The 70,696-nt window shown below is 42.6% G+C and overlaps 2 protein-coding genes and 1 long non-coding RNA gene across 4 annotated transcripts; all 3 read left to right on the top strand.

Moving 5' to 3' along the window:
* The first annotated feature begins 10,746 nt into the window (after positions 1–10,746).
* On the top strand, positions 10,747–29,808 carry LOC109898284 (adenylosuccinate lyase). 2 transcript variants are annotated; one of them, XM_020493199.2, is made up of 11 exons: positions 10,747–12,056; positions 14,478–14,681; positions 15,926–15,970; positions 16,155–16,234; positions 20,311–20,529; positions 20,685–20,775; positions 20,917–20,986; positions 21,366–21,604; positions 25,681–25,770; positions 28,443–28,619; positions 28,884–29,808. In XM_020493199.2, exons 1-11 carry the CDS (start codon positions 11,802–11,804, stop codon positions 28,968–28,970), a joined length of 1,557 nt encoding a protein of 518 aa, XP_020348788.2. In that variant the 5' UTR covers positions 10,747–11,801; the 3' UTR covers positions 28,971–29,808. The 2 variants fall into 2 exon arrangements, with proteins under 2 accessions (XP_020348788.2, XP_031689714.1); XM_031833854.1 differs by lacking the exon at positions 10,747–12,056 and adding an exon at positions 13,813–13,835 and having other exon boundaries at positions 28,884–29,344.
* Positions 29,809–30,854: 1,046 nt separating this feature from the next.
* On the top strand, positions 30,855–36,695 carry LOC109897559 (modulator of macroautophagy TMEM150B-like). The gene is made up of 7 exons (XM_020492065.2): positions 30,855–30,905; positions 31,438–31,521; positions 32,975–33,034; positions 34,252–34,319; positions 34,398–34,525; positions 35,066–35,243; positions 35,546–36,695. Exons 2-7 carry the CDS (start codon positions 31,457–31,459, stop codon positions 35,740–35,742), a joined length of 696 nt encoding a protein of 231 aa, XP_020347654.1. The 5' UTR covers positions 30,855–30,905; positions 31,438–31,456; the 3' UTR covers positions 35,743–36,695.
* A 166-nt stretch (positions 36,696–36,861) lies between these two features.
* On the top strand, positions 36,862–38,504 carry LOC109897644 (uncharacterized). Its single transcript, XR_004211256.1, has 3 exons — positions 36,862–37,924; positions 38,071–38,133; positions 38,374–38,504. It is a non-coding gene; the product is annotated as an uncharacterized LOC109897644 (long non-coding RNA).
* Positions 38,505–70,696: the final 32,192 nt, after the last annotated feature.

The following is a 70,696-nucleotide window of genomic DNA, read 5'->3' as shown; positions in this document are numbered from 1 at the left end:
CCCCATCTGGACAAGGGGAATACCTAAGAATGCAACCCTGCACCTTAGAGGCTGCTGCCCTTTATACAGAGACTGGGAATCACTGGCCAAACTGAACAATTGGGTGGGGGGGGGGTCAGGGAAGGGTCAGGGAAGGGACCAAGAATCCGATAGTCACTCTGACAGAGCTCCAGAGTTCCTCTGTGAAGATGGGAGAACCTTCCAGAAGGACAACCATCTCTGCAGCACTCCACCAATCAGGCCTTTATGGTAGAGTGGCCAGACGGAAGCCACTCCTCAGTAAAAGGCCGCTTCAAGTTTGCCAAAAGGCACCTGAAGGACTCTCAGTCTCTGGTCTGATGAAACCAAGATTGAACTCGTTGGCCTGAATACCAAGCATCACATCTGGAGGAAACATGCCACCATCCCTACGGTGAAGCATGGTGGTGGCAGCGTCATGCTGTGGGGATGTTTTTCAGCAGCAGGGACTGGGAGACAAGTCAGGAATGAGGAAAAGATTAACAGAGCATAGTACATACAGATTATTGATGAAATCCTGCTCCAGAGCACTCAGGACCTCAGACTGGGGTGAAGGCTCACCTAACAACATGACCCAAAGCACACAACCAAGACAACGCAGGAATGGCTTCGTGACAAGTCTCTGATTTTCCTTGAGTGGCTCAGCCAGAGCCCAGACTTGAACCCGATCAAACATCTCTGGAGAGACCTGAAAATAGCTGTGCAGTGACGCTCTCCATCCAACCTGACAGAGCTTGAGAGGATCTGCAGAGAAGAATGGGAGAAACTACCCAAATACAGGTGTGCCAAGCTTGTAGTGTCATACCCAAGAATACTTGAGAGTGTAATCACTGCCAAAGGTGTATCAACAAAGCACTGAGTGAAGGGTCTGAATACTTATGTAAATGCGATATTTCAGTTTTTTGGTTTTATACATTTGCAAACATTTCTAAAACTTGTATTTGCTTCGTCATTATGGGGTATTGTGTGTTGATTGATGAAGGAAAAAACTATTTCATCCATTTTAGAATAAGGCCGTAACGTAACAAAATGTGGAAAAGTAAAGCGGCCTGAGTACTTTCCGAATGCACTGTATAACAAAACAATGCTTGACAAAAACAATCATAACAACATATACTACCATTCAAAAGTTTGGGGTCACTTAGAAATGTCCTTGTTTGGAAAGATTGCCAAGAAACTGAAGATCTCGTACAACACTGTGTACTACTCCCTTCACAGAACAGAGCAAACGGGCTCTAACCAGGATAGAAAGAGGAGTGGGAGGCCCCTGTGCACAACTGAGCAAGAGGACAAGTACATTAGAGTGTCTCCCGCAAAACACCAGTCTCAACGTCAACAGTGAAGAGGTGACTCTGGGATGCTGGCCTTCTATCTAGGCAGAGTTCCTCTGCCCAATGTCTGTTCTGTCCAATGTCTGTTCTTTCGCCCATCTTAATATTTTATTTTTATTGGCCAGTCTGAGATATAGCTTTGTCTTTGCAATTCTGCCTAGAAGGCCAGCATCTCAGAGTCGCATCTTCACTGTTGATGTTGAGACTGGTGTTTTGCGGGTACTATTTAATGAAGCTGCCAGTTTAGGACTTGTGATGTGTCTGTTTCACAAACTAGGCACTATAATGTACTTGTCCTCTTGCTCAGTTGTGCACCAGGACCTCCCACTCTTCTTTCTATTCTGGTTAGAGTTTGCTCTGTTCTGTGAAGGGAGTAGTACAGTCGTGGCCAAAGGTTTTGAGAATGACACAAATATTAATTTTCACAAAGTCTGCTGCCTCAGTTTGTATGATGGCAATTTGCATATACTCCAGAATGTTATGAAGAGTGATCAGATGAATTGCAAAGTCCCTCTTTGCCATGCAAATGAACTGAATCCCCCCAAAACATTTCCACTGCATTTCAGCCCTGCCACAAAAGGACCAGCTGACATCATGTCAGTGATTCTCTCGTTAACACAGGTGTGAGTGTTGACGAGGACAAAGCTGGAGATCACTCTGTCATGCTGATTGAGTTCGAATAACAAACTGGAAGCTTCAAAAGGAGGGTGGTGCTTGGAATCATTGTTCTTCCTCTGTCAACCATGGTTACCTGCAAGGAAACACGTGCCGCCATCATTGCTTTGCACAAAATGGGCTTCACAGGCAAGGATATTGCTGTCAGTAAGATTGCACCTAAATAAACCATTTATCGGATCATCAATAACTTCAAGGAGAGCGGTTCAATTGTTGTAAAGAAGGCTTTCAGGGCATAAAAGAAAGTCCAGCAAGCGCCAGGACTGTCTCCTAAAGTTTATTCAGCTGCTGGATCGGGGCACCACCAGTACAGAGCTTGCTCAGGATTGGCAGGTAGGTGTGAGTGCATCTGCACGCACAGTGAGGCGAAGACTTTTGGAGGATGGCCTGGTATCAAGAAGGGCAGCAAAGAAGCCACTTCTCTCCAGGAAAAACATCAGGGACAGACTGATATTCTGCAAAAAGTACAGGGATTGGACTGCTGAGGACTGGGTAAAGTCATTTTCTCTGATGAATCTCCTTTCCGATAGTTTGGGGCATCCGGAAAAAAGCTTGTCCGGAGAAGACAAGGTGAGCGCTACCTTCAGTCCTGTGTCATACCAACAGTAAAGCATCCTGAGACCATTCATGTGTGGGGTTGCTTCTCAGCCAAGGGAGTGGGCTCACTCACAATTTTGCCTAAGAACACAGCCATGAATAAAGAATGGTACCAACATCTCTTCCAAGAGCAACTTCTCCCAACCATCCAGGAACAGTTTGGTGACGAACATGCCTTTACCAGCATGATGGAGCACCTTGCCATAAGGCAAAAGTGATAACTAAGTGGCTCGGGGAACAAAACATTGATATTTTGGGTCCATGGGCAGGAAACTCCCCAGACCTTAATCCTATTGAGAACTTGTGGTCAATCCTCACGAGGCGGGTGGATGAACAAACACCCACAAACTCCAAACATTGATTATGCAAGAATGGGCTGCCATCAGTGTGGCCCAGGTCTTGAAAAAGAAGGGTAAACACTGCAAATATTGATTATTTGCATCAACTTCATGTAATTGTCAATAAAAACTTTTGAAACTTATGAAATGCTTGTAATTATACTTCAGTATTCCATAGTAACATCTGACAAAAATATCTAAAGACACTGAAGCAGCAAACTTTGTGGAAATTAATATTTGTGTCATTCTCAAAACTTTTGGCAAAGACTGTACACTGCGTTGTACGAGATCTTCAGTTTCTTGGCAATTTCTTGCATGGAATAGCCTTCATTTCTCAGAACAAGAATAAACTGATGAGTTTCAGAAGAAAGTTATTTGTTTCTGGCCATTTTGAGCATATAATCGAACCCACAATTGCTGACGCTTGTGGCGGAAGATTCAGAATTAGTTGTGTAACATAGATTATTAAGATGTCTTATCTGCGTAATATGCTTATGTGATATACTTGTTATTAGAATGTATCCCTTCGGACTCTGGTGTTGGCAGTTGCGCTTCTTCCCTCAGCTGGGGCTCAGACACCTGGGGCTCAGTCACCTGGGGCCCAGAGAGGGGAGAGGTCAGGCTTGTCTTTCACATGTCCCTGGTGCTATGCAGAATATCAGAAAGGGAAGAGGACAGGAGGGAACATTGTCTTGATATGTGAATGTGTCTTTACCTATTCTAAACCATGTGAAGGGATGGCGTGATTATTGGGGAACCAATTACTGGTTTCCACAATGTGTGTGCGCCAGTCCCTGCCTCCTTTGGCCTTGGGGGATGTTTGTGGTAGTGTCTGGAGTTGACAATTGATTTATGTCATTGGTCGAGTTGGTGTTTTTGTGCTATGAGTACCAGGAACGAGATCGGAACCTCATCTTAGGGACCAAACTGAACGATAATTTATAGCGAATGCTATCTGGCTACAGGATACTCCTTTCTCATTTAAAAAGTCTCCCCTTGTGACCCATTCTATGTATCTGTTGTTCGTCATGTAGGTTGAAAGGGGTGTATCTTGGCTATAAAAGACCTTTGTACTTTTGTCTCACCACTCTCAACGGACCATTAGAAATGGTGAATCGTTGACAAGTCATTGCTATTGCAAAGATTTAGTTTAAGTATAACTTTGACTTGTGTGATAAGTTTGTCTCTCCTCATTTGATAGTAAAGAAATGAACCACCACACGCTCCAGATAGTCAACAAGTCTAAAGAAGGCCAGTTTTATTGCTTCTTTAATCAGGACAACAGTTTTCCGCTGTGCTAACATAATTTCAAAAGGGTTTTCTCATGATCAATTAGCCTTTTAAAATGATAAACGTGGATTAGCTAACACAATGTGCCATTGGAACACACGAGTGAAGGTTGCTGGTAATGGGCATCTGTACGCTTATGTAGACGTTTCCAGGTACAATAGTCATTTACAACATTAACAATGTCTACATTGTATTTCTGATCAATTTGATGTCATTTCAATGGTCAGAATTTTTTCTTTTCTTTCAAGAATAAGGACATTTCTAAGCGACCCCAAACTTTTGAACGGTAAGTGTTTGAATTTCATCCAGAAGTGAATTAATGACAGCAGGGAAATAAGAGTGCAGTTCAGTATCATCTACTGTCTAGTCACTCTGTATTGGAAAGAAGGCCTCATCACCGTTCTCTCTGATCATTTCCTCTATTTTGTCCAGCAGATCTGAGATGTTCCTTGTGTCCTTCCCCGGCATCTTGCTGTCCACCACGTGATAATAGTTCCCACAGTATTCCAACAACCTGTGGAGCTCCCGCCCTCCCCTCTGAATGTGCTCCTCGACGGGCGTTCGGCCCAGCCAATCCCCGCAGCTGAACAGCACCATAGTGTGGAGACACGCCCTATCACCAAACAGGCCCTCCAGGTGGGCCTCCAGGCTCACCTAACAACATGACCCAAAGCACACAACCAAGACAACGCAGGAATGGCTTCGTGACAAGTCTCTGATTTTCCTTGAGTGGCTCAGCCAGAGCCCAGACTTGAACCCGATCAAACATCTCTGGAGAGACCTGAAAATAGCTGTGCAGTGACGCTCTCCATCCAACCTGACAGAGCTTGAGAGGATCTGCAGAGAAGAATGGGAGAAACTACCCAAATACAGGTGTGCCAAGCTTGTAGTGTCATACCCAAGAATACTTGAGAGTGTAATCACTGCCAAAGGTGTATCAACAAAGCACTGAGTGAAGGGTCTGAATACTTATGTAAATGCGATATTTCAGTTTTTTGGTTTTATACATTTGCAAACATTTCTAAAACTTGTATTTGCTTCGTCATTATGGGGTATTGTGTGTTGATTGATGAAGGAAAAAACTATTTCATCCATTTTAGAATAAGGCCGTAACGTAACAAAATGTGGAAAAGTAAAGCGGCCTGAGTACTTTCCGAATGCACTGTATAACAAAACAATGCTTGACAAAAACAATCATAACAACATATACTACCATTCAAAAGTTTGGGGTCACTTAGAAATGTCCTTGTTTGGAAAGATTGCCAAGAAACTGAAGATCTCGTACAACACTGTGTACTACTCCCTTCACAGAACAGAGCAAACGGGCTCTAACCAGGATAGAAAGAGGAGTGGGAGGCCCCTGTGCACAACTGAGCAAGAGGACAAGTACATTAGAGTGTCTCCCGCAAAACACCAGTCTCAACGTCAACAGTGAAGAGGTGACTCTGGGATGCTGGCCTTCTATCTAGGCAGAGTTCCTCTGCCCAATGTCTGTTCTGTCCAATGTCTGTTCTTTCGCCCATCTTAATATTTTATTTTTATTGGCCAGTCTGAGATATAGCTTTGTCTTTGCAATTCTGCCTAGAAGGCCAGCATCTCAGAGTCGCATCTTCACTGTTGATGTTGAGACTGGTGTTTTGCGGGTACTATTTAATGAAGCTGCCAGTTTAGGACTTGTGATGTGTCTGTTTCACAAACTAGGCACTATAATGTACTTGTCCTCTTGCTCAGTTGTGCACCAGGACCTCCCACTCTTCTTTCTATTCTGGTTAGAGTTTGCTCTGTTCTGTGAAGGGAGTAGTACAGTCGTGGCCAAAGGTTTTGAGAATGACACAAATATTAATTTTCACAAAGTCTGCTGCCTCAGTTTGTATGATGGCAATTTGCATATACTCCAGAATGTTATGAAGAGTGATCAGATGAATTGCAAAGTCCCTCTTTGCCATGCAAATGAACTGAATCCCCCCAAAACATTTCCACTGCATTTCAGCCCTGCCACAAAAGGACCAGCTGACATCATGTCAGTGATTCTCTCGTTAACACAGGTGTGAGTGTTGACGAGGACAAAGCTGGAGATCACTCTGTCATGCTGATTGAGTTCGAATAACAAACTGGAAGCTTCAAAAGGAGGGTGGTGCTTGGAATCATTGTTCTTCCTCTGTCAACCATGGTTACCTGCAAGGAAACACGTGCCGCCATCATTGCTTTGCACAAAATGGGCTTCACAGGCAAGGATATTGCTGTCAGTAAGATTGCACCTAAATAAACCATTTATCGGATCATCAATAACTTCAAGGAGAGCGGTTCAATTGTTGTAAAGAAGGCTTTCAGGGCACCCAAGAAAGTCCAGCAAGCGCCAGGACTGTCTCCTAAAGTTTATTCAGCTGCTGGATCGGGGCACCACCAGTACAGAGCTTGCTCAGGATTGGCAGGTAGGTGTGAGTGCATCTGCACGCACAGTGAGGCGAAGACTTTTGGAGGATGGCCTGGTATCAAGAAGGGCAGCAAAGAAGCCACTTCTCTCCAGGAAAAACATCAGGGACAGACTGATATTCTGCAAAAAGTACAGGGATTGGACTGCTGAGGACTGGGTAAAGTCATTTTCTCTGATGAATCTCCTTTCCGATAGTTTGGGGCATCCGGAAAAAAGCTTGTCCGGAGAAGACAAGGTGAGCGCTACCTTCAGTCCTGTGTCATACCAACAGTAAAGCATCCTGAGACCATTCATGTGTGGGGTTGCTTCTCAGCCAAGGGAGTGGGCTCACTCACAATTTTGCCTAAGAACACAGCCATGAATAAAGAATGGTACCAACATCTCTTCCAAGAGCAACTTCTCCCAACCATCCAGGAACAGTTTGGTGACGAACATGCCTTTACCAGCATGATGGAGCACCTTGCCATAAGGCAAAAGTGATAACTAAGTGGCTCGGGGAACAAAACATTGATATTTTGGGTCCATGGGCAGGAAACTCCCCAGACCTTAATCCTATTGAGAACTTGTGGTCAATCCTCACGAGGCGGGTGGATGAACAAACACCCACAAACTCCAAACATTGATTATGCAAGAATGGGCTGCCATCAGTGTGGCCCAGGTCTTGAAAAAGAAGGGTAAACACTGCAAATATTGATTATTTGCATCAACTTCATGTAATTGTCAATAAAAACTTTTGAAACTTATGAAATGCTTGTAATTATACTTCAGTATTCCATAGTAACATCTGACAAAAATATCTAAAGACACTGAAGCAGCAAACTTTGTGGAAATTAATATTTGTGTCATTCTCAAAACTTTTGGCAAAGACTGTACACTGCGTTGTACGAGATCTTCAGTTTCTTGGCAATTTCTTGCATGGAATAGCCTTCATTTCTCAGAACAAGAATAAACTGATGAGTTTCAGAAGAAAGTTATTTGTTTCTGGCCATTTTGAGCATATAATCGAACCCACAATTGCTGACGCTTGTGGCGGAAGATTCAGAATTAGTTGTGTAACATAGATTATTAAGATGTCTTATCTGCGTAATATGCTTATGTGATATACTTGTTATTAGAATGTATCCCTTCGGACTCTGGTGTTGGCAGTTGCGCTTCTTCCCTCAGCTGGGGCTCAGACACCTGGGGCTCAGTCACCTGGGGCCCAGAGAGGGGAGAGGTCAGGCTTGTCTTTCACATGTCCCTGGTGCTATGCAGAATATCAGAAAGGGAAGAGGACAGGAGGGAACATTGTCTTGATATGTGAATGTGTCTTTACCTATTCTAAACCATGTGAAGGGATGGCGTGATTATTGGGGAACCAATTACTGGTTTCCACAATGTGTGTGCGCCAGTCCCTGCCTCCTTTGGCCTTGGGGGATGTTTGTGGTAGTGTCTGGAGTTGACAATTGATTTATGTCATTGGTCGAGTTGGTGTTTTTGTGCTATGAGTACCAGGAACGAGATCGGAACCTCATCTTAGGGACCAAACTGAACGATAATTTATAGCGAATGCTATCTGGCTACAGGATACTCCTTTCTCATTTAAAAAGTCTCCCCTTGTGACCCATTCTATGTATCTGTTGTTCGTCATGTAGGTTGAAAGGGGTGTATCTTGGCTATAAAAGACCTTTGTACTTTTGTCTCACCACTCTCAACGGACCATTAGAAATGGTGAATCGTTGACAAGTCATTGCTATTGCAAAGATTTAGTTTAAGTATAACTTTGACTTGTGTGATAAGTTTGTCTCTCCTCATTTGATAGTAAAGAAATGAACCACCACACGCTCCAGATAGTCAACAAGTCTAAAGAAGGCCAGTTTTATTGCTTCTTTAATCAGGACAACAGTTTTCCGCTGTGCTAACATAATTTCAAAAGGGTTTTCTCATGATCAATTAGCCTTTTAAAATGATAAACGTGGATTAGCTAACACAATGTGCCATTGGAACACACGAGTGAAGGTTGCTGGTAATGGGCATCTGTACGCTTATGTAGACGTTTCCAGGTACAATAGTCATTTACAACATTAACAATGTCTACATTGTATTTCTGATCAATTTGATGTCATTTCAATGGTCAGAATTTTTTCTTTTCTTTCAAGAATAAGGACATTTCTAAGCGACCCCAAACTTTTGAACGGTAAGTGTTTGAATTTCATCCAGAAGTGAATTAATGACAGCAGGGAAATAAGAGTGCAGTTCAGTATCATCTACTGTCTAGTCACTCTGTATTGGAAAGAAGGCCTCATCACCGTTCTCTCTGATCATTTCCTCTATTTTGTCCAGCAGATCTGAGATGTTCCTTGTGTCCTTCCCCGGCATCTTGCTGTCCACCACGTGATAATAGTTCCCACAGTATTCCAACAACCTGTGGAGCTCCCGCCCTCCCCTCTGAATGTGCTCCTCGACGGGCGTTCGGCCCAGCCAATCCCCGCAGCTGAACAGCACCATAGTGTGGAGACACGCCCTATCACCAAACAGGCCCTCCAGGTGGGCCTCCAGGGTCCGCCTCTTGCGTGAAGTGAGGGTGGAGAAGATGGGCAGCACCAGGAGAAGGATGTGGGGGCCAGGCCGGAGGAGGGTGGCCCCTCGCTTTGACTCCTGTCTGACGTGTTTCAGGGTGTGTCTTATGGAGAACCAGTCCCAGCCGGGGGTGTCAACAACTCCTTTCCACCCCAGCAAAAGGACCCTCAGCTCTGTGAGAGACAGAGAGAGATAGAAAACTTTATAACGTGTAGGTTATTTATTCAAACCTTAATGAACTTTTATGAACTATTATGCCAAGTATACAAAAATCTGTAACAACGTTAACCGGTGTTATTAAATTAACCGTTGTTAAAAACTCTTTTAAGAACCCTTTTAGGTCCCAGGTAGAACCCTTTAGGGGTTCCATCTAGAACCCTTTCCACAGGAGGGTTCTTACATGGAATCCAAAAGGGTTCTTCAAATGGTTGTCCCGTGGGGACAACCTTTCTTCTAAGAGTGAAGGCAATAAGAGCTGGTCACCTCTGGGAGGCCCTCCGACCATCCGCAGCCTCTGCCTCTCCCTCTCCCTCTCCTCCCGCTCCTCTCTCATCCGCCTCTCTTCCACCGCCTTCCTTGCCTGCTCCTCCTCTTGCAGAATCAGTTAGTTTACTGCAAAATACCAGCCATGGTTTTCCTTAACCTGCTCCTCTACCTTCTCCAGCAGCTCCTGAACTTGTGTGTTCACCGTGTTGTCATCCCCACTCTGCTGTGTGTTACTATCCAGGCCATGGTATCTGTTACCACACCTCTCCACCAGCCACTGAAGGGGCTCCCCAGCTGCAATGAACTCCTCTACGAACGTCCCCTCAGGTAGCCGGTCAACCCCAGTGAAGAGCACCATGGTGGACCTTCAGGCCCCTCCTCCTAGATGACCCAGCTGCTTCTCTGCTGCCTTCCTGTGAAATTCAGTTCTGTTGGATGATATAGTAGATATAATAGCAAAAAAACAGTGACAAAATGACATGGTGGATATACAGGTGCAGTTGGGCAGAGGGGCAATTAAAACATCGATTCGGAAGAATTGGAAAATGGGATGAAAGTAGCGAGGGCAGACATTTTTACAGTACAAGGAAATCTGTACAGGAGATAGTGTCATGTAATGGGAACTGAAGGGAGGAAGTTATGTTGTATAGGATGAGATAAGGGCATACATGGTAGTCAAGTCTGTAATGGCTGTATGGTACAGGAAACGGTTGAGCGTGTATTATTATTTTGTGAAATGTATGATGTAGAAAGCGAGAGGTTGTTTGACACGGTCAGATAGGTTGGATGGGAATGGGTATTGGGTGGTATTTTGGGTGGGGGTGATAGGAGTAGTGAGGTTTGTAGGAAATTATTTTATTTTATTAGAAATGAAGGGTTAGCTAAGAGAATATAGCGCAATAGATAAGTTGTGACCGGGTTCACACTCCAGTACAGTATGTGGCAGTGTATGCACCTGTCAGTTGGTTGCAAACCGACAATAAAAACTTAAAGAAGAAGACCCTGAAGTGTGTGGTTTCAGGGTGGGTGAAAACAGAGTTTGGTGTTGTGGAATCACTTAGGGTCTTGTGGTCTTGTGATAATTGTTTGTGTTTCTGCTGGTCAGAGGGAAAAGGCGCTCCACGGTAAATGAATGATTGCAAGAAACGGGAATTGTTTTGCACTCAAGAAAAGGGTGCCGTTGAAAGGAGTAATTACTGGGGTAGTAGTAAATGTAAAAGTTGACCAACTGAAGGGGAAGATTGCCAGTGTTTGTGATGCTTGTAATTTTGTGCGACACAGACAGGGTGGCGTGTGTGGTGAAGCAGAAGAGCCATTGCTTGTTCTTTTGAGTTTTGATGTTGAGTCTTTGCCGTACAAAGTGATATTAGGTTATCGTGTATGAGATTTTCTGCCGAATACATTACGCTGTTACAGGTGTCAAGCTTATGGGCATGTGGCAGCAGTGTGTTGGAGGGAGGTTTGTAGGTGTGAGAAGGGTGAAGAAGGGCATGAGACAAAGGAATGTGTAGCATTGGGGAAGGTAGTGGTATGTGTTCATTGTAGGGGTTCCCATGGGGCTGGGGATCAGAAATGTCCCGTGTGCGAGAGGAAGGTTGAGGTTTCCAGGGTTAGAGTAGTGCATAAGTTGTAATATGCTGAGGCAGTGAAGAATGTAGAGGAAGATGGGTCATGGGGGAGGTTTCCTGAGAGGAGTGGTGTGAGTAGTACCAGTACAGAGGGATAGGCCAACAAGTGATATATGTTTCAGTAAGATTGGATTTTTTTGCATTTATAGCAATGGTTATCAAGTCACAGAGAATGGAGGTTGTGGTGGCAGCTGCAGAGAGGTATTTGGGTGTGCGAGACTTGACATCAGAAGAGTGACAGGGTGTGTTAAGTGGTGGTGTCCCATCCTTTCAGGTTGTCAGCCTTAGTTAGGACTAAATAGATGTAAATAGTCGAGTAGGGTTGTGTTATTTATTCTTATTATATATAGAATTTCTTTTGTGAGTGTTGTTAGATGGTAGGGTATTTGTTTATTTATGTATTTTTTCAAGCAAAGTATAAGGGAGTTGTACTCCAGTCGAGTAGATGGCGGTAATGCAACATTTATTGAATTGCCAACCGCCGTTAAACCTCATCAAAGAAGATGAGGTTAAACCTGCGTGCTGCCTGAGGCTTGTAACACACGTTTCAGTCATGGACACATTTGGAGACGAATTTAATAAGTATCGTTCACCGCTGGTGTCACGATATGCCAGCAAGGAAATGGCTTATAACTTCAGTGACAAGAAGAAATTCACAACGTGGAGAAAACTGTGGATCTATTTGGCCAAAGCGGAAAAGGTTTTGCCTCTAATTAGCCACTTAGCTAGCTGTAATCTTGGCTAGTTATCGTGAATGAGCATGCATGTCATTGTCTGTGTTTCAGTAGCTATCTAGCTATCGTTTTCCATATTTTTTAAAAACTTTCTGCTACAAAATGAAGTATATTTTAAGTTTGCGACCTTGAGAGATCCTTCTCAAGTTCCCTGCTCTAAATATAGGAGGACCTTATAGTAAATGAACAGCTTCAGAATATAACATTACTGTATTTGCCTTACAAGACAGAAGATGCAAACCAAACAAACTAGCTAGTAGGATGCAGTGTCTTGTGATAAGCTGTGGAGTATCGATGCATGGTTGTGGAATGTGGATGTAACAATGCATGTAGTTATTCATCAACAGTACCCAGTTTTTTTGGCAAAGTCAGGAAAGTGACTGTGATTGTTGGTATAGTAAGTTACGCTAGTCAATCAAAGCTGTAGGGGTATACATCTGAAGGACTTCTATCTTCAATAATATAGCCTCTCTTTAACTTGACATCAGGGTTCCAAATCACTTTCAGCTAGTTCAGTGACCCCACTGTTGGCCTACACTATTTGGAAACTGGATATAGATTTCCAGCTATTCCACATGATAAACAAACCTGCAAACAGTGAAACCTAGATAAGAATTGTCCAGCAAATACTTGTTTAAGAGAGAAAGACTAGGCTATTTTTAAAGACAAAAATGACTTCCACAACTCTTCTAATTTACAGGGAGGCTGTGTGTTTGTAATGAACCTTACTATCAGACCCTCTGTCACATGCAACAGCTCATCTGATCTGTTAGTGGAGGGGAAATGGACTACACAAAGATAAGGATATAGGCTGGGCCTAGACTATGGGCAAAAAGTACAAAATACAGATACAGTGATCTTTATGATATTTTGTATCAAAATAAATGACAAAATTCTTGGACAAATATATTTGCAAGTAGCTGGCCCAAACAGCAAAAATATTCTCAGTAATGGTTTTACATTGACTGTATTATGTTTTCGTTTACTTACCTTAGTTGAGTAAGTCTACTCTGGTAAGGGTGTCTGCTAAATCACCTACATGTATATGTGAAAATGAACTACAAAGCACACAGTGTATTGTTTCGGGCCAGAGCTATTAGAATAATACTCAGCATGCTTTGCAATTGTTACAATTTGTATATTTAGTTAATTTAGCAGCTGCTTTTAGCACACCCATAGTGATATCAGACTTCTGATACCAAGGTGAAAGGTGGGCCACAATGTGAACCGCTATACAAAAATGGTATAGGAAAGAAAGTATTTTGAAAATACAATTTTCAGTATTTTGAAAATACAATAAATACAAACTACATTTGAGTGTAATTCAAATGACGAAATACTCAGAAGTAATTCAAATACATATTTCAAATAGATGTAACAGAAATACTGCCTATGGGGCCTTTTAGAAGCTACACACACACACACACACACACACAGCAGGGCTATGGTGGTGGAATCTGTCTCTTCTCACACTCGCTAGTCGCTACTATAGTCTTGTGCCCTCATGAAAATGAATGTACAGACAGTGTTCCCGTACAAAATGTTGTTTCGTCAGATTTCAAATAGCAAGTTTGTCTCCAATGTCTCTCTGAAATCTGCTGGGGTGGGTTTGTGTCAAAAATAGCCAGGCCAAAATGTTATGGTAATAGGACACTAACCCCCTGAGAGTTAGCCTAGCCTGTTTACGCTCTTCACTCTCCTTCCTTGTCCTTGGCCCTAAATAACCCTTCTATGTTTTCAGATATGTAAGTTGCATGTGATTATTAGTGGAAACTCCACCACTGCACTGCTTCTAGCCTACCTATCCAGATCCAAGTAAAAAACATTTAAGTGTTACTAACGGCTAAGGGGAAGGAATGTCACTCGCTATTGTCATTAACACAGGGACAAACTCCTCTGCTCTGCTACTCGAACAACATATTCTATTTTTCAATGGTTTTAAATAGACCTGCTACCATAACGAAGATTGTGCTGGAATAGTTTTCCTAGTTTCTGTGCGAGATATGGAGCGGAGCAAAGCAACCACCTGTAGCTATCTGTTTGAAAGTGATCTGAAAATGTTGACCCACTTTCTGGACAGTTCCACCACACATCCCATTGACACAATTTTTATTATATAGTACCATACAATGTGCAATTACTGCAATGTAGCAACAATGTTTCAGCTTAATAAAAGCCAGAGAACACTTGATAAAGTAGCTAGCGCTTACACTGAATGCATATCCCAGAGTATCAGTTAAAAACCTACAATGACAGGCTGCAGTGCTTTCACTACGCCTCTAGGGTACCTCTAATTTTCTCTGCTCCTCTTGTCCTTCCTGTTGACCTCCAGGCTATTGGTCTGCTCCTTATAACTCCATCTCGTCCTCTTATTCTCCCTTCTCCAGGCTCTTGGCCTGCCCGTCACCGAAGCCCAGGTAGCAGAGATGGAGAGCCACGCTGAGGACATCGACTTTGCCATGGCGGCAGAGGAGGAGAGCAAGCTGAGGCACGATGTCATGGCCCACGTCCACACTTTCGCCCACTGCTGCCCCACCGCTGCTCCCATCATCCACCTGGGTGCCACTTCCTGTTACGTGGGAGACAACACGGTAAGAGAAGCCCAATCCCAAATAGACCTCTAGATCTGAGATGGTTTGACAGGTGTAGGAATTGTTACTTAGCCTCTGGTAGACTAGGTGAAAGTTTCACCATATTGCTTATACCAATCAAATCCTCTTAGATCTCCACAAGGGCACAGGGCTTGGTTGTTAATTTGGGTTTGGGCCATGTATTGTACATGCAACAGACTGCAGACAGTTACTTTTAGACCAAAAGGACCACGTTATTTTGGGATGAGTGTGCTTAATGGTTACGTTTGTTTCTCATGGGTATATCTTAGCGGTCGACCGATTAATCGGAATGGCTGATTTCAAGTTTTCATAACAATCGGTAATCTGCATTTTTGGACACCGATTATGGCCGATAACATTGCACTCCACGAGGAGACTGCGTTGCAGACTGACTACCTGTTATGCGAGTGCAGAAAAGAGCCATGGTAAGGTGCTAGCTAGCATTAAACTTATTTTATAAAAAACAATCAATCTTAACATAATCACTAGTTAACTACACATGGTTGATGATATTACTAGTTTATCTAGCTTGTCCTGCGTTGCATATAATCGATGCGGTGCCTGTTAATTTATCATTGAATCACAGCCTACTTCACCAAACGGGTGATTTTTAACAAGTGCATTCGTGAAAAAAGCACTGTCGTTGCACCAATGTGTACCTAACCATAAACATCAACGCCTTTCTTAAAATCAATACACAAGTATATATTTTTTAACCTGCATATTTAGTTAATATTGCCTGCTAACATTAATTTATTTTAACTAGGGAAATTCTGCCACTTCTCTTGCGTTCTGTGCAACAGAGTCAGGGTATATGCAGCAGTTTGGTCCGCCTGGCTCGTTGCGAACTGTGTGAAGACCATTTCTTCCTAACAAAGACAGCCAACTTTAACAAAAGCCCATTTGCGAAAAAAGCATGTTAACAGGAACCACCAGCTTTCATATGTTCTCATGTTCTGAGCAAGGAACTTAAACGTTAGCTTTTTTACATGGCACATATTGCACTTTTACTTTCTTCTCCAACATGGTTTTTGCAAATTGAACATGTTTCATTATATATAAAATATATATATACAAATCGGCCGATTAATCGGTATCAGCTTTTTTTGGTCCTCCAATAATCGGTATCGGTATCGAAAAATCATAAATGGTTGACCTCTAGTGTGTGTATATAGATTTCTATGCATAAAGACTGATATGCCTGCTGGTTTTTTTCCCTTCAGGATTTGATCATGCTTCGTGACGGTTTTGACATTCTCCTGCCGAAGGTAAGTTAGTGGTTATAGACCAGGGAGGATTAGTTGTACTACCCCCAGGCCTGCACTAGATACAGATAGTATGCTGTAGTTATGTGCCACTTTGTGTTGAAAATGTCTGAGAAAGTCAGCCAAGTATGATCCTGTATATCCCTCATCTCTTCCGTAAACTAAAAACAAGTTTCTGTCTTTATAGTTGGCCAGAGTGATCGACAGACTATCAAACTTTGCTGAAAAATACGCTGGTCTCCCCACCCTGGGTTTCACACATTACCAGTAAGTATGAACACCTCAGGAGGTTCTAACTGTTCTAACTGTTAACTCGAAATGCCACAACGACAAGGTTCCAGTTCAACAAAGTTTACTATACCGTATGAACACACTATAAGGTAGCCATTCCACTCAAGGCTAGGTCCATCAACAACCAAACTTCCCGCGCAGGCACACTCTTGACAGAGTGATAGTCCCGTAATAACAATCTTCCTCTGTTCTTTAAAGACAAATAAAACATCAACAACATAATTAAATGTCCAAGTATTATTCAAGTTCCCCATTACAAATGGGTTGTGTGACAGTTTTTATTTGTATTACTCAAGCTGCCACTTTCCATTACTGAGAGAGCCTGCTCCTTTTTTAGTCACAGTCAGCAAGCTCTTCCTTCCTGCTTCTGTGGTCGACCACAGAATCCAGCAGATGAAGGAACAGCTTGGTGACAGAGAAAGTGGTATTCCACATACAGCAACCGTCATTGGACGAGCAGAAAAAGGAAAACACCAAAACTGGTCCAACTTGCTGTACTCTGAAACAGTACAACAGGGTCAGCTGACCTGTCACTTGTAGATAATCTCAGAATTTAACCAGTGGAAAAACAGAAATATAGGAATACTTAACAATAACTTCTATATTAGTCCCCATGAGCGTAACCCTCAAATTTGGGCTGTCGGACTCGCTTGGGCTGACGATCTCAGTGATTTTTTTCAAGGTCTATGTCTCTAGAGTTGGAAAATGTGTGGTAGCAGTACAGCAATGGTAGCTTTCTGTGTTATCACTCCTTAATTTCATCCCTCCATCCCATACATTTTCCCCATAGGGATTTTACCCTATGACAAACATTGTCAGTATAGAACAATTGTATATTGCTCACGTATGGCCTTTAATCATATATCATTGAAAGGCTTAGTTTCACAGCTATCCATCAGGTCAGTATTCAACAGTGTTCAACAGAACCTTGACCTTTGACCCTAGGGTACATATAAGAATTACCTGTGTAAATTGCTTAAAAAAGAAAACCCTGATACATTTCCATCTTTGTTTGACAAGTGGTTCTGAAATGCCATGAATTTACATTTCAAATTATATATAATATAACCAACTTTTGAAGCACCAGCTACAACTATTATTAAAAAAATAGCCCATGTGATGGAGGCACCACATTTCACACACACTGCTGGAACAGGCTTTTAAAAAGATTTGTAGATGCAGGGACATCACAGGATTCAAGTATTAACTCCACAGAAGCCTTTTTCTAATATGGTCGGCGAATAACTCAATAGGGTCTTATTGGATCAATTTCGCATGATCATATTTGTATGAAATATAATTCTAATATATAATTCTAATATCATAAAATGTTAATTGATGTAGAATACACAACCAAATGAGCCAAGTGTGCAGATATAAAGATTATTCACAGCTTTTCGGGTACATTTCTTACCACAATTCTGTCTGAATTGCTGATTTCTGAAGATGTCATGATCAATAATTGCAATATTTTATCTTCAAGCATGTAAGATGGATATGTACAAGTGAATAGTCATGGATGTGAGCTGATTTTAAAATGATATACAATGTTATCCTATTAACTATTGGTAATGTCCTTTCAGAACCACTCCGAACCAGAACCAAACAAAGATGATAATGTATCAGGGTTTCCTTTTTATTAGCAATTTATACAGGTATTTGTGATATGTACCCTAGAGGTCAAAGGTCAAGGTTATGTTCACCTGGGGGAGATTGGTATCTGTGAATCTGAGCGTTTCAATGATATAATTGAAGGTGAGCATATAACATGTTGTGTACTGACATTGTTGTATACTGACACCTTTCCAACTCTAGGGACATAGAATTATATATATATTTACCTTTATTTAACTAGGCAAGTCAGTTAACATATTCTTATTTACAATGACGGCCTACATGGACTTTCAAGGAAATCAAATCACTTTATTTGTCACATGCGCCAAATAAAACCAGTGTAGACCTTACTGTGAAATGCTTACTTACAAGCCCTTAACCAACAGTGCAGTTCAAGAAGAGTTAAGAAAATATTTACCAAATAAACTAAAGTAAAAAGTAACACAATAAAATAACAATAATGAGGCTATGTAACGGGGTACTGGCACCCGTGTACAGGGGTACAGGTTAGTTGAGGTCATACATGTAGGTAGGGGTGAAGTGACTATGCATAGATAATAAACAGCGAGTAGCAGCAGGGTTTGTCATGAAGAGGGCTTCACGACTGTCTTGGTGTGTTTGGACAATGATAGTTCGTTGGTGATGTGGACACCAAGGAACTTAACTCTCCACCTGCTCCACTACAGCCCCGCCGATGTTAATGGGGGCCTGTTTGGCCCGCCTTTTCCTGTAGTCCACGATCGGCTCCTTTGTCTTGCTCACATTGAGGGAGAGGTTGTTGTCCTGGCACTACACTGCCAGTTCTCTGACCTCCTTCCTATGGTCTGTCTCATCGCTGTCTGTGATCAGGGCAATCACTGTTGTGTCGTCAGCATACTTAATGATGGTGTTGGAGTCATGTTTTGGCCACGCAGTTGTGGGAGTACAGGAGGGGACTAAGTACACACCCCTGAGGGGCGACAGTGTTGAGGATCAGCGTGGTAGACTTTTTGTGGCCTACCTGGGGGTGGCCTGTCAGGAAGAACAGGATCCAGTTGCAGAGGGAGGTGTTTAGTCCCAGGGACCTTAGCTTAGTGATGAGCTTCGTGGGCACTATGGTCAATGAACAGCATTCTCACATAGGTGTTCCTTTTGTCCAGGTGGGAAAGGGCAGTGTGGAGTGCGATTGAGACTGCGTCATCTGTGGATTTGTTGGGGCGGTATGCGAATTACAGTGGGTCTAGGGTATCCAGGAGGATGCTGTTGATGTGAGCCATGCTCAGCCTTTCAAAGTACTACATGGCTACTGACGTGAGTGCTACTGGGCTGTAATCATTTAGGCAGGTTACCTTCGCTTCCTTGGGCACAGAGACTATGGTGGTCTGCTTGAAACATGTAGGTATTGCAGACTCTGTCAGGGAGAGATTGAAAATGTCAGTGAAGACACTTGCCAGTTGGTCCGCGCATGCTTTGAGTAAATGTCCTGGTAATCTGTCTGGCCCTGCGTCTTTGTGAATGGTGATGTGTTTAAAGGTCTTGCTCACATCAGTAACCGAGAGCGTTATCACACAGTCATCCAGAACAGCTGGTGCTCTCATGCATGCTTCAGTCTTACTTGCCTCGAGGCAAGCATAAAAGTAATTTAGCTCGTCTGGTAGGCTTGCGTGACTGGGCAGCTCACATCTGGATTTCCCTTTTGTAGTCCTTAATAGTTTATTCCCTGCTACATCCGACGAGTAGTATTCTTAGCGGGATTTTTTGTAAGTGTCCGGATTAGTGCCCTGCTCCTTGAAAGTGGCAGCTCTAGCCTTTAGCTCGATGCGGATGTTGCCTGTAATCTATAGCTTCTGTTTGGGATATGTACGGTTACTGTGGGGACAACATCGTTGACACACTTATTGATGAAGGCGATGACTTAGGTGGTATACTCCTCAGTGCCATTGGATGAATGCCGGAACATATTCTAGTCTGTGCTAGCAAAACAGTCCTGTAGTGTAGCATCCGTGTCATCTGACAACTTCCGTATTGAGCGAGTCACTGGTACTTCCTGCTTTAGTTTTTGCTTGTAAGCAGGAATCAGGAGGATATAGGAGATTTCTCCAAATGGAGGGCGGGAGAGAGCTTTGTATACATCTGTGTGTGGAATAAAATCACTATGAGACGTTGTCAGCCTACGTGAGCCTGACCGACCCCCCCCGGCTCATGGACTATGTGCCATTGTGGATATATCCCATTTGTCTATGAACACTTATGTTCCTCTCAGATTTTATCTCTCTGCCTTATATTTCTTTCTGTTTTATTTTTATATGAATCTTTATTTTTCCCCTCCACATTTTATTTTAACTTTTCTTCTCCTCTCACCATTTATATTTTTTTCCATCTCTCTCTCGTTTTCTTTTCATCTTTATCGCTCTCGTGCTCTCATAAATTCATATATATAACCTACCTAACTCTACCAGGCCGGCCCAGTTGACCACAGTGGGTAAGAGAGCATGTCTGTGGCTCCAGGACCTGGCCATGGACATGCGGAACCTTCAGCGCGCCCGCGAAGACCTGCGTTTCCGGGGGGTGAAGGGTACTACGGGCACCCAGGCCAGCTTTCTGCAGCTCTTCCAGGGGGACCATGATAAGGTGGAGGATCTGGACAGAATGGTCACGGAGATGGCAGGCTTCAAAAAGTGAGTTAATGTATACTTTTATGTCAACAGTCTCTTGAGTTTCCTATTTGCCACATGTTTTGTCATTTGAGTACAAGCAAATCCCTGAAATACCTTCTTTTTTTTTTTTTTTTTGTGATTATTTGTCTTCAATCCTGTAAATGTTTTCCTCCCAGGGCTTACATGGTGACTGGACAGACGTACAGTCGTAAGGTAGACATCGACTCCCTCTCTCCCCTGGCCAGCATGGGAGCCACCATCCACAAGGTTGGGATGAGATTTGACTGGACATCAGTTTGTTATTCTTACTACCGTAAATCACAAATCTGTCTGAGAAACAATGCCTCCTGGTGGTCTTTGACAGTAGTGGAATGACCCACAGGTAATATATTATACTCTCTTCCTCAGATCTGCACTGACATCCGCCTGCTGGCTAACCTTAAAGAGATTGAGGAGCCTTTTGAAAAGGAGCAGATTGGTGAGTCATAAGAAGGAAATTGCTCCACTTCCTACCCAGGTATAAAGGTATCTAATCCCAAAACTAGGGTTGATTTCCTTTGCATGTTCTTGATTCCTCACATCCTCTCTCTTTACCTCTCAAAGCAGATTGGAGCAAAATATCAGAAGAACCTTCACCTCTGATCTTCTGCTCCAATGTACTTTGAGAAAGAGGCAAGGAGAGAGGATGTGAGGAATCAATAAAATACAATTGAGTTTTAGCCCTAGATTTCACTTTGATTTAAGGCACCAACTGGTAAACCATCCTGATGTTTCAGAGTAAACAGCTAGTTTAAGTTATTTCCTAAATGCCAACCCATTGTTACTTGTCTGGGTCCCTCTGACTGCCTCTCCCCCAGGCTCCAGTGCCATGCCCTACAAGAGGAACCCAATGCGTTGTGAGCGTTGTTGTAGTCTGGCCCGCCACCTGATAGCGCTGCTCGCTGACCCCCTCCAGACTGCCTCTGTCCAGTGGCTGGAAAGAACACTGGATGACAGTGCCAATAGGAGAATCTCTCTCCCTGAGTCTTTCCTTACCGCTGACATCATCCTCAGCACCCTGCAGAACATCACCGAAGGCCTGGTGGTCTACCCCAAGGTAAATTAGTTGAATTTATTAGATAATTAGAAGTAGTAGGCTTGTCCAGACCGAAATTATTGAGGATAAAAAACACAATAAACCAGGAGGCTTATTTCCATTGTTGTCCTCATAAGGTGTTATCACCACCATTTTAAACCTTGTCATTTCATGAGTAATGCACACACAACTGCACATCACAGAGGAACAACATTCAACTCAAACGGTCTTGTATGTTATGTAGGGGTGTAACAGTTGTGTGTGGGGGAGAGAGAGTGCTCCTCCTCCTCCATTTAAATCTCCAGTTTGGCAACATTTTGGCATCCCAGTAGACGCAAAAATGTATTTAACTTCGGAGGAAATCAACTAAATGTATTGCATTTATTAGAACATTAATTCATTTGCCCAAAATGCACAAGTCATTTGTATTTTTCCTTTAACTTTCTGAAGAGGTAATGGCGCGAGAATGCTCCTGTCTGTGTATAGCTGTACACAATGATGCTAATGACAACTGTCTTCTGGTAGATGGATAGTCTTTCCCATAAACCTTCTCATTGAAATGTTAACCATAAAGTCATCTATGGACAGTGCCTTTGGAAAGTATTCAGACCCCTTGACTTTTTCCATATTTTGGTACGTTGCAGCCTTATTCTAAAATGGATTAAATAAAATCCTCAACAATACCCCATAATAACAAAGAGAGAACAGGTTTTGAGAAATGTTTGCATATGTATTAAAATAAATTAAAACACTGCCTTATTTACATAAGTATTCAGACCCTTTGCTATGAGACTCGAAATTGAGCTCAGGTGCATCCTGTTTCCATTGATCATCCTTGAGATGTTTTTACAACTTGATTGGAGGCCACCTGTGGTAAATTCAATTGACTGGACATGATTTGGAAAGGCACACACCTATCAATATAAGGTCCCACAGTTGACAGTGCATGTCAGAGCAAAAATCCAGCCATGAGGTCGAAGGAATTGTCAATAGAGCTCTGAAACAGGATTGTGTCGAGGCACAAATCTGGGGTAGGGTACCATAATATTTCTGCAGCATTGAAGGTCCCCAAGAACACAGTTGCCTCCATCATTCTTAAATGGAATAAGTTTGGAACCACCAAGACTCTTTCTAGAGCTGGCCGCCTGGCCAAACTGAGCAATCGGGGAGAAGGGCCTTGGTCAGGGAGGTGACCAAGAACCAGATTGTCACTGACAGAGCTCTAGAGTTCCTCTGTGAAGATGGGAGAACCTTCCAGAAGGACCACCATCTCTGCAGAACTCCACCAATCAGGCCTTTATGGTAGACTGAAGCCATTCCTCAGTAAAAGGCACATGACAGCCCGCTTGGGGTTTGACAAAAGGCACCTAAAGACTTGTTTATCTGAACTCTTTGGCCTGAATGCCAAGCGTCACGTCTAGAGAACCTAGCACCATCCCTACGGTGGCATCATGCTGGTGGCAGGGGCAGGGACTGGGAGACTAGTCAGGATCGAGGCAAAGATGAATGGAGCGTAGTACAGAGAGATCGTTGACGAGAACCTGCTCCAGAGCTTTCAGGACCTTTTAGACTGGGGCGAAGGTTCCCTTCTCAACAGGACAACGACCCTCAGCACACAGCCAAGACAACGCAGGAGTGGCTTCGGGACAAGTCTCTGAATGTCCTTGAGTGGCCCAGCCAGTGCCCGGACTTAAACCTGATCGAATATCTTTGGAGAGACCTGAAAATAGCTGTGCAGCGACGCTCCCCATCCAACCTGACAGAGCTTGAGAGGATCTGCGGAGAAGAATGGAATGGTTTATTTTTAATAAGTTAGCAAACATTTCTAAAAACCTGTTTTTGTTTTGTCATTATGGAGTATTGTGTCTAGATTTGGGGGGGGGGGGGAACAATTTGATACATTTTAGAATAAGGCTGTAACCTAACAATGTGGAAAAAGTCAAGGCGTGAATACTTTCCGAAGGTACTGTATACCTGGCAGAATGATATCCTGATTATTTGCATCAATTCAGTGGTGATTAGTTCAGCAAACTCTGCAATCACGTGTGCTACATAAACACTGTTAACCAAACAAGGCACTTGCTGGTGTGCACCTAAATGATAGGGTATCTACACCCAAAAATGAAAATGTCTCCAATGTTGTTTTTTCTATTAAAGTGAATTTGACAGTGGAAAATCAGAAACCTGGAAAAACGGAATTAGGCAAAAAATAAAGCCATTTTATTGGGCTCTACATTAGAGGCAAGAAAAAGTATGTGAATCATTTGGAAATACCTGTATTTCTGCATAACTTTGTCATAAAATTGGATCTATTCTTCATCTAGGTCACAATAGACAGTCTGCTTAAACTAATAACACATATATGTTTTCATGTCTTTATTGAACACACTGTGTAAACATTCACAATGCAGGGTGGGAAAAGTATATGAACCCTTGAATATAAAAACTGGTTGACCCTCCTTTGGCAGCAATAACCTCAACCAAATGTTTTCTGTAGTTGCGGATCAGACCTGCACAATGGTCTGGAGGAATTCTGGACCACTCCTCTTTACAAAACTGTTTCAGTTCAGCAATATTCTTGGCATGTCTGGTGTGAACTGCTCTCGAGGTCATGCCATAGCATCTCAATCGGGTTGAGGTCAGGACTCTGACTGGGCCACTCCATAAGGCATATTTTATTCTGTTGAAGCAATTCTGTTGTTGATTTACTTCTGTGTTTTGGGTCGTTGCCCTGTTGCATCACCCAACTTCTGTTGAGCTTCAATTAGCGGACAGATAGCCTAACATTCTCCTGAAAAAGGTCTTGATAAACTTGGGAATTCATTTTTCCGTCATTGATAGCAAGCTGTCCAGGCCCCGAGGTAGCAAAGCCTGCCCCAAACCATGATGCTCCCTCCACCATACTTTACAGTTGGGATTAGGTTTTGATGTTGGTGTGCTGTGCCTTTTTTTTTTTCTCCACATAGTGTTGTGTGTTCTTTCCAAACAAGTCAACTTTAGTTTCATCTGTCCACAGAATATTTTGTCAGTAGCACTGTGGGACATCCAGGTGCACTTTTGTAAATTTCAGACATGCAGCAATGTTTTTCTTTCTTTTTTTGGACAGCAGTGGCTTCTTCTGTGGTGTCCTCCCATGAACAACATTCTTGTTTAGTGTTTTACGTATCGTAGACTCGTCAACAGAGATGTTAGCATGTTCCAGAGATTTCTGGATGTCTTTAGTTGACACACTAGGATTCTTCTTAACCTCATTGAGCATTCTTCGCAGTGCTCTTGCAGTCATCGATGCATGACGGCCACTCCTAGGGAGAGTAGCAACAGTGCTGAACTTTCTCCATTTATAGACATTTTGTCTTACCGTGGACTGATAAACATCAAGGCTTTTAGAGCTACCTTTTTGACCCTTTCCAACTTTATGCAAGTCAACAATTCTCAATCTTAGGTCTTCTTGATCTATTTCGTTCGAGACATTTTTCACATCAGGCAATGCTTCTTGTGAATAGAAAACTCAAATTTGGTGATTTAAAAAAATATATAAATAATTATAAGGCAAGGCAGCTCTAACCAACATCTCCAATCTCGTCTCATTGATTGGACTCCAGGTTAGCTGACACCAATTAGCTTTTGGAGAAGTCATTAGCCTAGGGGTTCACATACTTTTTTCCAACCTACACTGAATGTATAAATTATGTATTCAATATAGACAATAAAAATACAATAATTTGTGTGTTAGTTTAAGCACACTTTGTCTATTGTTGTGATTTAGATGAAGATCAGATCAAATTTGATGACCAATTTATGTAGAAATCCAGGTAATTCCAGGTAATTCCAAAGGGTTCACATACTTTTTCTTGCCACTGTATATGATCTATTCCTGGGTTAGTTTTGCATGTTTTGCCCAAACTAGAATTAATTACAATAACTTGGCCATTAATTTTCCTACTGTACCGAAACTAAACTGTGACCGCAATACGTACCGAAACCTGGATTTGGTGAATCGTTACACCCCTAATGATATGTATCCCTTTCCCGTCACAATAATTTTCATCTATCTCTTTCCCGCTCGCTTTCTCTCATCCTCTCGCTCTCTCTGTCAGGTGATCGAGAGACACATCCATCATGAGCTTCCCTTCATGGCTACAGAGAACATAATCATGGCTATGGTGAAGGCTGGAGGCAACAGACAGGTACGCACCCTTCTAGTACAGCATGACACCACAACTTATTAGAACAGAACGTATTTCTCAGACTCCACGTTGCATAATTAGTCGCACATTGCATAATTAGTGTAGCACATTTATTCCTCCATCAGTTTTAAAAATATAATTTAGCTGTGGTGGCGAGTGGGGATGCAGACCCCAATGAGTGTTCTGTTACATGTGCATTTTATACATTTGAGCAGAGTTGATACATTGTGTCATTTCATCACCTGGTATAACCAAGAGCACAGGCCAGTCTGAGTAGGCTTTTCAGTTGCAAGTTCGCTGTCATGTAGCCTCTGAGTGACATAGCGGAACAATGAAGCACCATTTCTCGACAGGCATGCTTGCAGCTTTACAGCAAAGAAAATGGCTCGTCTCTAGATTAAAAGATTAATAAAATATGACCTTTTTTCTTCCGGTGCGATTTCATGCACATTTGAGAAATTCACAAACCATGAGTCCCTTTTTTTAAACTAATCCTAGGTTGCTAATTATTAGTTTGATAACAAACGATGTTGTTCAGTCATGTTCTTAGAAATCTCATAATTAAAATTCCTCAAACATACACGTATCTTATACCGTTTTAAAGGTAATCTTGTTAATACCACCAAAGTGTCCGATTTCAAATAGGCTTTACAGCGAAAGCAACACAAACGATGTTAGGTGACCACCAACTCACAGAAAAACCCTGCCATTTTTCCAGCCAAAGAGAGGAGTCACAAAAAGCACAAATAGAGATAAAATTAATCACTAACCTTTGATCTTCATCACATGACACTCATAGGACTTCATGTTACACAATATATGTATGTTTTGTTCGATAAAGTGCATATTTATATAAAAAAATCTCAGTATACATTGGCTCGCTACGTTCACTAGTTCCAAAAACATCCAGTGATATTGCAGAGAGCCACATAATTTTACAGAAATACTCATTATAAATGTCGATGAAAATACAATTCTTAGACATGGAAATATTGATATACCTCTCCTTAATACAACCGCTGTGTCAGATTTCAAAACAACTGTACGGAAAAAGCAAACCATGCAATAATCTGAGACGGTGCTCAAAAAATAAAAAAAATTATCCGCCATGTTGGAGTCAACAGAAATCAGAAATAACATTATAAATATTCCCTTACGTTTTGATGATCACTCCCAGGAATAGCAGTTACACAATAAATGCTTGATTTGTTCGATAATGTCCATTATTTATGTCCAAGTAGCTACTTTTGTTAGCGCGTTTAGTACACAAATCCAAAAGGTTGTGCAGGTCCAGCCCAACGTCGGACGAAAACTTCAAAAAGTTATATTAAAGGTCGAAGAAACTTGTCAAACTAAGTATAGAATCATTCTTCAGGATGTTATCATAAATCTTCAATAACGTTCCAACCGTAGAATTCCTATAGAGAAGCAATGGAACGCAGGTTGCTATAATGTGAAATGCGCGTGACCAGGACCTGGCTCTCTGCCAGACCACTGACTCAAAGAGCTCCCATCCGGCTCCACAACACAGTAGAAGCCTCATTCAAGTTTCTAAAGACTGTTGACATCTAGTGGAAGCCCTAGGAAGTGCAACTTGATCCTTATCCCAATGTGTATTCAAAATCGACCAACCTCGGATTTCTTCTCAGGTTTTTGCATCTCTTTCTGGTGCTCCTTAAATTCTGTTTGTTGCCTAATGCTTTTAGTTTGGTGCTTTTGTTGTGAACTGTGTGTGTGATAGAGGCTAATGGATACTTGTTACCGTGACAATACTGCTACCTCCTGTATGTGTGCTTATTTTCTTAAACAGCACAGTAACTGAATCAAATGACATTTTAATCCCCAGATTGCATGTATACTGAACTAAAATATAAACCCAACAAGTGTTGATCCCGTCATTCATGAGCTGAAATAAAATATCCCAGAAATATTCTATAAGCACAAAAAGCTAATTTCTCTATACTTTTGTGCACAAATTTGTTTACATCCCTGTTATTGAGCATTTCGCCTTTGCCAAGATAATCCATCCAGCTGACAGGTGTGGCATATCAAGAAGCTGATTAAACAGAATTATCATTACACAGGTGTACCTTGTGCTGGGGACAATAAAAGGCCACTCTAAAATGTGTAGTTTTGTCACACAACACAATAACACGTCTAAAGTTTTGAGGGAGCATGCAATTGGCATGCTGACTGCAGGAATGTCCACCAGAGCTGTTGCCAAAAAATGTACGGTTAATTGTTCTACCTAAAGCTGCCTCCAACGTCATTTTAGAGAATTTGGCCGTACGTCCAACCGGTTTCAACCGCTGAACACATGTAACCACGCCAGCCAGGACCTCCACATTCATCTTCTTCACCTGCGGGATCGTCCGAGACCAGCCACCCGGACTGCTGATAAAACTGTGGGTTTGCACAACCGAAGAATTTCTGCACAAACAGTCTTAGGGAAGCTCTATGCGAAGATGTGTTGCGCTGCATGAGGCATATGGTGGTCACACCAGAAACTGACTGGTTTTCTGATCCACTCTACATCTGTGGCCAATAGATGCGTATCTGTATTCCCAGTCAAAGTCTTTGAAATTGTTGCATGTTGCATTTGTAATTTATGTTCAGTTTATTATTGTCTAATCACACAGTAACAGTTTCTCGTATTTGTGTTCTTTCACCAGGACTGCCACGAGAAGATCCGTGTGTTGTCCCAGCAGGCTGCAACTGTGGTCAAACAGGAGGGGGGGGACAATGACCTTTTGGCCAGGGTCCAGGCTGACCCCTACTTCGCCCCTATCCTGGGCCATCTAGACAACATCCTGGACCCCAAGACCTTCATCGGCCGCGCCCCCCAACAGGTACTATACAGAACACCTGTTATCTTTGTTTTTCTCAACTTTGCCTCAGAGTTTTGTAATATAATTTTAAAATACCTGTAGTTAAACAGAAAATAATATCCAGCACACTGAGGATCTTGGTACAGATTTAATGGTGGCAAAAATATCCATTCAATCTGTTGAGCATCAGAATCACGTGCTGTTTTGTATTTATTACATTATACAGCTTTTCTCCATGTACCTATAGTTGATGCAACCTAACTCCTCATTCTCTCACTCACTCAGGTGGCGAGGTTTCTCTCTGAGGAGGTACGCCCTCTGCTGGAACCTTACAAGGCCGAGATTCACGTCAAGATCGAGCTGGAGCTCTAAAATGGGGGACAATCCTGACCTGTAAAACGACTAGCCAAAATACTAAAACTGATCCTTAATTTAACCCTGACTTAATTTAAACTAATTCGGAAATATTGTTTAGCAAGTTAGGAGTGGCCTTCTCACTAAAACAAACACATACGGTTACACACCAAAATAAACCTCATGACTGACATTGCATGCTTTACTGTACGGCAATAAAAGACTGAAATCAGAAGTCAGTGAGTTTGTAATGTGAAACTAGCAGAGTTAGAACATATACATATGAAATCTCTGAAATATTTCAGGCCCTACGTCTATATATTTCATACTGTTCCAAAACTGTATTTTCCTAACTTGATTCACTAAGCAAAAAATAAACGTTGTTAATGAAATTCCTTGTTACCTATTTGAGGCACAGTAAACCTTTTAGACTAAAGGACCCAGCTTCCTCTTCAAATGGTTGGGATCAAAGGGCCTTTGTCCCACCAGTCTTTATTACCAAGAGTGTCATCATATGAAGTTGATAATATTGGTTCAGTGGAACCATTATTACACTCATTTATTGCTTTGTATTTGAATGATCTAATACTCAACAGCAGACGCCCTGTTACAGCTTTCAGTCTGGAGAGAAAGAAGACTATATGAAGTCCTGTGTTTTGATATACTTTGGTTTCACTATGTTTGTGGATGTTCAATATGAATTATGTATGACAGAGTTTATATTTAGAAAATGGGTACCTGAAATGGAAAGAAAGGGTAATGTGGAGTGTGAGAACGAGGTGTGCAGAGGAAGCCCACAGCTAGTACAGTATGTTACTGGCAAGCAAGTAGTTGTAAATAAAAATATATATTGTTGGCCACGCTGTTACCGTAATCTCTTGCATAGCAAACCCCTTCAAAAATATACTTCTATGATTCTTCTAAGTAGAATAGTTACACATTCTAAAAATAATAGGTTTATTGTATATAGCGCTTTTCATTACAAAGAGAATTTCAAATACGCTTTAAAAAATAATAAATGTAGGGTTCTGGCAGTGGCAAGTGATGGTGTTCCACTGCTGATGGGGTGTTTAGGCAGTTCAGAAAGGCAGTGGAGGAGAAGTGTCAGCTCTTCCTCGGGCACCGTTGCCGTATCCTGCACGATGTTTAAAAAAAACATTTTTATCTACAGATATACACAACACACATGAATAGAAAAAATCCTATCAAGTACAGTATTACCAAGGAAACTCGCGTATCTGTCTAAACCCAAATTCCCCAGTTCCACTGACTTGGGCATGATCTGATGCTCAAACATGGGCTATGTCCTTACCCTTTTTATTCATGGTGATTCGTGGCAACTTTATTTGAATTAATCAAAACACTGCCATGGTCAAAATCACTATCGGGTCATATCTTCACACCTCAATCAATACCGTCATCCTCGTACCAGTCTTCATTATCACCGTTATAATAATATAAAATATCTAAACCCCGCGGCATATTTCTTAATCCAGCCCTGACCCAACGTTATACTTCTACCATACAACCTCTCTGGTAAAGCGAGTGAGAAATAACTTTCTACTGGTGTTATTACGGTATATTTGACAATCAAGGCCAAGGGGGAGAGGCATTTCGAATTAAGTTAGAGGCGAAAAAATCTAGAGTTTGTCAGCTTTCCCTCCTTGTACATACAATAAAACCGCTGTGAGTTTAAACCACTTTTTTTACTAAACTTCTCTTTCTCTGGCTTAAATATTCTTCTCTTGTATGTTACTATGACATCTTGTCATAGAGCTTGCGGGTAAGGTAATTGACTACTTGTGCAAGTGACATTAACTTGTAACGTGAAACTTGTCAATGTATCTTTATTTGTGTAAATTGTGTCTTTTGTCGTTATTGCGGCAGGTAGCCTAGTAGATCGTTGGACTAGTAACCGAAAGGTTGCTAGATCGAATCCTCCGAGCTCACAAGGTAAAAATCTGTCGTTCTGAATCACTCAGTGATTTCTCAAGTGGGTAGCCTATAGCTTCAAAATGTCCTTTTCACCTCATCAGCTTTGATCATGTAAGATGTGTATGAACAGATAATCAACCGATACTAATGTTACCGGACCTGGGTTCAAATACTATTTCAATTACGTTCACATCCACTTCAAATTAAGAATTAAGATATTTGAAAATACAAGAAGTTGCATATTGGAATGTATTTGGATGTGTACTTGGAAAGTATTGGCATGTATTTGAAAATGCTCAAATACAACTAAATACTCCAATGCATTTGATCCCAGGTCCTAGGAGTATTTAAAATAATGAATTTGCATTTTATATGAAATTATTTGACAATAGATTCAAATAGTTGATTTGACCACATTATTTGAAAATACTAAAATACACAGAAAATAAGTATTTAAATAAAATAATTAAATACACATGTATTTAAACTCAGGTCAGGATACTACATGGCATTCAAAGAAACTACAAAGGAGTAATTGTGTCTTTCCCAGGTGACCTTAGTGTACCATTATGTGGCTCTGGGCACTGCTTCCGATCTGCTTGGCGGTTTTTGGCACTGTGGGCATATGGGTGGTGTAAGTATTTATCTGACATCCACGTGTGCTCTTCTCTTCAGCCACTTCTTCATTAGTGATAGGCAGAAGAATACTGTGGTCTCATGCTACAATGATATGGCGATGATGATGAGGAAAATGTTCATGTTTACTTGCTTTCAGTAGAAGTAACAAACATGGAACACTTGTGCTCTGAGTGCAAGAAACAAAACACATCAAATGATTGCCTCTGTCACCCTCCACAGGATTTGGGCTGAAAGATGCACGGTGCCTTCGGAAAGTATTCAGACCCCTTGACTTTTTGCACATTTTGTTAAGTTACAGCCTTGTTCTAAAATCGATTTTTTTTAAATACTAAAATCCAACATTATGGGGTATAATGTGTAGACCCCATGGTATGAGACTCGAAGTTGAGCTCAGGTGCATCCTGTTTCCATTGATCATCCTTGATGTTTCTACAACATGATTGGAGGCCACCTGTGGTAAATTAAATTGATTGGACATGATTTGGAAAGGCACACACCTGTCTATATGAGGTCCCACAGTTGACAGTGCATGTCAGAGCAAAAACCAAGCCATGAGGTCAAAGGAATTGTCCATAGATTTCCGGAACAGGATTGTGTTGAGGAACAGATCTGGGGAAGGGTACCAAAAAATGTCTGCAGCATTGAAGGTCCCCAAGAACACAGTTGCCTCCATCATTCTTAAATGGAAGAGGTTTGGAACCACCAAGACTCTGCATAGAGCTGGCCGCCTGGGCAAACTGAGCAATCGGGGGAGAAGGGCCTTGGTCAGCGAGGTGATGGTCACTCTGACAGGGACTGGGAGACTAGTCAAGATCGAGGGAAAGATGAACTGAGCAAAGTACAGAGAGATTCTTGATGAAAACCTGCTCCATAGCGCTCAGGACCTCAGACTGGGGCAAAGGTTCACCTTCCAATAGGACAACGACCCAAAGCACACAGCCAAGACAACACAGGAGTGGTTTAGGGACAAGTCTCTGAATGTCCTTGAGTGGCCCAGCCAGAGCCCGGACTTGAACATAATCAAACATCTTTGGAGTGACCTGAAAATAGCTGTGCAGTGACGCTCCCTATCCAACCTGACAGAGCTTGAGATGATCTGCATAGAAGAATGGGAGAAACTCCCTAAATACAGGTGTGCCACATTTATAGCGTCATACCAACGAAGACTTGAGGCCAAAGGTGCTTCACCTAAGAACTGAGTAAAGGGTCTGAATACTTATTTAAATGTGATATTTCTGTATTTTTGTTGTTGAAATTAGCAACAACAACAAACAAATCCTGTTTTTGTTTTGTAATTTAGGGTACTGTGTGTAGATTGATGATGGAAAAAAAACTATTTTATACATTTTAGAATAAGGCTGTAACCTACCAAAATGTGTGAAAAGTCCAAGGGTCTGAATACTTTCTGATGGCATTAAAATACTAACTACAGTTCTTGTTCTTGCCAGGTTTGGTATTGCTGTATCGAATGAGACTGTTAACATCACAGGTAGATTCCCTTACATCAGGTAGGAGTCATACTGGTCTTTCAATCAAGTCAATGTTTCACAGTACTTTAAATTAAATGTTCCTAAAGGCAAGGATCAAAATGAAAAGTGAATCATTGAGGAATCAACACTATATAACTTTAATATTAAGATGATAACATTATTCAAATTGTATTAGTCATATGTACCGGATACGCATAGTATACATCGTCCAATTAAAAACATACTTGCAGGTTCCTTCTCGACAACGCAACAACAATAACAAATAATAAAATATAAGAATACCAACATAAAGTAAATGAATAAAATAAACATTTTAGCATACACAGAACAGCGTCAATTTGTCAGGACATGGACTCCTTACAGTTTTTGAAACAATCAAATTGGTGAGCATGGCACGTAATACCATACCCCGTGCAAAGGCACTTAAATATTTTGTCTTGCCCATTGGCACACACACAATCCATGTCTCCAAGGCTTAAACATCTGTCTTTAACCTGTCTCCTCACCTTCATCTATACTGATTGAAATGGATTTAAAAGGTGACATCAATAAGGGATCATAGGTTCACCTGGTCCGTCTATATCATGGAATGAGCAGGTGTTCCTAATGTTTTGTACACTCAGTGTAAGTATAATACAGGAAAGCACAATTTATAGTCCAATATTTACACGTGTATTGGGGAAGTGTGAGGGGTGCGCGTGTATAAATTGAGCAGTATAATACGAGTCTGGTAACAACAGCTGTTGTGTGTGTGTGCTAAGGTGTGGAGAATCAGAGCAGGCATTCTGTCCAGTACAAGTGTTCAGCAGTCTGATAGCTTGTGGATAGAAACTGTCTCTGAGCCTGTTGGTATCAGACCTCATGCCCCGATACCGTAGCTTGCATGGAGCATTAAAGTTCACCCAAATTACAAAATGACATTGGTTTTCTATGGACAAGGTATGACAGCAATCCATGCTTTAGTTGTGTTTCCCTGTCTGCGTGACAATGGTACTTATATTCACTTTTTTGCGCTTCATGTCCAAATCATGTAGAAGCAACTTCATTGAGTTACATAAAATATTTTTTTTGCTTCAAATCATCCCAAAATAAGACACATTTTTTACATAAAGTATGAGAGGGGAAACAATAAGGTTTGTCATTGTTAAATTAACCAATACACATTATGAAGTTGTTACATCTGATGTTGTGTTTCTAATCGTAGAGAATTGAAATGTGAATTTTGTGTTCCACAGTGAGTGTGGCACCTATAATCCACAGAGCTGCATCTTTGCTCAGATCTGCAACGTCTGTGCTGTCTTGGGTAAGTGAATAGATGCACGCACGCGCAGGCGCGCACACACACACACACTTTTAATACCCCCTTCTCTCTCTGTGTCAGCCCTGTGGGTTGTGGTGATCCGGTTTCAGCAGGTCAGGGACTATGGTCAGAACAGCAAGGTGAACATCGCCAGTATCGTACTGGGCTTCATCTCCTGTGTGGGCATCTCCCTCATCGGAAACTTCCAGGTATCGTTTAGAATCTCACTTCAGTGTAAACTGAAGTTATGGCAATACTATTATATCTCTGTATTATTCTGATACAAGTCCTATTATAAACTGGGTGGTTCGAGCCCTGAATGCTGATTGGTTGACAGCCACTGGTAACCAGTTTATACAGTGCCTAGGCATGATGTGTAAATAAAATGATACAAACCCCCCCCCAAACATCCATTTTAATTCCAGGTTGTAAGGCAACAAAATAGGAAAAATGCCAAGGGGGTGAATACTTTCGCAAGCCACTGTAATAGCAATAAGGCAACTTGGGAGTTTGTGTTATAATGCCAATACATCCCGGCGAAGGGCTGTGTCCAAGCACTCTGCGTTGCGTCGTGTGTAAGAACAGCCATATACCACACCTCCTTGGGCCTTATTGCTTAAATATCCTCCACCCCTTGCATGTACACATAGAAAGTTGACATAATGTTATACCCTGATAATTGCTGACAATATCTCCTTCATTCCATCTTCTCTCCCATCTCCCTCCCTCTCTTCATCCCTCTCTTTCAGCAATCTGTAGTGATGGGGATCCACTTGTTGGGAGCGTTCTTGGCGTTCTTCGTGGGCCTGGCCTACTTCTGGCTGCAGGTGTGGCTCTGCTACAAAGCCCATCCCTTGAAAGACCGTCACTGGGTTGGACCTCTTCGAGCTACATTCTGTAGCATCTGCACCGTCCTGGTCATCACCAGTATCCTTACAGATATAACACTGGGGCGCTCTCCATTCTCAGAGAATGTCTCTTCATGTAGGAATATATAAAGCATCTATTACTCACTGTTGATGCATGCTAAACAGTGTTTATGCAAAATATATCAACTTGAATACCGGTGAAAATATGACACAAAAACAGTGGAGGCTGTAGTGTATATTCCCTGGGCAGACTGGCAGAACACTTAGCTGGGAATGAGACTGTATACAAACTGTATCGTTTAGACATTGACAGGTCATCTGCTTGTGTTGTTGCTCCTTGACTGGCCTTTCCCTCCCCAGTGGCTATACTTCATAATACCGGCTACAAATCTGGAGCGGCCATTTGTGAGTGGGCCTTGGTCATGTCCTTCTTTGTCCTTTTTGGCCTCTTTGGGTCCGAGTTCCGCCACATCGACTTCCACCAGCTCACCGTGCAGAAACAACGTCTGAAGACTCGGAGCACCAACGGAGTGGTCAGAATGAATGATGTTTCATAGTACAGCCAATGAGGCAGGTAGCCTAGTGGTTAGAGTGTTGGACTAGTAAACGAAAGGTTTCAAAATTGAATCCCTGAGCTGACAAGGTAAAAACAATCTGACGTTCTGCCCCTGAACAACCCACTGTTCCTAGGCCGTCATTGAAAATAAGAATTCGTTCTTAACTGACTTGCCTATAAAGGTAAAAAAAAAAAGCCTGTGACCATGCATTGATACACTGTTCATAGCTTAACATCTAAAGACACACACACACAGGGTTATTTTGACCCAGCTAGTTGGGTTGCGTGAATAACCCAACTGACTGTTAAATAAACTACCAATGGTTAAATTAACCCATGTTTGGGTATTCCAAACAAACAACAAGTTGGGTTGTTTGGATTACCCAAACATGGGTTAATTTAACCATTCGTAGTTTTTTAACCGTTCAGTATGGTTGACCCAGCAGCTGGGTCTTTTTTTAATGTAACCCAGGTTATTTTCATGAGGCGTGGCCTATTAGGGGCGTGGCTTTCAGATAATGATTTTTGTATCACAAATCTAATTGTCGTCTTGTACTGGTTTTCAGTCAAGCAGATCTAAGATTTTCTCCCTTTTGGCTTTATTTTTGTACCAACATAAATTATTTAAATGAGCACATCAAGACATGAACACTGTAAACATATCTACACTATTTATGTAGAAGAAGATGTGATACAGGAATGGATACTTTTTCAAGTCATGAGGGTTTACATAAGTGTCTGATGAGGGTTTACGTAACTGTAAGTGTTTTTAATTTATTTAGCTGATGTTAAATCAAATGTAACTTTAAACATACTGTACAGAGAATATTGAGCCTTCCATCAGTGTCTGTCATGTCAAAAAAATAAAACATGACATGTTTTCTCAGTGCAAACACATTTAAAACATTAAACAATTTTTTTTTAAACAGCAGTAAAATCAGATTTATTTTTACAAACATTTAAACAATCAATGTGCAGTTGCAAAGGTCCATATTGTTGATATATAGTACCAAATCTGTTTTCAGTGCTATTGTTTCTGAATAAATATGCACATTAGCATTATGTGTCCAAGCCTTTAGGACAAGCAGCCTTGGGTGTGGGTTACCAAAAAACATAAAGAATACCTTTGGGAAACTTACCACTTCCTGATTTACTCTTGGCGAGGGCTGTTTGCAGGGGGTGGCTGTGATCAGCTGTGCTGCCCTTCAGTTTCTTCAGAACTACCCATTAAAAACGTTGCAGATAGAAATACAATTTATAGACGTGGCATGAAACCCAATTCTATGTGACATAAGTATAGCTGTTCTACATAACCAATTTCTATCTGAACGTTTTTTTAATATTGCACCCTCTTGAACACAGCCAGTCCTCCGCCGTTGCAGCCGCACAGACTGATTGACTGCCTGCCAAGGAGAACACTGCCGTTTTGTCAGTCCATTTAGCCAGGCTATCGAGCTGAAGGTGAAGACTGACTGATTCACGCTGCATTAGAAAGACCGCATGCTACATGGTGTCTCAAGTCAACACTGAGCATTACTGCAGAAAATACAGGTCAAGATTTGCTTGGGTGTAAGTAGTTTGCAGCATCTATTCACCTAGAGCCTACATCTTTGTTTCTGTTGTTTTGACTGCTGCAGTGGTGGATGCTATGTTTCGTTCCTCTGTTGTCACATAGTATTGCTTTCACTGTTACATGAATCTGTGTGTGAGGGTGATGCAGAGGAGCTGTACTGCACTTAATCAATTCTACCACATGGTGGCACCACCAAGCCTATACTCACTTCAACATACAATGATTAATCTTCGTTTTGTTTGACTATTCCACTCCGTTGCCAGGTTACAGGTGCCTCTGACAGTTTCCTGTCTAAGGCTCTGAGGCAGGTGTCTGACATGCCCGATTGTAAGACGGTTTGTTTGTCCCGTCAATACACCTCAAAGATCATTGCAGACATCTGTGTTTCATTTTTCTGGGATAGTCACCATTTGAAGTGGCCTGGGGTAAGATGTTTTTATGAGTTCCTTAGTTGAGAACCTGTGTCCCTTTTTATTGAAATTGGTCTCAAGTGTATCTGGGTGTCTCAGTTGTCTCGTTTCGTCTTTCCCAGGTGACGTAAGTAAACAATAATCTGGGCGCTGCTTCCAATCTGCTTGGCGGTGTTTGGCACTGTGGGAATATGGGTGGTGTGAGTATCTAACAGACTGGTCTGCTCTCCAGCTACTTGTCTAAATAGAATAATAGTGTGGTCTTATGCACAATGAGATGGTGTGGATAACAAACAGAAAATTACTGAAGTATTGAAATACTAACGACAGTACTTGTTCTTCCCAGGTTTGGTATCGCTGTATCAAATGAGACTGTTAATATCACAGCGAGATTCCCTTACATCATCAGGTAGGAGTGACGCTGGTCACTGTAAAGGGTTTACCCCGAATTCCACTGTGTATTTGGACTATGTCAATAGAGGCACTACCACAGTTAAACTGGTATAAACACTAACAAAACATGCTGGGAAATGTTAATGAGCCCACAATACCATATACAACACGGGTGGCTCATTGTTTTAAAGTCAATATTTCATTACCAAGTCGTTTCCAGATTTGTAAATAATTCAAATGTGAATTTGTCTTCCAGTGAATGCGACACCTATGATCCACAGAGCTGTATCGTTTCCCTGGTCTGCAACATTTGTTCTGTCTTGAGTAAGTGGATTTATTCAGCACATTATTATTCATTCTTGTCTTTCGTATGTAACCTCAACCTTCTTCTCCCTTCTATCATCCCCACTCTACCCTCCTCTACACCTCTCTCTCTCTCTCTCTCTCTCTCTCTCTCTCTCTCTCTCTCTCTCTCCTTCTACCTCTACCTCTCTCTCTCTACCTCTATCTACCTCTCTCTCTCTACCTCTATCTACCTCTCTCTCTCTACCTCTATCTACCTCTCTCTCTCTACCTCTATCTACCTCTCTCTCTCTACCTCTATCTACCTCTCTCTCTACCTCTATCTACCTCTCTACCTCTATCTATCTCTCTACCTCTATCTCTCTCTCTCTCTCTACCTCTATCTATCTCTCTACCTCTATCTATCTCTCTCTCTCTCTACCTCTATCTATCTCTCTACCTCTATCTCTCTCTCTCTACCTCTATCTATCTCTCTCTCTCTACCTCTATCTATCTCTCTACCTCTATCTATCTCTCTCTCTCTACCTCTATCTATCTCTCTACCTCTATCTATCTCTCTCTCTCTACCTCTATCTACCTCTCTCTCTCTACCTCTATCTACCTCTCTCTCTCTACCTCTATCTACCTCTCTCTCTCTACCTCTATCTACCTCTCTCTCTCTACCTCTATCTACCTCTCTCTCTCTACCTCTATCTACCTCTCTCTCTCTACCTCTATCTACCTCTCTACCTCTATCTCTCTCTCTCTCTCTACCTCTATCTCTCTCTCTCTCTCTACCTCTATCTATCTCTCTCTCTCTACCTCTATCTATCTCTCTACCTCTATCTCTCTCTCTCTACCTCTATCTATCTCTCTCTCTCTACCTCTATCTATCTCTCTACCTCTATCTATCTCTCTCTCTCTACCTCTATCTATCTCTCTACCTCTATCTATCTCTCTCTCTCTACCTCTATCTATCTCTCTACCTCTATCTATCTCTCTCTCTCTACCTATCTCTCTCTCTCTACCTATCTCTCTCTCTCTACCTATCTCTCTCTCTCTACCTATCTCTCTCTCTCTCTCTACCTCTATCTATCTCTCTCTCTCTACCTCTCTATCTCTACCTCTCTATCTCTCTCTCTACCCCTCTATCTCTCTCTCTCTACCCCTCTATCTCTCTCTCTACCCCTCTATCTCTCTCTACCCCTCTATCTCTCTCTACCCCTCTCTCTCTCTCTCTACCCCTCTCTCTCTCTCTGTACCCCTCTCTCTCTCTCCCTCTACCTCTATCTACCTCTATCTATCTCTCTCTCTCTACCTCTATCTCTCTCTCTACCTCTATCTATCTCTCTCTCTCTACCTCTATCTATCTCTCTACCTCTATCTATCTCTCTCTCTCTACCTCTATCTATCTCTCTCTCTCTACCTCTATCTATCTCTCTATCTCTACCTCTCTATCTCTCTCTCTCTCTCTCTCTCTCAATTCAATTCAATTCAAGGGCTTTTTTGGCATGGGAAACATGTGTTAACATTGCCAAAGCAAGTGAGGTAGACAACATACAAAGTGAATATATAAAGTGAAAAACAACAAAAATTAACAGTAAACATTACACATACAGAAGTTTCAAAACAGTAAAGACATTACAAATGTCATATTATATATATATACAGCGTTCTAACAATGTACAAATGGCTAAAGGACACAAGATAAAATAAATAAGCATAAATATGGGTTGTATTTACAATGGTGTTTGTTCTTCACTGGTTGCCCTTTTCTCGTGGCAACAGGTCACAAATCTTGCTGCTGTGATGGCACACTGTGGAATTTCACCCAGTAGATATGGGAGTTTTTCAAAATTGGATTTGTTTTCGAATTCTTTGTGGATCTGTGTAATCTGAGGGAAATATGTCTCTCTAATATGGTCATACATTGGGCAGGAGGTTAGGAAGTGCAGCTCAGTTTCCACCTCATTTTGTGGGCAGTGAGCACATAGCCTGTCTTCTCTTGAGAGCCATGTCTGCCTACGGCGGCCTTTCTCAATAGCAAGGCTATGCTCACTGAGTCTGTACATAGTCAAGGCTTTCCTTAATTTTGGGTCAGTCACAGTGGTCAGGTATTCTGCCGCTGTGTACTCTCTGTGTAGGGCCAAATAGCATTCTAGTTTGCTCAGTTTTTTTGTTAATTCTTTCCAATGTGTTAAGTAGTTATCTTTTTGTTTTCTCATGATTTGGTTGGGTCTAATTGTGCTGCTGTCCTGGGGCTCTGTAGTGTGTGTTTGTGTTTGTGAACAGAGCCCCAGGACCAGCTTGCTTAGGGGACTCTTCTCCAGGTTCATCTCTCTGTAGGTGATGGCTTTGTTATGGAAGGTTTGTGAATCGCTTCCTTTTAGGTGGTTGTAGAATTTAACAGCTCTTTTCTGGATTTTGATAATTAGTGGGTATCGGCCTAATTCTGCTCTGCATGCATTATTTGGTGTTCTACGTTGTACACGGAGGATATTTTTGCAGAATTCTGCGTGCAGAGTCTCAATTTGGTGTTTGTCCCATTTTGTGAAGTCTTGGTTGGTGAGCGGACCCCAGACCTCACAACCATAAAGGGCAATGGGCTCTATGACTGATTCAAGTATTTTTAGCCAAATCCTAATTGGTATGTTGAAATTTATGTTTCTTTTGATGGCATAGAATGCCCTTCTTGCCTTGTCTCTCAGATCGTTCACAGCTTTGTGGAAGTTACCTGTGGTGCTGATGTTTAGGCCAAGGTATGTATAGTTTTTTGTGTGCTCTAGGGCAACAGTGTCTAGATGGAATTTATATTTGTGGTCCTGGTGACTGGACCTTTTTTGGAACACCATTATTTTGGTCTTACTGAGATTTACTGTCAGGGCCCAGGTCTGACAGAATCTGTGCATAAGATCTAGGTGCTGCTGTAGGCCCTCCTTGGTTGGTGACAGAAGCACCAGATCATCAGCAAACAGCAGACATTTGACTTCGGATTCTAGCAGGGGGAGGCCGGGTGCTGCAGACTTTTCTAGTGCCCTCGCCAATTCGTTGATATATATGTTGAAGAGGGTGGGGCTTAAGCTGCATCCCTGTCTAACCCCACGACCCTGTGTGAAGAAATGTGTGTGTTTTTTGCCAATTTTAACCGCACACTTGTTGTTTGTGTACATGGATTATATAATGTCGTATGTTTTACCCCCAACACCACTTTCCATCAGTTTGTATAGCAGACCCTCATGCCAGATTGAGTCGAAGGCTTTTTTGAAATCAACAAAGCATGAGAAGACTTTGCCTTTGTTTTGGTTTGTTTGATTGTCAATTAGGGTGTGCAGGGTGAATACATGGTCTGTTGTACGGTAATTTGGTAAAAAGCCAATTTGACATTTGCTCAGTACATTGTTTTCATTGAGGAAATGTACGAGTCTGCTGTTAATAATAATGCAGAGGATTTTCCCAAGGTTACTGTTGACACATATTCCACGGTAGTTATTGGGGTCAAATTTGTCTCCACTTTTGTGGATTGGGGTGATCAGTCCTTGGTTCCAAATATTGAGGAAGATGCCAGAGCTAAGTATGATGTTAAAGAGTTTTAGTATAGCCAATTGGAATTTGTTGTCTGTATATTTGATCAGTTCATTGAGGATACCATCAACACCACAGGCCTTTTTGGGTTGGAGGGTTTTTATTTTGTCCTGTAACTCTTTCAATGTAATTGGAGAATCCAGTGGGTTCTGGTCGTCTTTAATAGTTGATTCTAAGATCTGTGTTTGATCATGTATATGTTTTTGCTCTTTATTCTTTGTTATAGAGCCAAAAAGATTGGAGAAGTGGTTTACCCATACATCTCCATTTTGGATAGATAATTCTTCGTGTTGTTGTTTGTTTAGTGTTTTCCAATTTTCCCAGAAGTGGTTGGAGTCTATGGATTCTTCAATTGCATTGAGCTGATTTCTGACATGCTGTTCCTTCTTTTTCCGTAGTGTATTTCTGTATTGTTTTAGTGATTCACCATAGTGAAGGCGTAGACTCAGGTTTTCCGGGTCTCTATGTTTTTGGTTGGACAGGTTTCTCAATTTCTTTCTTAGATTTTTGCATTCTTCATCAAACCATTTGTCATTATTGTTAATTTTCTTCGGTTTTCTATTTGAGATTTTTAGATTTGATAGGGAAGCTGAGAGGTCAAATATACTGTTAAGATTTTCTACTGCCAAGTTTACACCTTCACTATTACAGTGGAACGTTTTACCCAGGAAATTGTCTAAGAGGGATTGAATTTGTTGTTGCCTAATTGTTTTTTGGTAGGTTTCCAAACTGCATTCCTTCCATCTATAGCATTTCCTAATGTTACTCAGTTCCTTTGGCTTTGATGCCTCATGATTGAGTATTGCTCTGTTTAAGTAGACTGTGATTTTGCTGTGGTCTGATAGGGGTGTCAGTGGGCTGACTGTGAACGCTCTGAGAGACTCTGGGTTGAGGTCAGTGATAAAGTAGTCTACAGTACTACTGCCAAGAGATGAGCTATAGGTGTACCTACCATAGGAGTCCCCTCGAAGCCTACCGTTGACTATGTACATACCCAGCGTGCGACAGAGCTGCAGGAGTTGTGACCCGTTTTTGTTGGTTATGTTGTCATAGTTGTGCCTAGGGGGGCATATGGGGGAGGGAATGCTGTCACCTCCAGGCAGGTGTTTGTCCCCCTGTGTGCTGAGGGTGTCAGGTTCTTGTCCGGTTCTGGCATTTAGGTCGCCACAGACTAGTACATGTCCCTGGGCCTGGAAATGATTGATTTCCCCCTCCAGGATGGAGAAGCTGTCTTCATTAAAATATGGGGATTCTAGTGGGGGGATATAGGTAGCACACAGGAGGAAATTTTTCTCTGTTAGGATAATTTCTTTTTGAATTTCTAGCCAAATGTAGAATGTTCCTGTTTTGATTAATTTAATGGAGTGAGTCTCTCTCTACCCCTCTCTCTCTCTCTCTACCCCTCTCTCTCTCTCTCTACCCCTCTCTCTACCCCCCCCCCTCTCTCTCTCTCTACCCCTCTCTCTCTCTACCCCTCTCTCTCTCTCTACCCCTCTCTCTCTACCCCCCCTCTCTCTCTACCTCTCTCCCTCTCTACTTCTCTCTACCTCTCTCTCTACACCTCTCTCTCTTTCTCTCTACACCTTTCTCTCTCTACCTCTCTCTCTCTCTCTCTACCTCTCTCTCTACCCCCCCCCCCCCCCCCTCTCTCTCTCCATATGAAACATACTTAATGTATTTCTTAGCACCTTCAAGACGTATGATACCTACTAAATCAGAAACAAAAGGAGAGTGGGAGGTCAGTTGGGTGGGGGGTGTAATCCACTACCATCTAGCGATCCAAAGGTTGCGTGTTCGAGTTGAGTAGGCGACAACTGATACATTTGAGTTAACCCGTCCCCTAACCCTTATTCAAAACTGGAAGGAAGGTATTTGGAAGCTATTAGGTATTTGTTTTATTAGTACATTGTAGACCCACAATGTTTTGCTTGTCAGGAAATCTTCCCCATGTGATGCATTTTGCATCCTTACAGGGATGATTTATGTATTTTGAAAGTTACATAGCTTGAAAACTAACCTACTACTTAAATTCACCTAACCTTTGTCATTTTAGTTCTCCTAACCTTCATGTAAATGATCCTAACCTTTGTAGTTAGTTTCCCATCCAATTCATATGCTATTGTGCGACTGGGTAAGATATATGATACCATGCATCCTCTAATTTAGATGATATTGTACAAGCGTTATTCCATTCATAATGTGACCTAACCTAATTAATAACGTAACCTAAATATACCATACTAAATGGAGTGTTTCACATTTGCGAACGTAATCATATGAACTGAGTGGCAAATATTCTTCAGCTTATAATTTTGAACTTTTAAAGTACATTATACTGAAACTTTGTGTTCCAAAACAGAGTAGAGAACATATGCCATATTTAGCCCATAGCTTGTGTCTATATGGGATTAGATCATCATTAGAAGAGCAAAGAGGATCATTTAAATGACTTTAAAATGGGTGTCTAGTTTAATTTATCCCAGGTGTCCTAACTGGATCATAATGTGGTCCTGTGTGCTGCTTCCGATCGGCTTGGCTGTGTTATGGACCGGCTGGTTTGCTGTGGTCACAGGTATCTCAAGCTAATGTACAATGAAATGGTGTCTATAATTTAAAAAAGTACTGTTGGTGCAAAGTAATAGACACAGGAAACGTACGTTCTGAGAGCGAGAAACAAAACACATGAACTGAATAGCTACATTCTGTTGGTGTCAAACTCCACAGTGTGTTCTGAAAAAAGTTTTATTTTCACTGAAGTGTTGAAATACTAAACACAGTTCTTGTTCTTGCCGGGTATCGCTGAGACTTCTAATATCACAGAGAGATTCCCCTACATCAGGTAGGAGTCACACTGGTCTTTACAACACTGTAAAGGGTTTAACGTCTCCAGAGTAACACAGACCTACAGTACACAAATCATGTTGCCACAAATAATCCAATTTAAGTGGAGATTAAGTTTATGAATTCTATGACTAGGCATAGAGAGGAAAAGTACAATGGCAATACTTCTATTTTTTAAATCTTATTTTATGTGGTGTACCAAGTAGTGATACCTCAGACAGAACAAGCTTTTGCGGTCATTTGTCACTGTTTGTCAAATTGATCAGAAACACAGTGTAGACATTGTTAATGATGTAGCAATAAAACTGGCCTTCTTTAGACTAGTTGAGTATCTGGAGCATCAGAAGTTGCGGGTTCGATTACAGGCTCAAAGTTGCCAGAAACAAATAACTTTCTTCTGAAACTCATCAGTATATTCTTGTTCTGAGAAATGAAGGCTATTCCATACAAGAAATTGCCAAGAAACTGAAGATCTCGTACAAAGCTGTGTATTACTCCCTTCACAGAACAGTGCAAACTGGCACTAACCAAAATAGAAAGAGGAGTGGGAGGCCCCGGTGCACAACTGAGCAAGAGGACAAGTACATTAGAGTGTCTAGTTTGCCTCACAAGTCCTCAACTGGCAGCTTCAATAAATAGTACCTGGAAAACACCACTCTCACTGTCAACAGTGAAGAGGTGACTCCGGGATGCTGGCCTTCTAGACAGAGGTCCTCTGTCCAGTGTCTGAGTTCTTTTGCCCATCATAATCTTTTCTTTTTATTGGCCAGTCTGAGATATGGCTTTTTCTTTGCAACTCTGCCTAGAAGGCCAGCATCCCGGAGTCGCCACTTCACTATTGAAGTTGAGACTGGTGTTTTGCGGGTACTATTTAATGAAACTGCCAGTTGAGGACTTGTGAGGCGCACGTCCCCATTCTCATCAGGCTGTAGTAGAGCAAGATGAGAGATTCATGTTCCTTGGTGCCCACATCACCAACAAACTATTATGGTCAAAACACAACAAGACAGTCGTGAAGAGGGCACAACAAAGCCTATTCCCACTCAGGAGACTGAACAGATTTGGCATGGATCCTCAGATCTTCAAAAGGTTCTACAGCTGCACCATCGAGAGCATCTGGTTGCATCACCGCCTAGTATGGCAACTGCTCGGCGTCCGAACGCAAGGCACTACAGAGGGTAGTGCGTACAGCCCATTACATCACTGGGGCCAAGCCTCCTGCCATCCAGGACCTCTATACCAGGCGGTGTCAGAGGAAGGCCCTGAAAATTGTCAAAGACTCAAGCCACCAGTCATAGACTGTTCTCTGCTACCGCATGGCAAGCGTTACCAGAGCACCATGGCTACCAGGACTATTTGCATTGATCCCCCCCCCCCTTTTATACTGCTGCTACTCGCTGTCTATTATCTATGCAAAGTCACTTTACCCCTACCTACATGTACATATTATCTCAATTAACTTGACTAACATGTACCCCCACACATTGACTCAGTACCGGTACCCCCTATATTTAGACTCATTATTGTTATTTTATTGTTGCTCTTTGATTTAATGTTTTCTTTAGTTTATTTAGTAAATATTATTTTTCTTAACTGCTTTGTTGGTTAAGGGCTTGTAAAGTAAACATATTCGGCGCATGTGACAAATAACATTTGATTTGATTCGATTTTCTCAACTGTTTACTCTGTTGAGTTAAACATGCTGTTGCCTAGCTGTTTTGTATGGTGAAGTGCATATGATTCCATGGCAGCACAATCAAATCAGAATCTGTCTATACAGAATGAGGAAGGTCACGTACTGTCAACACGGAAACCAATACCTTGACTGCCCTTTTCCTCCTTTAGTGTCTGTAGGCATACTCTCTCATGTGCCCTTCTGCTCTGGAGCGGCCATTTCTGAGTGGGCTCTGGTCATGACCTTCTTTGGCCTGTTTGACCTGTTTTGCTCCGAGCTCCGTCACAATCGACTGTCACCAGCTCACTATGCAGAAGCAAGGTCTCAGCGAGACCCAGAGCACCAACGGTCTCATCAGAGTCGCAGGCGGCCGGCGGCACCTTAATTGAGGAGGACGGGCTCATTGCTGGAATAGAATTAAATGGAATATTATCAAACACATCAAACACATGGTTTCCCATTCTATTCACTCCATTCTATATACTCTGAGGGGAGGACGCCATTATTATGAGCCGTCGTCCCCTCAGCAGCCTCCTGTGGTAAGAATGTATGTTAGAATGTATGGTAGCACAGCTAGCAGGGCGGTTATGGGGAAAATGACCCGATTCATATTCAATATACAATGCATCATGGAGAGTGTCATGTGTAATTGTTATTTATCTACATATTTAATTATGTGAGGATGACGTAAAGGTGCTGGACTGTATTTAGTTCATTCTACCACATGGTGGCGCCACCAAGCCATTTACGTCGACTGACCTATACTCACTTCAGCGTACTGAACACTTTTGAAGCTTCACAGTATATGACATATCTTTCGGTGTCACAAAAATCAGGTAAACTCATTAAATATAACATGCCTTACAGATTGGATGGTTTGGATGTTCTGCAACCTTATTTATGGAGCAATAGTGTGTTTGTCTAATGTTGTGTTACGTGTGTATTGAACCCGTGGCAGTAGCATTTTGTCACCACATCAGGAAAAGTCTGGCCTTTGTCTGTCTCTCCACCTGTCAGCTGGCTAACAATGAGTGAGAGAGAGAAAGAGAGGATGGAGGGAGACTGGAGGGTGGCTTGAGCCTGCAGGAAAGGAAAAGTTCACAATTATGTAATGTGAAATGTCACTGTTAAATAAATGTAATGTCACATTTTCTTTAGCAGCAAGGGACAATTTTGTCATAACGTAGAAATACAGAATGTTGCGTTTATATCAAGTATTACAAAAATTCCAAGGTTAATACAACACGGGAGTTGTGGTCCAATCTCCCATGTCCTTTACCGCCCGACTGCCACACAACTTACTTCTGTGGGTACAATATATTCTGTGAGCTATTTCAAGCAGCTAATGAAACACAACGTTTTTAAAATGTGAGAAAGAGTTGCGCATATCCCCTTCAAATGTGCTCATGATTTTAGGTTGCACCTCCTCGTCTAATGTTAGTTTAGCGCCTTCTACTCCACTCCATAGATGTTCTCTGTCAGCCCTGTAGGGACAGACATGGCCACCGGAGGCACTGCACTATGGAGCACCATGGAGCTGCATTGCATGATCATACTGATGGGAAAATGTCATTCTGGTGACATGCCAAAACATTTTGGAAGATACCCCTGGTCGAGCCAGACATTTTGCATTCGCAAACAATCTGTTAGGGGTATTTTAAGATGAACTGAGTATCTTGATTACAGGGCCAGCCATGGTGATCGCAGGGGTCCAGTCCTTGACTCATCTCCACGTTTATGCAGTTCAGTCTGTGTGGACAAGAGGATGATATTAAATGACCTTTGATTCTACTTCTTTGTACTTCACAACTTTTATTGCCGCTATAAAATACCTTTGGCGTCCATTTGAATGCGGCGTAATCGGTTTTAGACGGGGAATCTCAAGGCCCCTAGCTCTTTTTGCCCCCCCGTCCCCCTTTGGCATTCTTTCACATACTACACGCTGTGTGATCTCGAGACGGGGCCTTTGACGAGAGGCGAGGGGATCAGACATGCTGGAATTCGATGGGAATTTTCCCCCAAGTACCCGTTTTTTTCTTTTTGGTTTCGTTTCAAACTTGGTTTATTGTTTATAGTGTGCTAAGTAAGACATTGGGGCCACTGCAGGCCTAGTACTGTGAACCATTGCAAGTAGAGTGGGAACATAACTTGGATTAATTAGCAGAGACTAATAGATATTTTCACGAGACGGGATTGAAATTGTGTACGGTACATCTAATGGGGAGGAATTCCTAAACTAGTCCTGGTGCCACAGAACCTTGGGTCCTGCTGTTTTCATTAAATGGCAAAGGAGGCCCCCTGATAAAGCAATAACACCTAATAAAAAAACCGGAGTTAAAATAGAGAGGTCATCGATGAAAATCTTGCAACGGTTGAGAGTGAGACATTCTCTTCCAGTAAAAGAGAACGGTTGATGAAATGCCTGATTTGTTAGTCTCGCAGTAGTGCTGTAGTGCTGCAGTAGTGCTGCAGCCTACTGTAATCTCAATAAACACCTGCCTCGGCTCAAATGGCTCTTATCCCACAACAGCTCTTGACCAGCAACAATAGTGCTGCTCCACTATCCCAGAACGGAGCACTCGCCCCAGGCCCTCGGACCGTGGTCTCACAGTGTGCCCTAACCCTTATCTTCTGACTCCCAAAATACTGCTCCAGACCCAGCGAAAGGCCAGATCTGTCCAAGAGCAGCGGCACGAACCTGGAACTCTACGGGACAGATAGAGGGATATACTGTATATATGAAGAGAGAGAGAAAACAGAATGGGGGGGTCGGGAGAGTAAGAGAGAGAGAGATACAGAGTGGGCACTACCAGCTGTGATCTCACCCTCCTCTCTTGGCACAAGGTTCCAGAAAACTGCCCTTTTGCAGAAAAATGCCATGCGCACCACATTCCATCACCGGCACACAAAAGCCCTCGTCTCTTTCTCCCCCCCCCCCCCCCCCCCCCCCCGCGCGACAATCACATAATTATATAATTGCACTAGTGTGCAGACCCAGGCACTCAGAAACTGTATATTTGCGTATGTGACAATGGAGGAAGTCTAGCTCAAAAGACTGTGGTCTGTGTAGTTAGGGAGGGAGATTGTCGTGTCGGAGCATGAGGGCGAGGGAGTGACCTTCTGTCTGGTCTGTCCCCCACTGTAATGGGGTGCATTGTGATTCTATGTAACGCGGGTGGGGACTTTTTTTGGGTCAGCGGCCCAATCAGCACTAGCTGCTGGACACGGGGGCCCATGTAATGTACAAAAAGAGAGAAAGGAAGGGATTGAGAGAGACCACATTAGAGACATAAAATACCCACAGACCCACAAAGAATTTGAAAACAAATCAAACATTGATGAACTCCCATATCTGTTAGGCGAAATCCCACAGTGTGCAATCAAAGCAGAAAGATTTGTGGCACATTTGAAATGTCTATATTCTTTAACTTTTGTGTGTGTAATGTTCACTAACTTATTTCCATTGTGTTTATTGCCTATTCCATTTGCTTTGGCAATGTAAACATATGTTTCCCATGCCAAAAAATACCTTTGAATTGAATTGAACTGAGAGAGAGAGTGAGTGAGAGAGAGAAAGGGAGGGATTGAGAGAGAAGGAGAAAGGGAGGGATTGAGAAAGAGAGAGAGAGAAACCAAGTCCGTTCACAGTGAATCAAAAATGCCCCATGCTATAGATGTACTGGGCTGATATGAACAGACTGAGACATAATAATGACACACACACACACACGCATGCACATAGGCACGCATAAACACACACACTATCTCTCACTCTCTCTCGCTCGCTCTCTCACTCAAACACACCATGAGAATCCGCATGTGACAGTTAAGACAGACCACCGCCCCCTGTCCCCGCTCCCAGACGAGAATCGAGCCACTGTCCCTGATGACTGGCCACCTCCCAACTCTCTCTCCCTGCAGCACGGCCTTGGGTTGGGTGTGTCCCTTCTTGCACGGGGCGCCACAGAATAGACTATTGTTAATATACACAAGACAGGCAGTGGGGGGGAAGGGGGTAGGCTGATGATGGTTGGGAGAGCTGACTGAGTGGAGATCTTAGACAATGCAGAACTTCCCCCTTCTTGTAGTGTGTGCAAAACAAACACAAACACACACACACAGGTTGCACACTGATGCATTAGGAGGAGAGTGGAAGGCAAGAGTAATGGAGAGACAATGAACATGCTTGTTCCTTTATATTGGCTTGACTCTCTTCTCTGACACTGTTATTCACATGTCCATCCCTGAATATTGAAGTCCACGTTCTGTGTCCTTCACTCCTTCACTGCCTCGTCTTCTTGCCAACCTTGCTATTTGGACAATGTACCTCTCCCATCCATCTCTCTGCCTTCTGTCCCCTCCCCTTGTCATCCCACAACCCACTGTCAATGTGCGGGTTTGAGAGGCACAGATTCTTCGCAGGCGTAAGTAGATCGACAAATCTTTCCAATACCTGGGGAAGCATTTAACCCAGTGATCCTTAGTCCTGGTCCTGGGGAAGTAAATGGGTGCACATTTTAGTTTTTGCACTAGCACTACACACCTGATTCCACTACGTAATCAACTCATCATCCTACCTTTGATTAGTGGAATCAGGTGTGTAGTGCCAGGGCAAAATTAACAATCAGGATTAAGAAACACAGACATTTTAATAATCCTCTATTCTGCTCTGGTCAGATATCATACTGTATCAATTTCTTTACTTCTCTTCTCATTCACACAAATCTCCCTCTCCGTCTCAGTCTTGACTTAGCTCTGTTGTGACAAGCTGACAGTCAAACAGAGGCTGAATTCCACACCTCACCGTAGTTCACACAAAGACAGTTGTTTGATCTAATGAGAAGCTTGATGATTGCGTGTGTGCTCGTGAGTGTATGTGTGAGTGTACGTGCGTGAGAAAGAGAGAGAGAGAGAGATCATGAGAGAGAGACAGAGAGAGATCATGAGAGAAAGAGAGAGAGAGATCATGAGAGAGAGAGAGCAAGAGAGAGAAAGAGATCATGAGAGAGAGAGACAGAGATCATGAGAGAGGGAGAGACAGAGAGAGAAAGATCATGAGAGAAAGAAAGGGTGGAGATGAGAAAGATTGGAGCCAACACTTTATCTCCTCCACTGTTCTTATTTTATTCCTCTGGTAATGTGTCATTGTTGTTGTCTTATCACCATGTAATTAGAACTAAAGAGGCTCCAAGAAAGAGCGTCTCTGTCTTTAGGTCGGATTTCTCTGAGTGCCAGCCTCTCCACTAGCAGCAGGAGTAAGAGTATAGGATCAGTCGTTTTCTGAGGTTCATCAAAAGCAGGCTTTTAAATTATTAATTTTTTTAAATGATAAATTCATAACCACCATTTATAGTTGGGGTTATATTTGTTCTTCTGACTTTTTATTGTGATGCACTGCACACTGTCTTTGTGTGCAATGTGAAATTGCAGTCATTACCCGCGTTCTAAAGAATGCCATCTTCATGGACCTGGAACGTTTCAAACTAACACAGAGGGTAGTTTTACAAATTCTATTGCAGTTATCCTTTAATTACAGATAACCGATGATTGCGATATAATGGTCAACAATGGCCTTATGTCCATACGGCTCTCACGTTAACGGTTAACCCGTATTATGGTATTGATAAATGAGTGCAATCCATTCGTTGCAGATAAAACATAATTAATGAATCACAGACATAACACCAGGGGGGTAAACAGCCTCCAAAATGCACCCCCAGTCGTCATCTCTCCACACTAACCTTTGCCTGATGCCAGTGGTCAGGGACAATACCTTCTTCTTTTTTTCTTTTTTTTATACCGTGACCTTTTCCGCTGCATTGGGAGTGTTCAGAATGGAGAATGTTAGTTGCATATGTGCCATAATGGAGAACAGAATACAGTGCTGGCTTGTGTAACAGCCGGGGATGACATTTGGGTGGGCTGACGTGCTCCTGCTCCCCTCTCCTTTGACGATAGAGCAGACAGATGCTGCTACATGGCCACTGTTGTCGAGAGGAATTGCTGTCTTTCGCGATCCGGTCTTACCGAAGTTAAGACGGTTCCTCTCTCTGTGTTCTGTCTATAGGGTGATTCATGACTAGTCTAAAGGGAAAGTTGCACTCCTCTATTTAGGCACCCCTTTTTGGCTCATGAGCACCCCCAGAGGCAAACGCTCCATATATAGTATCTTTATATAGTACCTTGAAAAAGTTGGATTTTGTAATGCACTGTAGCTACTCTAAAAGATCGGAGGTTAAAATATGGACACAATCCATGACCTTCTCCTGACATTCAGCATCACCACACAAGACATTCTGCTGTGCCGTATTCAGTCTGAATAGTGGAAAACTCCTAAAACACAACCCAAACCTCCAAAACTGCCCCATGCATTGTCCAGTGATAGGTATTGTTCCGTTAGCTGCCCAGACAAAGACAAAAGGACTAAGGGCTGTTGACCTGGCAGCTCACCAGCGATCCCAGCAGCAGCAGCCACAGAGCTGAACAACTCACAGGCAACGGGAAGCTCGACGTCAAACACATTCGCCGTCTCTCTTTTTTGCATTTTCATATTTCATTGGTATTTCCGGATGGTTCCACATTTGCAAAATAAAGACCATCAGAGTAATCATTAGAACGTGAACAATAATAACGTCGGGAACCGAATGAAAGCCTGGAGAGGCTTGTTGACCTTTCAGAGCTAAACTAGTCCTGGCTCTGTGTGAGCTCTGCTGGACCCATTGTGTTCTGAGACCTTATCATTGTGTTGCAGTTTCCTCTCCCTGCCGCGCCGCGAGTGTGTGTGTGTCTTGGTGGGTGTGTGTGTGTGTATGTGCTTGCTGGCATGCATTTATGTGTGTGTCTGTGCACGTGTGTGTGTGTCTGTGTTTAAGGGAAGATAGGACAGGGCTAGTGTGACGGCAGAGAGGGAGGGTACTCACACTCACTTAGCACATGTTTCAGACGAGACCCGAGGTACACCTGTTGACAAGACAATCCATCGTTCTCACAACTCAATAAACACTCTGTTTCCTGTATGAGGGCACAGATGGTCATACTGAGGGATGACGTCAATGCCTAACAGAACTGTTACAAAAATAACAAAACAACAAGTAGTGCATAGTAACACGTAGCAACACATCGTAACACATGCCGATGATAATAGTCCATTATTATTATGACGTCGTCAAAACGTCAAGACATGCGGCCACATCACAGAACAGCTAGTTTAATAATGAGTCTGCCAAGGATTCTGATTTCCAAGGCGAATGTTACAGTAGCGGCCTCACACTCCTCAATGTGTACCGTCTGTCAGAATATCTGTTTGTGCAATTATACAGTATATATCCATCAATGCTGTGCAACGGTAATCCTGCTAAATGCTCATGAAATTAAACAATGGAGGGCATTGATCGAGTAAGAGTAGCCTATCGCCGTGGGTACAGTAGAAAGAAAGAACAACACACTAGTTCCCACCTGTGCCCCCCCCCCACTCGCACCCCAGCCACATAAACCAAAGAGGTGAGTGGGAGATATCCTGTTATGTGATGACATGTCTGCACTCTCTAGAGACAATACACCCACGCCACGGGGTTTCCCCTAACCATCAACAGGGGGTGCTGTTGTGCCCTGCAGGTTGGTATGTGGCATGAGTCATCACCTCCCTCCCATCTCTAACCTTCCCAAACACCCCTCGAAACCACCACTCCCTCCGCCCGTCCACTGTGTGTGTGTGGACAAAAGGGACAGGGCCTTGGTTGCGGAGGCGGGATGATCAAATTGTTGCCACGGGCAACTCGGATCCTAACACAAGGATGACCCTGGGAGGACTCGGGCCTAATCGAATAAATGGAGGCATTGATAGATGGAGAGAATGAGTCGGAGGGAGGGAGAGAGAGAGAGAGAGAGAGACGGAGGGAGGGAGGGAGAGAGAGAGAGAGAGAGAGAGAAAGAAAGAAAGATGTTTATGACTAACACATCAGAGAGGCTCAATGAGTGAACTGAGTCCACTGGCTGTCCAGGACCTGTGTCCGAAATGGCACCCTATTCCCTATGTAGTGCACTACTTTTTACCACGGCCCTTAGGGCTTTGGACAAAAGTGGTTCACTGTATAGGGAATAGGGTGCCATTTCAGACACGCATAGCTGTTTTATTAGGTAAAGTCCAGGAGAGGTAATGTCCAGGCTCTAGTGGCTCTAGTGGGACTGAAGGCTGAAGGCTCAGCACTGGAGACCGGAGGCTGAAGGCACCATATGGCAGAGGGAGAGAGCTGATGCAGTATTCAGTGTTTACACAGTTGTCTCCTGATGCATTTCTTAATGACTACCTCTGTCATCTGCAGCACCTGCCTAGCTGCTGTTTACATCATAACACATACACCTCTTTGTGCTTCGCTGGGGTTTGTTTCATAACACATACACAACTCCAACTAATCTGTACAGCTGTTGTTAGGGCACAGTTTTGGGTTTCATCCCTTATACACTGGATATATGTGTTGACTGAATAATAGTGTCTGCTACAGTAAAATGACCACATCATATGAAAAAAAAGATTTATTTCAAAGATATTAGGAACATAAGAGCAACCAAGATTGAGTTTGACTCCAGATCTATGACTCAGGTTGTGATTTCAGGGTTGATAAGCCAGCACCTACAACAACCTACCACACGCCATCAAAGCTATCCTACTATTGTTCCCGTTCTGACAGGAAGTGGAGTTTGTTGTGTTATTGTTGGATGCGGGGAAAGAGTGAGGAAGCCGGGAGCAGGGTCCTGGGGCGGATACGGGAGGTGTAGGACCACGGCGGTGAAGGAGGAGAAGAGAAGCGAAGGAGAGGGAGGGGAACCACTTGTACCTGAGTCAGAGGATGACGGGCTTAACCGGGCTTTCCGCTACAGAACGCAGATCCTGAGCCAGCGGAGGAAAACACCTGGGACCTGAACGGAGGACAAACAAACACAGGAGAGGAAGCTGAAGGAGGAGAGGCGAGAGGAGAGGAAGAGGCGAGAGGAGAGCTGATGTGAAAGCCATATGGAGCTGTGAGTAACGCGGAAGGGTGGGGCAGGATTTGGCTGCTCTGTAATGTATTAAAGCAGACCAACGATGGAAAGAGTTCTTATCGTAGCTCAAACGTGTTGATTTGACTATCATCCAGGGATCAAAGATCAATTTGGAATCAAGCCCATCATGCCTGCATTGATTCATGAATCCAGAACCCCAACCTGAAAATGTTGACTTCACAAATGTTTCCGTTTGTATGGGCTAGCAAAATGCACAAGGTGAGTTTGCCATGGTGTTGCATTGACAGCTAACTTTATGTGCTACTACTGTGAAATCTGAGGTTAAATAGCAAGGCCCTACATTATAAAACGTAGTCAGTCCCCTGCTCTACATCCTTGACACAGTTCTCTGCTACCCCTGTCAAAGTAGGCCACTCCAAACCTTTTCTTTCCACAATGCCGAGAGCTCACATTGTTTTCCGACACAATTTTCATTGTATTTGGAGTGCCAAGAGGGAGCAACCCAATGGAAAGCCCTGCAGGAGAGGAGAGCAGCTGGCTAGGAATGTAGTCAAGCCTTCTGGCTTCACACCTAACAGGTGGCGCACCCTCTCCCTCTCCTCCTTAGAGGTGAGATGTGGATTTCCCCTCTTTCTCTCTCTTTCCCTCTCTCCCTCTTTAACCACTAACGCTCACTCCTACCCTCTCATTTCCTTCCCTCGCTGGTAAAACATCATGTGTTTTATTTCACGAGGTTCTTCCTCCTCTTGCTTCTTTACCATTCCTCTGCTCTAGGCAGGGAGGTCACCGTTTTACAGTGTAGACACCTGTGTTGTGTGTAAGTGTTTGCGTTCAACTACTTAAGATGCCCTTGATTGATCTTAGTGCAATGGGACCAATGGAATGGTCCCACAAGCCCAAACACTGGGACTCTGTGGTATCTGCACTCCAGGCAGGCTCAACCAAAACAGAAAGTATTTGAAAAATATTGAATATTATTTGAACCCAGGTCTGGCTTGCCCATGGAACTCACTCAATGATCATCATCATCTCTTTACCGGCAGCTGTCTCCCCAAAACGATTTAATAAACGATCATTTCACTTATATATAATGAGGTGTATATAGACACAGGCGTATAAACATGGCAGATATTCGGATGCGGTTACTGCTTTTTGTCTCTTGTGATTATTCCGCAGTGGCTCAGTGCTGTCTGGGCCTGTCTGATTATTTGCTTTGATTGTTGGGTCCTGAGGTGAACCAGTCAACACCTCCTTCTCCACTGTGTGTTTGCATGGTGTGTGTATACACAGTACGTGTGTGTGTGTTGATGTAAGTGCAGATGCGACTTGCTGTGTATAAATGTCTTCCAAGAATCCCAGTTGATCTGACGTCTTTAATTTATGAGATCCTATAAGGATTTTCACTTTAGTTGTGCAGCTGCATGGCAACACTATAAAGGTTTTGGGTTAGGCATTGGGACAAATGAATTATCTCTGTTTTTCAACCTTCTCCGTCTTGTGTTCCTTACTCTCTTACCTGTGTCCATGTTACTTGTTTCTCACTTGACCATGTAATGTAAATGCATACAACCATGTAACACCCAATAACGTGCTTTGGGCTTGAACTTGGGGCCCTAAGATGGTATAGCAGTCAGACGTCCTTTGTCCTCGTCTTGTCGTGTATTTTCTTCGCACATATTTTTTATATATATTTCTTTCTAAAAATCTCAACTTCAAAACACTCTCCTGCAACCCACCTCACCAATAAAAAATAAAAAAAGTTTTATTCACCTCAAATCCACAATAGAACCTAGCCAGAAGCTAGCCAGTTTACTGGCTAACGTTAGTATTCAGCTAACCACGGTTGGTGGTCATCGGCTATCCTTTAGCTTGAAAAGCTATCCCCAGTTTTGTTCAACACGACTCAGACCAGAGCATATCGGACCTATTTTCTCTCCATATCCCCGGATTTCAACCGCAAGCTCTGGACATTTACACCTGGATCTTGCCGCTAGCTAGCTGCTATCCGAGTGACTATTGCTTACGTTGATCCCGGAGCAAACATCAATTATTCCGGAGCTAGCCAGCTGAAGAGTTCCATCAGCCACTCCTGGGCTACAATCACCTATCCGGACCCGTTTTAATGCCGACGCGGAGCCCCACCGGGCCTTTACGACTGGGCTACCGACATCTGCCCGAGGGAGTTATCCAACTGGCCCCTCCGTCACGGCGTTACCTGAACGCCCATCTGCGGCCCGCTAATCGTTAGCTTTCTTATCGGCTGCTATCTGAATAGGTCTAATGGACAATTTTCTTGGGTCACTATAACTATATCTATTTTGCCAATTGGATTGGTCCTCTCTACGACACGGAACCCCACTAATCTACCGACGGAAACGCACAAGGTGGCTAAAAACAGACCTCCATCCTATGCTAGCTTGCTACCGATGGCCCGGCTAGCTGTCTGAATCGCCGTGACCCCAACCAACCTCACTACTCACTGGACCCTTTTGATCACTCGATCACTCGGCTAAGCATGCCTCTACTTAATGTCAATATGCCTTGTCCATTGCTGTTCTGGTTAGTGTTTATTGGCTTATTTCACTAGCCCTGCTCATTATACCTTATCCAACCTTTCAGTTCCACCACCCACACATGCGATGACATCACCTGGTTTCAATGATGTGTCTAGAGACAATATCTCTCTCATCATCACTCAATGCCCAGATTTACCTCCACTGTATTCACATCCTACCATACCTTTGTCTGTACATTATACCTTGAAGCTATTTATATCGCCCCAGAAACCTCCTTTTACTCTCTGTTCCGGACGTCCTAGACGACCAATTCTCAAGGCTTTTAGCCGTACCCTTATCCTACTCCTCCTCTGTTCCTCTGGTGATGTAGAGATGAATCCAGGCCTTGCAGTGCCTAGCTCCACTCCTATTCCCCAGGAGCTCTCTTTTGATGACTTCTGTAACCGTAATAGCCTTGGTTTCATGCATGTTAACATTAGAAGCCTCCTCCCTAAGTTTGTTTTATTCACTGCTTTAGCACACTCTGCCAACCCGGATGTTCTAGCCGTGTCTGAATCCTGGCTTAGGAAGACCACCAAAAACTCTGAAATCTCCATCCCTAACTACAACATTTTCAGACAAGATAGAACGGCCAAAGAGGGCAGTGTTGCAATCTCCTGCAGAGATGGACAGAACTCTGCAGCCTTACTATCCAGGTCTGTACCCAAACAATTTGAACTTCTACTTTTAAAAATCCAACTCTCTAAAAACAAGTCTCTCTGGTGAGTCTCTGATCCACCTCTACGCAGACGACACCATTCTGTGTACTTCTGGCCCTTCTTTGGACACTGTTAACAACCATCCAGACGAACTTCAATGCCATACAACTCTCCTTCCGTGGCCTCCAACTGCTCTTAAATACAAGTAAAACTTAATGCATGCTCTTCAACCGATCTCTGCCTGCACCTGCCCGCCCGTCCAGCATTACTACTCTGGACGGTTCTGACTTGTGTGGACAACTACAAATACCTAGGTGTCTGGTTAGGCTGTAAACTCTCCTTCCAGACTCACATCAAACATCTCCAATCCAAAGTTAAATCTAGAATTGGCTTCCTACTTTGCAACAAAGCATCCTTCACTCATGTTGCCAAACATACCCTTGTAAAACTGACCATCCTACCGATCCTCGACTTCGGCGATGTCATTTACAAAATAGCCTCCAATACCCTACTCAATAAATTGGATGCAGTCTATCACAATGCCATCCGTTTTGTCACCAAAGCCCCATATACTACCCACCACTGCGACCTGTACGCTCTCGTTGGCTGGCCCTCGCTTCATACTCGTCGCCAAACCCACTGGCTCCAGGTCATCTACAAGACCCTGCTAGGTAAAGTCCCCCCTTATCTCAGCTCGCTGGTCACCATAGCAGCACCCACCTGTAGCACGCGCTCCAGCAGGTATAGCTCTCTGGTCACCCCGAAAACCAATTCTTCCTTTGGCCGCCTCTCCTTCCAGTTCTCTGCTGGCAATGACTGGAACGAACTACAAAAATCTCTGAAACTGGAAACACTTATCTCCCTCACTAGCTTTAAGCACCAGCTGTCAGAGCAGCTCACATATTACTGCACCTGTACATAGCCCATCTATAATTTAGCCCAACCATCTACCTCTTCCCCTACTGTATTTATTTATTTTGCTCCTTTGCACCCCATTATTTTTATTTCTACTTTGCACATTTTTCCACTGCAAATCTACCATTCCAGTGTTTTACTTGCTATATTGTATTTACTTCGCCACCATGGCCTTTTTTTTTGCCTTTACCTCCCTTATCTCACCTCATTTGCTCACATCGTATATAGACTTATTTTTCTACTGTATTATTAGTATGTTTGTTTTACTCCATTTGTAACTCTGTATTGTTGTATGTGTCGAACTGCTTTGCTTTATCTTGGTCAGGTCACAATTGTAAATGAGAACTTGTTTTCAACTTGCCTACATGGTGAAATAAAAAAATACAAATTATTTTTTTAAACCCACTTTTCAGCAAAAAATAAAAAACACAACATTCATGTGTGAGAATGCATATGATTATAATGCTAAATAAAAATGAACAATATATTGAAACTTAGGATTTCAGTTTGAAATTGGTTTCAATGTAATCACAGACCCAGCCTCCAGGAATCTAGACCAATAGAAATAGTATTACCGGTACACCACAGAACATTGACTCAAGTGAGAATGTCTGTTCTAATAATGATATTTCTATGCCTAGACCTCCGGCCTTAGAGTGATCTCTCATCTGAAAGGAATACCAGATGAGGGACTATGACACTGACAGTGTCATCAGGAAGCTGCACTCTAAACAGGAAGGACAGCGGTGGGGAGAGTGGAGGTGGGAAGGGAAGAGCCTTCAGACTGACCAGTAGAATACACACCTGTGACCGTCCCTGTTTCTATTTCTGTGGTGGATGTGGTGGTCCCTCCCAGTCAGGCTGTCTCCTGGTCTCCTCTCCACACTCTCTCTCTTTAACTGTTTGGGTAGTTTTGATTAACATTTACATTTATTGAGGTTTGTGTTTATCTCTCCGACAACGCCTGTATGTTGCTCAAGACCTGGGAGGTTGGGTGAAGGTTGATCGTAAGTAGGGGGAAGGTTGGGAGGAGGTCAATGGGAGGTTGAGTGGAGTTTTAGGGAATGTTGAAAAGGAGATTGATGATAGGATGAAATAATGTTGGAGGGATTTTGTTTGGGAGATGGGGGGGGGGGGTGCAGTGAGGTAATGTGTTTCCTGTCAAAGGAAAAGTCTGTATAGGATATTAATATACTGTAGTACATTGTGGAAGCCCCCCCCCCCCTCAACCAGGATAGGGAGGAGAGGCAGTCAGAGGATATACTGTACAGTTGTGTCCAAAAGTTTTGAGAATGACACAAATATTAATTTTCACAAAGTCTGCTGCCTCAGTTTGTATGATGGCAATTTGCATATACTCCCGAATGTTATGAAGAGTGATCAGATGAATTGAAATTCATTGCAAAGTCCCTCTTTGCCATGCAAATGAACTGAATCCCCAAAAAAACATTTCCACTGCATTACAGCCCTGCCACAAAAGGACCAGCTGACATCATGTCAGTGATTCTCTCGTTAACACAGGTGTGAGTGTTGATGAGGACAAGGCTGGAGATAACTCTGTCATGCTGATTGAGTTTGAATAACAGACTGGAAGCTTCAGAAGGAGGGTGGTGCTTGGAATCATTGTTCTTCCTCTGTCAATCATGGTTACCGACAAGGAAATAAGTGCCGTCATCATTGCTTTGCACAAAAAGGGCTTCACAGGCAAGGATATTGCTGCCAGTAAGATTGCACCTAAATCAACCATTTATCGGATCATCAAGAACTTCAAGGAGAGCGGTTCAATTGTTGTGAAGAAGGCTTCAGGGTGCCCAAGAAAGTCGATTCAGCTGCGGGATCGGGGCACCACCAGTACAGAGCTTGCTCAGGAATGGCAGCAGGCAGGTGTGAGTGCATCTGCACGCACAGTGAGGTGAAGACTTTTGGAGGATGGCCTGGTGTCAAGAAGGGCAGCAAAGAAGCCACTTCTCTCCAGGAAAAACATCAGGGACCGACTGATATTCTGCAAAAAAGTACAGGGATTGGACTGCTGAGGACTGGGGTAAAGTCATTTTCTCTGATGAATCCCCTTTCCGATTGTTTGGGGCATCCGGAAATAAGCTTGTCCGGAGAGGACAAGGTGAGCGCTACCATCAGTCCTGTGTCATGCCAACAGTAAAGCATCCTGAGACCATTCATGTGTGGGGTTGCTTCTCAGCCAAGAGAGTGGGCTCACTCACAATTTTACCTAAGTACACTTCAAAGAAATAAAGAACGGTACCAACACATCCTCCGAGAGCAACTTCTTCCAACCATCCAGGAAAAGTTTGGTGACGAACATGCCTTTTCCAGCTTGATGAAGCACCTTGCCATAAGGCAAAAGTGATAACTAAGTGGCTCGGGGAACAAAACATCAATATTTTGGGTCCATGGCCAGGAAATTCCCCAGACCTTAATCCCGTTGAGAACTTGTGATCAATCCTCAAGAGGCGGGTGGACGAACAAATACCCACAAATTCTGACAAACTCCAAGCGTTGATTATGCAAGAATGGGCTGCCCAGAAGTTAATTGACAGCATGCCAGGGCGGATTGCAGAGGTCTTGAAAAAGAAGGGTCACTACAAATATTGACTCTTTACTTCAACTTCAAGTAAATTGTCAATAAAAGCCTTGACACTTATGAAATGCTTGTAATTATACTTCAGTATTCCATAGTAACATCTGACAAAAATATCTAAAGACACTGAAGCAGCAAACTTTGTGGAAATTCATATTTGTGTCATTCTCAAAACTTTTGGCCACGACTGCATACTGTACAAGTACTGAGGACAGGTAGTCAAAGGAGGGCTGATATATGTACAATATAAAATGATTACATTGTTGTGGTCCATTCTGTATTTCTGAATAATTCTGTATTTAGAAACCCAATACAGTAACAGTCCTTATTGCACAGATTAAATGTCAGTCCTTAGTAAAGCATGATCTAATCCAAAACCAGTGTTGACATCAGTATAGGGAGGAAAGTGGACACCATCAGCAAACAGAGCACGTTGACATCCTGCGACAGCCATGACTGTCATTTACCCTGCAGATCATTGAGGCTTAATATGTTGAGCAGGAAAATGTGGATAACAAGTATTGGCATCATTTCCTCGTCATTTCCTTCCTTTCCTAAGGACCCAATGATCAGTTCAATGGATGGTGGGTGGAGTACGGGCATGTGCAAGACCACAGGACCATAGTGCAGGCATACGTATAGCTTGGGAAAATGCCATTTACAGTGGCGCAAAAAAGTATTTAGTCAGCCACCAACTGTGCAAGTTCTCCCACTTAAAAAGATGAGAGAGGCCTGTAATTTTCATCATAGGTACACTTCCAACTATGACAGACAAAATGAGAAAAGAAATCCAGAAAATCACATTGTAGGATTGTTAATTTAATTTATTTCCAAATTATGGTGGAAAATAAGTATTTGGTCAATAACAAAAGTTTCTCAATACTTTGTTATATACCCTTTGTTGGCAATGTAAGAGGTCAAACATTTTCTGTAAGTCTTCACAAGGTTTTCACACACTGTTGCTGGTATTTTGTACCATTCCTCCATGCAGATCTCCTCTAGAGCAGGGATGTTTTGGGGCTGTTGCTGGGCAACACGGACTTTCAACTCCCTCCAAAGATTTTCTATGGGGTTGAGATCTGGAGACTGGCTAGGCCACTCCAGGACCTTGAAATGCTTCTTACGAAGCCACTCCTTCGTTGCCCGGGTGTGTTTGGGATCATTGTCATGCTGAAAGACCCAGCCACGTTTCATCTTCAATGCCCTTGCTGATGGAAGGAGGTTTTCACTCAAAATCTCACGATACATGGCCCCATTCATTCTTTCCTTTTACACGGATCAGTCGTCCTGGTCCCTTTGCAGAAAAACAGCCCCAAAGCATGATGTTTCCACCCCCATGCTTCACAGTATGTATGGTGTTCTTTGGATGCAACTCAGCATTCTTTGTCCTCCAAACACGGCGAGTTGAGTTTTTACCAAAAAGTTATATTTTGGTTTCATCTGACCATATGACATTCTCCCAATCTTCTTCTGGATCATCCAAATGCTCTCTAGCAAACTTCAGACGGGCCTGGACATGTACTGGCTTAAGCAGGGGGACACGTCTGACATTGCAAGATTTGAGTCCCTGGCGGCGTAGTGTGTTACTGATGGTAGGCTTTGTTACTTCGGTCCCAGCTCTCTGCAGGTCATTCACTAGGTCCCCCCATGTGGTTCTGGGATTTTTGCTCACTGTTCTTGTGATCATTTTGACCCCACGGGGTGAGATCTTGCGTGGAGCCCCAGATCGAGGGAGGTTATCAGTGGTCTTTTATGTCTTCCATTTCCTAATAATTGCTCCCACAGTTGATTTCTTCAAACCAAGCTGCTTACCTATTGCAGATTCAGTCTTCCCAGCCTGGTGCAGGTCTACAATTTTGTTTCTGGTGTCCTTTGACAGCTCTTTGGTCTTGGCCATAGTGGAGTTTGGAGTGTGACTGTTTGAGGTTGTGGACAGGCGTCTTTTATACTGATAACAAGTTCAAACAGGTGCCATTAATACAGGTAACGAGTGGAGGACAGAAGAGCCTCTTAAAGAAGAAGTTACAGGTCTGTGAGAGCCAGAAATCTTGCTTGTTTGTAGGTGACCAAATACTTATTTTCCACCATAATATTAAAATAAATTCATAAAAATCCTACAATGTGATTTTCTCGATTTTTTTTCTTCTAATTTTGTCTGTCATAGTTGAAGTGTACCTATGATGAAAATTACAGGCCTCTCTCATCTTTTTAAGTGGCAGAACTTGCACAATTGGTGGATGACTGAATATGTTTTTGCCCCACTGTACATTAGCCAGCATACAGGGAGGCATGAAGATAGAAAAACTTTCAGGAGATTAAAAAGTTGCAAATTACTTTGGGCAATTAAGCCTGCAAATAGTAGAGGAGCTTGACAGTTGGTTCGTATCCAGAATAATGAATTTTGAAAGGGGAGACTTGTGTTGAAATAACATGCATACCTTCAGGTCTGTGAGCATCTGTGTGAGTTCCTGTCTCATTTCTGCAAATATATCCTTTACCGTCTCTCTCTCTTTGTCTTTTTTAGTTCTTATTATCCCTCTCTATTTGCCTGTCTGGGTAGCCTAATCCTTCACTCCTTCTCCTCTATGCATTACTATAGACACTGTACATTCCAGTGATGCCTGCCTCTCTTCTCTCTCTCTCTTCCTCCCCCCACTCTCTCTCTCACTCCCCCCCTCTTTTGCGCTCTTTCTTTCTCACTCGCTTTCTCTTTCTCCCTCTCTTTCCCTATCTCTCACTCCCTCTCCTAGACTCAGTCGTTCTCTTGGCTCTACTTTACAGTGTTCTGCAGAAACATGACTGCCTGGACCGTCAAAAATGTCATGAGTGCCACATTAACTCGGTAGTCTACCTGCTCCGTCACACTCTTCACATCAGCACACACAGCAACTTCACCTCTCTATCGCTGACCAGGAGAACATACTCAGTCAAATGAATGACTGGTAGACACCCTGAAATCCTTTATGGGTGCTTTTTAAAGAAAAAATTGTATCTGAGTGTTTTGCTAATTAGTAGTGCTAAACATTTCTGTAAACTACAGTACATGTAGGTGCATCCATGTTTAACGTAAATGGACAAGTCATGGACAAGTGAATTCACCATAATGTAAAGTTCAGTTTGCCAAGGCCTCTGAAGAGTGACGGAACACATATACAGTGTCTTCAGAAAGTATTCTCACCCCTTGACTTTTCCACATGTTGTTGAATTACAGCATTCATTTAAAATGGATTACACATGTAGATGTTGTGTCACTGGCATACACACAATACCCCACAATGTCAAAGTGGAATTATGTTTTGAGAAAAGTTTTTGAAATGAATCAAACGGTTAAAGCTGAAGTGTCTTGAGTCCATATGTATTCAACCTCTTTAATATGGCAATCCTAAATAAGTTCAGGAGTAAAACAGGTGCTTAACAAGTCACATAATAAGTTGCGTGGACTCACTCTGTGTGTAATAAGAGTGTTTAACGTGATTTTGGAGTGATCGAGCAGTGAATTTCAAACACAGATTCACCCACAAAGACCAGAAAGGTTTTTCCAATGCCTCGCAAAGAAAGGCGCCTATAAGTAAATGGGTAAAAGAGAGATTAAAGTAGATGTCACGTGTCAAAATTTTGATTGATGACCCTATGTGAACCTATGTGAACGCTATGTGAACCCTATGTAGTGATGACGTGTGCATGTCTTCTGGTCAGGCAAGCCTGGTTAGGTGGGGGCTATGGGGTGAGTAAGGGTCCATTTGACAGGCCGTTAATGATTGATGACCCAAGCCTGATAGGCAAGCCTGGTTAGGTGGGGGCTATGGGGTGAGTAAGGGTCCATTTGACAGGCCGTTAATGATTGATGACCCAAGCCTGATTTATGACCCTATGTAATGATTTATGACCCTATGTCATGTAGAAGGGTGCATGCCCAGGGGTGTTGTTGGGGTTGAGTAAGTGACCATGTGTCAGGTCAACCTGTTACTGTTTCTCACGGTTTGGGTTGGTTAATGCCCCTTATAAAGCGCCTGAACAATACCTGTTTAAGACTGTACATGATAACCCCCCTGAATATTAAACAAAAATGACACCTATGCCAATTTTAGGGATGTTATGCTCGGCTTGTCATGAACCCAGTGACCAAAGCCTTGAAGAAGTTCTGTGTGAAGCTCCAGAATGTTTTAAAGGATTTTTGGGTACGAGTGAGGGCCACATGTCTTACATATTCCACCCGGAGGATTCTACGGTAAAGATATTCACAGACCGTGGACCCAAACCCCTTTATCCTGCAAAACCTGGGAGTTTTCCCCCGGCTCTGGGGATGAGAGAATGGCTAAACATCAGGCTGGCTCTTTGTAAAATTGAACAGGTTCTGAGTGTTACAAATGTGCCAGGATATGCGTTGGAAGAACAGGTCTGCGGCCGCAGTGATCTCAAGGCTCTAAGAATTGCTTCAATGGACTATAGCCCTGACAACAAAGTGACAATTTTAGCCTGTGACCTTTATGATAAGGCTAATGCTACAAAGTCTGTCAATTCTCCTGTAGCTTCCAGAGCACGCAAACATGTAAACTTTTTTATTCCTGTGTTTAGTTTTAAATGGGTGGATTATCCAATTTTCATAACACTTATGAATAAGCTGGACATTCTCTTCCAAAATGGGGAACAGTTAAAGCGCTGGGCGAGGCTTTCCTTGAGACAGAGTCAAGACCAAAAGGCCCGACGGAGGATCTACCCCTGGAGTGAAAACTTACCAAGTGTTGATGGACCTAGCAAGAGAGCCTTGCCTTTTGAGGGTGAACTCGACACGGACAATGGCGGTTGGTTGCATAAGCTCCCAGGGTCTGTAAGAAAGGCATCGTAAAATACCTTAAGAATGTAAGGATATAAAATGTATGTACTAAATATTTTGAATGAAATAAATGGTTTTAAAATCAGAATCTCACCACGTTATGAACTCTCGCGTTTGTTCACTCTTAGCGCAGTCTGTCCCTGAGAAAAAACTTGCGGAAAAAGCCATGTGCGCGCGTATGTGCGTGAGGGAGTTTTCTGTAGTGGCTGTGTGTGTGTGTGTGTGTGTGTGTGTGTGTGTGTGTGTGTGTGTGTGTGTTTCAAAAACAGAAAAAGGGGGGGCGGGTTGTTTGTTAAAAAAATACCCTTGCATGCCTGGTGGGTCGTTTGAAACCAAGGTTTACACTAGCCTGCAAAACAGATGCCTACCCCCCAACAATAATATTGTGTCTTACGACTCCTAATCTTAAAGGCCTTTCATAAAACTATTTTTTTAGGTGGGCTAAAAAGTCATTCATCCCAGCGATGTCGAGACCAACCCACCCCATGCATCTAGGTGCTAGCACCCCGGAGATTTTAGAAGATCCAAAAGGATCCTAATGTTTAGACACACCCAATACCATGTGTTTGAAATGTGTCAAATATACCATGGGCGGGGGTATAGCCCGAAAAAAACGACAAACCCCAAATGCTATGTAAAAAATCATTCAGGGGATTTTCTCTAGGTCGTAGGGTACAAAAGCGCTAGAAACCATGGGCAATGTTAGCAGCGTTTTAGTTCCGATGCAAACAGCACCTCCAGAAACTCCAAGAATCGTTATCGGACTGAAGCGTTAAAAAAGATAATCGGGGAAAACAGTCTAATGGATCTATCGCAAGGTGAGTTCTTGAAATAAATCTTTATTAGATTTGGTTGTTGTGGGGAATTGTTTGAAAAGCGTGGGATGTTATAGAAATATTAAACAATCATTAGGATCAGTATGCTTACCGTATAACAAGGCAATATTAGCTAAAGTGATTATAGCTTTAATATTGTCGAATGTTTTATAGATTCTGAAGCATTCACGCAGATACTCCGAGGTATAACTGAGCTCGAACCATCCAATGGGGCTCCGAAACAAAGTGCAGACAAACAAACGCCTGCCCTGAATTGTCAACGTAAGTAAGCTCCAAGAATTCCATACATAAAAATATTTATACCTTAAAAACAAAAAGTGTGGGCATCTTATATTAAAAGTTATTTTATATGTTTACAGAGGACCTAAAGCCTAGAAGGTTAAACGAGGCCCTATGGAGCCTGAACGGTTTCTGCGAAGCATATGACTACGAGACAATTCTGCCCTACTCCCAGGATGTATTTACACAAAAGCAGCGAACAGAGACTTTAAACGGCAGGTCAACTCCCCTTGGCCAGGACAACGTTGTCCCCCATATTTCTAAACACCAAAGGATAATTAGTGCTCAGATCCACAGTTCCGCTTCACCCGAACAATTCTACTTGGCCGATATTCACGAGACGTCGTTCCAAGGACTAGGTATGAATCAATTATATATTATTATTTATATATATTATTATTTTAATATTTATATATTTTTTTTATGCCGGAATATGTTAAAACAAGGCCTAATGCTGTTTTTTTTTTTTGTTTTGTTTTTTTCAGGCTCACCATCTACCGAACCTGCAGATGCTGTAATACAGGTTGAACAAAGACATCAGCCCCTGGTTTCAGAGCTTCTTCAGAACAGCCCTCGTCAAAAAAGCCGAGGTATTTAATTAATGTATTGTTAATATATAGGCTTATATCTGAAATGTATTTGGCATTTTTAACATATTTTAGGGTTAATAACCTATTTTTGTATGTATTATTTTTATTTCAGACTCCTCACCGGCTTATAAACACAACGCACAAACATCGGAGGATGCCCAGACAAGCATCCCCGAGGAGGCTCCAAAGACACCAGTCAAGAAAACAGCGAAACCTGATGATGTCAAAGATTTAAATGACATTTCTGAGGTAGACGATTTGATGTTCTGTGAAGCTGCCAACCTTCTTGAATCGGCCAATTCTGTGGGGGAAACAGCAGATTCTGAAATAGACCAAGAACGTTTTTTCAAAGCGTTTACCCTGGGTTTAAAATCACGAAAGGCTCTACTCCAGAGGCGCATGTGTATTCTACTCGAGCATCAATACAATCAGGATGTGTCATTCTGGCGTAGCGAGCTACCCCGTATGTTAAAAAACATTAGGGCTAAAACAAGCAAATACCGCCGTTAAAAAACACACATGTAAACACACACACACACACACACATCCTTAATTAGACAGATGGTGCCCCCTATAGACCAAAGTGAGACAATTGAAACCCTCTTTAGCCAGGATCCCTACAGAGCTCCAAGATATAGTTAACCATATGAATGATTCGGGGGTAATTGACATAATGACAATAGATGAAAATCTATTATCCCAGATTCCCTCCGAACTCATAGACATTATTACACGTATGAATGAGTCAGGGCCTTCCGAGGAAAACATGTTAACACAGATTCCCGAAACCATCATATCTCTAATTACCCAGCTTAACGCGAGCCCTAGGTTTAATTCGGCCCCACAGACACCTCTAAGACAGCCTTTAACAACATTGTCCGAAGAGTCTGAAAGTCAATATGATGTTTTTGAACAGTTGGACAATTGCCTAGCAAATCTGGAGGGGGGCGGTCTTGAGATCAGTGTACAGAACGAGAGCGCTAGGTTTAATTCGGCACCCCAGACACCTATAAATCAGCCTTTAACACCAATGTCCGAAGAGTCTGAAACCCAATACGATGTTTTTGAACAGTTGGACAATTGCCTAGCAAATCTGGAGGGGGGAGGTCTTGATCGAAGTGTACATGTTTTGCGTCGAAATAAATTCAACAATATTGAGGTTCGCCAGTTTTTCAATTTCGCATGGGGGGGTCAGATTCGGGAATATGCTGTGTTTTACGTAATGCTTATGGACACTTTGAATGAACTGTTAGCGAGGATTAGAGATTATAGCGAACCTAGGGATCTCTTACAGTTGGAAATTTGTGGAGACAGTCTACAGAGCAAGGTATCGCTTATTTTACAGAATGGTGAAGCAGAGCTTGAACAATTTGTTAAACTGCTAGAACGCCTTGTTCAGTCAAATTTAAACGTGCTAGCAGATAGGACCCTCGAACTTGTAGTACAATTAGTACGACAACCACAAGGGGGCGGGGGTCAGAGACGAAAGCTCGAGAGTTTAATGCAGTCCGAAATCATAAGCAATAAAAGGGCCTATCTCATAAACGTTCACAATCCAGGTAATAAGCTATGTTTTGCCATAGGTTTGGCCCACTTACTCAGCCCAGGATGTACTGATCAAGCCGCGTTACAAAAAGCTTGAGAGCTACAAACTGCGGTGGGTCTCGGTATACAGGATGCTGTGGCTTTCTCAGACATAGTCAAATTTGAAAACTTTCTGAACATCAAGATTGTGGTTTTGTACCACAGTAGGGCTAATGACGCTCTCCTCAAGTTCCAAAATATACCCGAACCACATCCTAAGACTATGTACTTTTATGTGCAAAATGAGCATTACTATGCCGTAACTAACATCACAGCCTTTTTAGGCGCGCCATATGTCTGTCCAGCCTGTCATACCGGCTACACACGCATGGGGGGGCACTCGTGCCGTTA

This window comes from Oncorhynchus kisutch, linkage group LG10, assembly GCF_002021735.2.
Source record: "Oncorhynchus kisutch isolate 150728-3 linkage group LG10, Okis_V2, whole genome shotgun sequence".
NCBI lineage: Eukaryota > Metazoa > Chordata > Actinopteri > Salmoniformes > Salmonidae > Oncorhynchus > Oncorhynchus kisutch.
Note: the sequence above shows the minus strand (reverse complement) of the source record. Positions and strands in the feature narration are given on the sequence as shown.

Bases quoted from the DNA above. Each gene is read 5' to 3' on its own strand.
- LOC109897559 (XM_020492065.2), top strand. From the start codon at position 31,457: ATGTGGCTCTGGGCACTGCTTCCGATCTGCTTGGCGGTTTTTGGCACT. The intron at 34,526-35,065 runs GTATCGTTTAGA...CCTCTCTTTCAG, and splicing joins CCCTCATCGGAAACTTCCAG to CAATCTGTAGTGATGGGGAT. The intron at 35,244-35,545 runs GTATCCTTACAG...TTCCCTCCCCAG, and splicing joins CACCGTCCTGGTCATCACCA to TGGCTATACTTCATAATACC.
- LOC109898284 (XM_020493199.2), top strand. From the start codon at position 11,802: ATGGCGGTAATGCAACATTTATTGAATTGCCAACCGCCGTTAAACCTC. The intron at 20,776-20,916 runs GTTGGGATGAGA...TCTCTTCCTCAG, and splicing joins TGGGAGCCACCATCCACAAG to ATCTGCACTGACATCCGCCT. The intron at 28,620-28,883 runs GTACTATACAGA...TCACTCACTCAG, and splicing joins TCGGCCGCGCCCCCCAACAG to GTGGCGAGGTTTCTCTCTGA.